This window comes from Rutidosis leptorrhynchoides, chromosome 1, assembly GCF_046630445.1.
Source record: "Rutidosis leptorrhynchoides isolate AG116_Rl617_1_P2 chromosome 1, CSIRO_AGI_Rlap_v1, whole genome shotgun sequence".
NCBI lineage: Eukaryota > Viridiplantae > Streptophyta > Magnoliopsida > Asterales > Asteraceae > Rutidosis > Rutidosis leptorrhynchoides.
Window position 1 is genome coordinate 474,040,622 of NC_092333.1, and position 72,089 is coordinate 474,112,710.

General features: G+C 34.3%; 1 protein-coding gene across 1 annotated transcript; it reads right to left on the reverse strand.

The window, feature by feature from the left end:
• Positions 1-36,288: 36,288 nt before the first annotated feature.
• LOC139839606 (uncharacterized) lies at positions 36,289-55,105 on the reverse strand. Its single transcript, XM_071829721.1, has 8 exons — positions 55,042-55,105; positions 54,806-54,898; positions 49,825-49,895; positions 49,653-49,748; positions 49,030-49,344; positions 48,830-48,944; positions 36,389-36,516; positions 36,289-36,306 (listed from the first exon to the last, which is right to left on the reverse strand). Exons 1-8 carry the CDS (start codon positions 55,103-55,105, stop codon positions 36,289-36,291), a joined length of 900 nt encoding a protein of 299 aa, XP_071685822.1.
• Between the last annotated feature and the right edge of the window lie 16,984 nt (positions 55,106-72,089).

Genomic DNA, 72,089 nt, shown 5'->3' on the forward strand with positions numbered 1-72,089 from the left:
TTTGGACTAAACTAAACTGTTTTACCCAATGAAAGAAAAGAAGAGATGGATCTACACGATGAATCAATTCCATCATTAAAAGGAAGTAAAGTCTTCCGAAAAAGAAACGCGCTTCTTGATTTAGGTCATGAAGTTGTCGTCCAGACCAGCTGTAGGTTGACGAAAAATCTAGAAAAGTCATCACTAAAATCAGCAGGAAATCCACGGACCTCAGCATTAAACAGGGTCGCCAAGTGGTCAGATTTATCCTAACCATGAGAAGGATTTATCTCGTACAATGGGGAGGCACCATGCAAATTAGCTGGATAAGACTAATGAATCAGATTCCCAGAAAGGATAATCTCCTTAAAGATTAAAAATCAGCTTTTAAGACTGATATTACTCAATCCTAGAGATTGACCTTAAAGATTGAGAATTACAAACTCATGGAATTCAATGATATCTAAACTCGAGCTTGAACGAGAAAATATTTTCATCAAAATTATAAACCGATTTGTTTTCTGAAAACCCTATTTTCAATGCGTTCATTACCATTGAACGTAAAATCCTAGGAATTCACCTGAAATTCATTAGGTCACCTGAACTAAATCGGGTGTCAACCGTAAGAACGGTGGTTGCATAACATGGTCAAAGACAGGACTTTGTGCCAAACCGAAAAATTATAAGGGTGAGCTTTACTATTGCTCCTACCAAGGATAGTAATTGCGTCCGACACGTTATAGACCATAATCATCTGCATGTCACGGGACATTGCCTTAACAGTTTCTTGTTCATCGCTTTCCTTTACAACCGGATGGTAGTTTGCCGAAAGGTAATATACGGGACAAGTAAACTGGACGTGTTGCTTTCCAAATACAAGGTTAGCAAGTGGGTGACACAAAACCGCAAGTTTTGAGCTAAAATTTTCAAATCTGAAACCCACCAAACCCACAAAAATATTTTGCAAACACCGGTAAAGGGTTATTCCGGAAAACTAATCTAGGGTAAAAACTAGATTTCAAAAGATCAAATGTTTTCATAAAGATCCAATTTCCTTAATGGATCTAAATTTTTATAGTCATGTGGGACTGTAAACCATATCGTTACTACCATTGTTTATACCGCCATATAGAAATCACTGATGTACAAAGTGTGAAGAATAAAGAAGTGATTCTAGTATTTCAAGACAATATTGCTTGAGGACAAGCAACGCTCAAGTGTGGGAATATTTGATAATGCTAAAAACGAACATATATTTCATAGCATTATTCCTCAAGAAAGACAAGCTTTTAGTTGCAATTGTTCTATTTACAAGTGATATTCGTTTAAATAATAAAAGGTGAAGACAGAAGACAGATTCGACGAATTGAAGACGCAAACGACCAAAAAGCTCAAAAGAACAAAAGACAATAAAAAAGGTTCCAATTATTGATAAGAAACGTCTCGAAATTACAGAAGTACAAGATTCAAAACGCAAAGTACAAGATATTAAATTGTACGCGAGGACGTTCGAAAATCCGGAACCGGGACTAGAGTCAACTCTTAACGCTCGACGCAACGGACTAAAAATTACAAGTTAACTATGTATATAAATATAATATAATATATAATTAATTATATTAATTATATATATATTATATATATATATATTAAAAACCGTCGGCAGCAAGAAACTCCAAGGGTGTGAGCTGTAAATACCTCTCCGCGACTCGCGGAGTTTGATGGGCATTTTGCCGCGAGTCGCGGAGCCCCAATTTTCAACTCTGGCTATAAAGCCAACCGAATTCTGATCAAATTTCATATCTTTTTTCTTCTCATTCATACGAGTAATATATATATATAATTTATATTTTAATTTTAATTTTAATTTTAATTCTAATAATAAGGGTATGTTAGCGAATGTTGTAAGGGTGTAAGTCGAAATTCTGTCCGTGTAACGCTACGCTATTTTTAATCATTGTAAGTTATGTTCAACCTTTTTACATTAATGTCTCGTAGCTAAGTTATTATTATGCTTATTTAAAACAAAGTAATCATGATGTTGGGCTAATTACTAAAATTGGGTAATTGGGCTTTGTACCATAATTGGGGTTTGGATAAAAGAACGACACTTGTGGAAACTAGACTATGGGCTATTAATGGGCTTTATATTTGTTTAACTAAATGAAAGTTTGTTAATGTTAATATAAAGATTTACAATTGGGCGTCCCTATAAATTACCATATACACTCGATCGGACACGATGGGCGGGGTATTTATATGTACGAATAATCGTTCATTTAACCGGACACGGGAATGGATTAATAGCCACTAGAATAATTAAAACAGGGGTGAAATTACATTCAAGGGTAATTGGTGTAATTGTTAACAAAGTAGTAAAACCTTGGTTTACACGCAGTCGATAACCTGGTGTATTCATTAAACAAAGTATTAAAACCTTGTTACAATTCGAATCCCCAATTAGTTGGAATATTTAACTTCGGGTATAATAATAATTTGACAAGGACACTTGCAATTTATATTTATGACTGATGGACTGTTATGGACAAAAACCAGACGGACATATTAAATAATCCAGGACAAAGGACAATTAACCCATGGGCATAAAACTAAAATCAACACGTCAAACATCATGATTACGGAAGTTTAAATAAGCATAATTCTTTTATTTCATATTTAATTGCACTTCTAATTATCGCACTTTTATTGTTATTTAATCGCACTTTTAATTATGGTACTTTTTAATTATCGCAAGTTTATTTTATCGCACTTTTATTATTCGTAATTTCATTATCGTTATTTACTTTACGCTTTAATTTAAGTCTTGTATTTATTTTATATTTTACATTAGGTTTTAACTGCGACTAAAGTTTTAAAATCGACAAACCGGTCATTAAACGGTAAAAACCCCCCTTTATAACAATAATATTACTTATATATATATATTTGTATTTTTATAAAAGTAAACTAATATAGCGTTGAGCTTTGTTCAAAGATTTCCCTGTGGAACGAACCGGACTTACTAAAAACTACACTACTGTACGATTAGGTACACTGCCTATAAGTGTTGTAGCAAGGTTTAAGTATATCCATTCTATAAATAAATAAATATCTTGTGTAAAATTGTATCGTATTTAATAGTTTTTCCTAGTAAAATAATAACTATTTTATATACACCTCGCTTCGCATCAATAATAATATTATTATCTTGTATGTTATTTTACTTATTTGGTTCTAAATTTTTCCCAATATATTTAATGTTACTAGTTAGTATATATACTTTCATATGTATACACATATATATACATATTTGTTTTCACACAATCGTTCGTGAATCGTCAGAATTGGTCAAGGTCAAATGCATTCATGGAAAATACTCCAAACAATATTGAGACTCGGTTTAATAGATTTTGCTTATCGTGTTAGAATCATATAAAGTTTAAGTTTAAATTTGGTCAGAAATTCCCGGGTCATCACATTAGCAGGGTTGTTGATGTATGGAATTTAGATGTGTTTGTGATAGATTTCACATTAAACCTTGATCTGGGGTGTATTAGTTGTTTTTGCTGTATCAGACTTGTTTTTTGTTGTATGTTTCGGTAGGGTTTAGGCAATCTTCGGCCCATGTATTATGCTTGTTGGGCTTAGTCCATTATACTTAGCTAGGGTATTTGGCTATATATGGCCTCTCTTCATGTACTGATAATTCATTCACAATATATAATACATGTATTGATTACATTACTTAACACAGACAATCCTGAAGATCAAAATTTAGAGGGAAAGTTGGTGTCTAGACACAAAAAAGTTAGACACGAAGAAGCTTGAAGTCTTAGAGATGAAGAAATGAATACGGAGCCCGGGCCTGAGTATGAAGCCAACAATGATATTTACGATGGTAACGTATATGGAAATGAATATTATGATGATTTTGAAGACCACCAACTAGAAACTAACCAACAACTAGAAGGTTTATTTGTTCTATATTGCTTGATTCTTTTTTTTTATGTTAAATAATGTATTCTAAATTTCAGTATCCTTTTTATTATGCGAGTAAAGAAGTAAATGCGAGTACTCAAACTGTGATGAATATTGATCAGCAAACCACCCAACTAGTAGATGAATCAGGTTATTTTTTGTTTATCTAATTTGTTTTGTTTATTTGATTTATATTGTTGATTGTTTAGTATATCAATTGTAAATCAAGTGCTCATATTTTGTAGCTAAAGGCGATAGAGTTCGAGGACCGGCACTTATGCTAAAAAAATCTGGAAACATAAGGCATCTGTTCGAATTCCAATTTCTGTTAATGAACATGGACAGCCGATTTGCAAAAACAGTAGTAAACTCACCCATTTTCTTGGTTACTTAACGCGGAGCTACCAATATTGTCCAGTTTATAGACCGTGGAATCAAGTTAAAACACCAAAAAAAGATAAGCTGCTCAACTTCTTAAGGGTACGTATTTTAAAATCTGTGTGATAATAAGCCTTTTTTTTCTTCTCATGTGATATGTTTTCTCTTTTTATAATTTGTAGACAAAGTTTGATATTCCACAAACTGCTGCTTCTTGGATACTCTAGTAATATGGTCGAAAAATAAAAAATTGGAGGGCGAGAATAAAGGAAGTCTACTTTGATCCGTCTTTATCAATGGAGGTTCAATTGAATTCACCACCTGAAGAACTGACCAAAAGACATTGGAGAAGACTTCCTGAATATTGGAGTAGAGAAAGGGTGAAGGTATGAAATAATCTTACACTTGGTGCAACTTTTTTTATATTAATTTATTTTCATATTAGAATATTCAATATATTTTCTTTTTTAGGCGATGACCGACAAAAATAAAGCCAATAGGGCTAACAAGAAGTTGACGCAAGTGACCGGGAAAAAAAGTTTTGCAAGAATCCGTGAAGAACTGAAGGTAATATCATGGGGAAATTATTAATATAGTATAGCTTTTGAATATACATTGTTAATAGTTACCTCGTTTTTACTCATTGCAGACGAGTTTCAGAAAAGAACCTACTCGGGTCGATATGTTTAAGAAATGTCTTACAAATGAAAGTGCTGATGGAGAAGCTGCAACTGTACTCGTAAGTAATTTTACAAACACTATTATGATGTATGAAAGAATCAAAAATGGATCAAATATATCCTACACATGATATCAGTAGATGTATATTTATATGTTAATCCCCATAAACCACTTGTGAGGTTTTCATTGCATTTGAAGTAGACTTTTAGTACTTTTACCTTCGTGATATGTTCCTGCGCTTCAGTTTGGTTATTTTATCTTTTAAGTTAATTAGTTGTATATTTATATGTTAATCACCATAAACCACTTGATAATCGTCTAGCCAATTTATTTGAGGTGAATATTAATAGAGTCTTCAATTGATAGTGACCACTTGTTTTTCATTATGTATTAATGTCGAAATCCCAAAATCCTAGTCTAGCATTAATACGTTAAGCATTGGATATATATCGAATATCTGGGTGTGATTGGGCTATACTTTGATTGGGCATTGCATATATTGAATACCAGAGTAGAATCATTTCTGTCATACCGAAATATGTTGCATGATATATATTTATATGCCTGTTTAAATATTAAGTTTTTTTTATGCAGAAACAAATGAAAGAACATACGGAAAAACTTGTGGACGGTGAAACTGATATACCTGGACCAGACGATATTTTTTCCCAGGTAATGGGGCGCAATAATTCTGGTTCTGACCAAGCGTATGGACTTGGCGTTCATGCTAAAGACTTGTGCGGCGTAGTACCTGGTCGATCAGCCATTCGTAAGGAGAATGCTCAACTCAAGTATGATAAGGCAGAACTTGAGAATGAAAATTCAAGGTTAAAAGTCTAGTTGGATCGAAAGAATAATGGTTCTGGTGCTGAGAATGAAAGTTCAGGTCATCAGGATAATGGTTCAGTTGTTAAACGTTTAAAGGTATGTTTCAATTTAATAGCTTACCTTACTGTGTTTCTACCCTTTTAGCATTCATATATCTTTTTTTTTAAAACTAAATTTTAGGTGAGAGATAAAGTGTATGTGAAAAGCATTACAAACAACAAGGTAGCAAGAGCAAAGTTGGTAAGCATGGATCCAACTACGGTTGTTTTGTAGACAGAACCTGGAGCTGGTTGGTGTGAGGTAGAGCTTTAAGTAGACATCGAATGAAATGAAGTTATGTTTAGGCCATTTGAGCATATGAGATACATTCATGACGTCATTGGTACATCTATTGCTTGGCCTACTACGTTGATCGAGGTATGTCTTTGTTAATTTTGTACTAAAATTATGATTCATTTTTATAACGTGCACCTTTATGCTTATACATGGATGGTTTAATTGTAGGTGGCAGATTTTGATGAGTGATCAAGATAGGTTGGTGGCGAATTGAAGAGTTTGTGTGTTTTGTAATGCTGGCCGGTTTGATTATAATGTTTGAACATGAATATTAAATGTTTTATGAGTTTGTGTGTTTGAGACAATGATCTGTAATATGTTGATGTTACCTAGACATGTTCTTGCATTTGTGGTGTTGAAACAAATATTATAATCTGTAATCTGTAATATTATTTGGATTGAAACAACATTAATATTTGTTTTGTAATTTAAAATTTATTGTAATTGTAATGAATAATAAATTGATGCAGCAAAAGAAAACTAGATCTGAACTAGGACCAAAAGGACCAAAAGGACCAAATAGCTGAAGCAGGCCCGAAAGGCCTAAATGGCTGAATCAGGCCCGTAAGGCCTATATAGCATTACCGGGCACAAAAGGCCCAGGAAGCTTAAATGTGGCGACAGGCCCAGATAGCAGAAGCAGATCCAAAAGGCTCAATTATCTGAACTGGGCTAGAAAGGCCCAATTACCATAACCTAGTCCAAAACCAGAAATCGACCCGAATATCCGAACCGAATATTCGAAACTCCTATTACTTGTTAGGACCCTTTTTTGGTACTAACATATACATATCTTAGGACCCTTTTTTATGGTACAAAATTAACATCTACTTATATTAGGTGTCACACCCCCAAATAGGGTCGGGGTATTTGTGACTAATCATATCAAATCAAGCAATTGGATAACAAGAACGACTCTATATGAGACGTTTTATTAATTTTATTGAGTTTTTGCAGCGGAAGATAAATAGTCATTATATTGTATTTATTGAACAAGGCATTAAATGTTTTTAAAAGAAATGATAGGTAATGCATGAAGACTCCAAGCATAACAAGCAATCATCATCAAAGCAGCAAATATACAGCGGAAGCATTATGTAATACCTGAGAATAAACATGCTAAAAAGTTTCAGCCAAAAAGGTTGGTGAGTTCAAAGATTTATCATAAATCATAGTTTTAGTAATAGCATTAGACCACAAGATTTCAGTTTAAAGTTGATTGACACCAAATATATCAATCGAAAGAGTTGCTGTTTGTAATATCGCGACTAAACAAAGTTACCTTGTGACACTTGTTATTCATGTCATTGAATCATTATTATGTATCCAAAGACCCACGGTCAACTGGCTAGAGATATCACTCTCAGTAGCGCTACTCACAATAACTAAGCTTGTATCTTATACCTCAGCAATTAACGATATTACGGCAGGGATTTAGCATGACTCAAAGCATGTATATAGCATAAAAGTTTGAGTACTTGTGTCTAACGTGTAAAAAAGTTATAAAATAGTGCATGTAGATCTCAGCCAAAAATATAGATAAAAAGGGAGCAAATGAACTCACCTTATTATGAGTACTGAAAGCTAACTGACAAAATGTGAGATTGACCCGAAATGGTATGTCCTGAATAATTGTATAAATTTAACATTTATTATAATAAATAAATAGTAACTATCAGAGGATTAGTTTCGCATTAATTTTGTATATAGGGGTTAAATTAGAAATTTTATGAACTGCCTATTAAGTTTGAAATGATAGTCATAGTTCAGGGACCAAACTATAACTTCTAAATTAAATCATGCATGTTCTTGTTTTGGTTTTTGAACGTACAGCAAACGCAAAACATTTTATTTTATTTATTTATTTATTTTTTAAGGTATTAAAATAACTAAACTTATATTTAATACAATACCTTTATAAGTTTAAAAATACTATTTCACTATTAACCGATTTATTTTAAAATAAGAATTCCGAATAGCGTAACCGAAATATTTTTAGCGATTAGTTTCGGTTTATTACACCAATCGATAGGAATGATTAGATTATATAGATGGATAAATATTAAGGTTAGCATAAGTTATACCTTCAAAATGAAATCGAGTTAGGACTGAACTAAATACGAAAATTTCTTGTTTTCTCTTAGCTTGAATCTTTTGATTTCTTAGTGCAAGACTTGATCCTTTGTGAACGATATGAATTTATTTTGTGTTAATGGTTTGTTTGGTGAATGAAATTCAGTATGTATAAATTGAATTTTGGAGTGAACTAATTCAAGAGTGAGCCGAAAAAAATAGAAGTATCATGATGATGAAAAATTAAGATATAGCATGATTATGTTTATATGAATGTGGGAATGAGGAGTATGAAAAGAAGTATGAGGATATATATATATATATATATATATATATATATATATATATATATATATATATATATATATATATATATATATATATATATATATAATGAAGATAAAAATGGTGCAACATATGGGAGATGGGATTAGCTCATTATTAATATTTTCATAATGTACACGACTTTTCGATTTATGATATCTACATGCAATACTATTGTGAAATAGTTTTATGGAATTAATAATACTATAATATATCAATTATTAACAACTTGTACTGATTTCCTATTCCTAATAACTTAATAGCTTCTTCTAGATCTTTATATATATGTAAATGATTTTCAGTAAGGAAACTAAGACGATGTAACTAACATTGGTCTCTTTTCTTTCAATTAATTTGGGTTTTACATATAAAGTAAATAATATAATATTTGCTTTGTATATAAATATATAAATATAATATATAAAGAAGTTGATAGTGGGAATTCCTTTAATATATAGTGGAAAATGGAAAATGCATTGTAAGTATATCCGCAAGAAATGGAATACAGGTGCATATTTTTGACTTTTTGTGGGTTGGAATGTTAGGTGAGTAACTATTAGTTATTAATTAATATTTAATTTGATAATAAAGCCAACACATATGGGAGCTAGTGTCTCCAACTTTTGACTTAATCTACTACTATCTCTGCCCATAATTGTTTTTAAAAATATTAGTTAAAGTGTAGACATAATTGTTGGATGGTTTTGGTGTACTTAATTCTTTCTTTTGAGTTATTTAGAGGATCATGGCTCGGTTGGTGGTCCTCTTTGAACATATCAAACTACAGAACAAGTCGAGCAGTAGGAAGACAAACAAGGAGTAGTTAGAAGATCTTAGATGCATGTATTTGGTTTTGTTAGTCAACAATAGGGAGTATTATATAGAAATTTTTGTGTGCATGAATGTAGATATAAAGTTAGTAAACAAAAACATGCGTGTGTTTCGAGTAATGAAACAGGTGGGGTAACAAGTTAAGAAAAAACAACAATAACAATTGAGTCTTGTGATTTAATTTGTTTTAACTTACTGACATCACCTCCTATATCTTATAATATGGAGTGATTAATAGTAATATTACTTACTCCATTAATACTCTATTAATATTTATAATATTTATTTATACTATATTAGATGTAGTGGATAACTCGACTAGCTATTGATGGAAAGGTCCCAATATAATAACAGTCGATGGATGATTGTTTTATGATTATGTTTACTGACCACTTTGATTTGGGTGCTATTGTCATTTGAAACCCACAAGCGTATATATCTTCACTTTCTCATTCTATATTATTATTATTTTTATTTTTATTATTATTATTATTATTATTATTATTATTATTATTATTATTATTATTATTATTATTATTATTATTTGTAATTTTAGCAGTTATAATATCATGAAATGTATAACTTTACTTAACAGGAAGTGTCGACTAAAAATTTACCATTTGGTCAACGTTTTGTTAAAGCAAGTTTACACTTAAATACAAGTACAAATAAACCCTAAGGGCAATATAGTAAATTTAAAAGATGAAAAGTGACGGTTGTTATAGTATCCCCCGTTAAAGGAAACTTCGTCCCAAAGTTTTTAGGTAGACTTCTCGGATGCATCAGCGTTGGAGAAAAGAGATATGGGGATATTTCTGTTTCATTTGGTCTTCACATTCCCAGGTATACTCGGGGCCTTTGCGTGAATTCCACGGATCTTAAAAAATGGGAATGTTGCTTTGTTTCAAGCGTTTTAACCTCACGATCCATAACTTTCATAGGTTCTTTGATGAAGTATATTTTATCATCAATCCGGAGATCATCCAAAGGAATAAAAAGTGTGCCATCTAACTAGGTTTCCTCAAAAGAGATGGTGATGCTATACAAGCATTTAAGTACACATGAAATGTGTTATGAACAATATACCGAGCTCATTTAAAATCTTGAGCATTTATGCCACATTATTAGGGTAGACAAAATAGAGAGGAGTACGTGGAGATCACAGTCATGAAATTTGATTCATGGCTTGTGTTTGTTACAGATAGTATTAATTGTTAATTTCAAAAGGGTTGAAGGTATTTCATATGCCCAAGAGACATATTAAATTAAAGTGGCTAATATGTTATGATCCAAGTCGGGTTATACCCAATAACAAACTTACCAGCACCTTATAACTATTTAATCTTAACGGTTGGATCGTTAAATAAATACGCGACACTTGAACTTTAGAAAATCGGCTTTCTAAAATATCATCACTTGAGATAAATTATTTTGGATAATTTATATGTAATTATTTATAGGTTTAAATAATTATGTTGTGTTATATTTTATAAAATGGTTTATAAAATTATTGCAAGTAACAAATACATGTTTATTTTATACAAGTTTTATAAAATTTAATACAAGTTTTATAAAATTTACATATTGTATAAAATAATGGATACATGTGGGCAGATTTTGGAGCCCCAAGAAATGCCCTCACATGCTTATTCTTTTGGTACTTTTGAGGCCACAACTCCTAGGTTCATGCTTAATAAGTATACCAAGGCATTGACTCATTTGCTTGTAAGTAACACACATAAAATTACCTTGAAAATTCTGCTCTCTTCTACCCTATTCAGGCCGTGAGTTTTGGCTGCAATAAGAGGGTTATTCTAGCTAATTTTCAAGTAAAATTCAAGTGTCAATAAATCCTAACCATAGTATTAGGTGTTGGGTAAAAGTTTGGGGTATTATCTCTTGAGGTTTCATCGTTTTGAGGCTCCATTCGACATCATCTTTGGAGACAGCTGCTGTCAAGTTTTTTGGGGTGAGAAAGGAGTGGGTTCTAAGCTTGTTTTGCTAGCTCATTAAGGTTCTAAAGCCTAACTATCTCAAGGGTGTATTGGTGCATTGTTTCATCATCTTGCAACCTTGTAAACTACCCTCAATTTACTTGAGGAGGTACTACTTCTTCCTTAATCTTATTTGCAAGTATATTTCAAGACTTGATATCCAATTGGAATTCAAATAAATGGTTAAATATATACACTTGTTTTCTTAATAAATCATGCTTCCGCTTGCTATATATCTCACTAAATTGGTTTAGTAATTATGTTAACATTTAGAACAAGTTGTTATATTGAATTCCAACAAGGGTAACCATAGACATGATGTCTCTGGTTTTCAAGAAATGTATAATGTGAATAGACGAAATGAGATGTTAGCTGAGGAGTCACTAATTAGACTTATATGCAATGCAAGCCGTAATTATTTAAAATTCTCTCAGAATGGTCTGATTAATGAAAGATATTGTTCAGTATATTATAGTATATGTGAACTTATCTTTGGAAGAAATTTTGAAAGCACATTGTAGAACGTAACTTTATGGTTATGATTTAAGCTTTATGTCGAAGCAGAGGCTGAAACTTGACTAGGATGTCATCTAGTTGCAACCAATGAAAGGAGATATGTTTAGTGTAACCACATAAATGTCATAAACATTTAAGGTAACTCCTTTAGAGTGGAATACGAAGATCATGGATTTTAAATAATTTACTTTATATTTCTGATAGGAACCCGCACAAAAGGTGTGATCTCTTACCAAGACGTCCTCGCACAAACAGGCGAGTCAATCTAGAATTCACTTATAAGTTTCAGTGCGTATGAGAAGAAATGTGAATTATCAGCTATAAAGAATAGTTTACACTAGGTGAGAGATCATCATTGTAGAGATTTAATAGAAACTATAGATTTAAATATGATATGATTTTCTTATTTTTATTTTTTTTATTTTTTTTAACTTACGTTTGAAAATGATATCATAGAATTTATGTTTTCGAAGGTGTTGCGGTTTAGTCGTGGAATCTTGGAAGTAGAAACTTCTCAAGCGAGCTTAGTGTAGTGACCCGAACTTTTCCACGTTTATATATATTAAATGAAATTGATATTTATATGATTAAGTGTTTCCAACATGTTAAGCAATCAAACTTCTTAAGACTTGATTAATTGAAATAGGTTTTATATAGATAATTGACCACCCAAGTTGACCGGTGATTCACGAACGTTAAAACTTTTAAAAACTATATGATGTCATATATATGGATATATATATATATATATATATATATATATATATATATATATATATATATATATATATATATATATAGTTAACATGGTATTATGATAAATAAACATAACATTAGGTATATTAACAATGAACTACATATGTAAAAACATGACTACTAACTTAAGGATTTCGAACGAGGCATATATGTAACGATTATCGTTGTAACGACATTTAAATGTATATATATCATATTAAGATATATTAATATATCATAATATCATGATAATATAATAATTTAACATCTCATTAGATATAATAAATAATGGGTTAACAACATTAAATGAGATCGTTAACTTAAAGGTTTCAAAACAACACTTACATGTAACGACTAACGATGACTTAACGACTCAGTTAAAATGTATATACATGTAGTGTATTTAGATGTATTATTATACTTTTGGAAGACTTCAATACATATATCAAAACACTCATACTTAACAAAAATGGTTACAGTTACATTCCCATTCTTTTTTCATCAAGAATTCTAGTCGTATTCATACCCGTATTATACACAGCTACTAGACGTACTTACTATGGGTATATACTAATAGGAACTAGCATGGGATTCCACTCTTGATTATGTCATGCATGACTAATCAATTTTAACTTCTACTATGAACTAGTCAACTAACTAGAACTCCTTTTAACCCCACTCACCACTCACCACTTACCACTCATCATTCACTCCATTTCACTTCCAATTCTCTTTCTAATTCTCTCTCAACACACACACACACACACACACACACACACACACACACACACACACACACTTATGAACGAATTTTACCAGTAGCTAATCATCATCTTCATCAAAAATTACTTCAAGAATCAAGCTATAATCATCTTAGGAAGAACACTTCAAGAACACTTAGAAAATCCTTTCAAGTTTACTAGTTTACTTCCAAGCTTTCTAATCCATTCCAAGTAATCATATAAGATCAAGAAACCTTTGTTATTTATAGTAGGTTATCTTTCTTATTCAAGGTAATATTCATATTCAAACTTTGATTCAATTTCTATAACTATAAACTATCTTAATTCGAGTAAAAATCTTACTTGAACTTGTTTTGTGTCATGATCCTACTTCAAGAACATTCAAGCCATCTAAGCTCCTTTGAAGCTAGATCATTTCTTGTCACTTTCAGTAGGTTTACCTACTAAACTTGAGGTAGTAATGATGTTCATAACATCATTCAATTCATATATATAAAACTATCTTATTCGAAGGTTTAAACTCGTAATCACTAGAACATAGTTTAGTTAATTCTAAACTTGTTCACAAACAAAAGTTAATCCTTCTAACTTGACTTTTAAAATCAACTAAATACATGTTCTATATCCATATGATATGCTAACTTAATGATTTAAAATCGAAAAACACCGTAAAATCGGATATACGCCGTCGTAGTAACACCGCGGGTTGTTTTGGGTTAGTTAATTAAAAACTATGATAAACTTTAATTTAAAAATTGTTCTTCTGGGAAAATGATTTTTCTTATGAACATGAAACTATATCCAAAAATCATGGTTAAACTCAAAGTGGAAGTATGTTTTCCAAAATGGTCATCTAGACGTCGTTCTTTCGACTGAAATGACTACCTTTACAAAAACGACTTGTAACCTATATTTTCGACTATAAACTTATATGTTTTCTATTTAGATTCATAAACTTAAGTTCAATATGAAACCATAGCAACTTGAAACACTCAAAACGGATTTAAAACGAAGAAGTTATGGGTAAAACAAGATTGGATATTTTTGCTTGTTGTAGCTACGTGAAAATTGGTAACAAATCTATATTAATCATATCCTAGCTAACTTATATTGTATTATACATGTATTCTAATATATTATGTAATATTGGGATACCATAGACACGTATGCAAATATTTTGACATATCATATCGACCCATCTATATATATTATTTGGAACAACCATAGACACTCTATATGCAGTAATGTTGGAGTTAGCTATACAGGGTTGAGGTTGATTCCAAAAATATATATACTTTGAGTTATGATCTATCCTGAGACATGTATACATTGGGTCGTGGATTGATTCAAGATAATATATATCGATTTATTTCTGTACATCTAACTATGGACAACTAGATGTAGGTTACTAACGAGGACAGCTGACTTAATAAACTTAAAACAGTAAAACGTATTAAAAATGTTGTAAATATATTTTGAACATACTTTAATATATATGTACATATTTATTATAGGTTCTTGAATCGACCAGTGGCCAAGTCTTACTTCCCGACGAAGTAAAAATCTGTGAAAGTGAGTTATAGTCCTACTTTTAAAATCTAATATTTTGGGATGAGAATACATGCAACTTTATAAATGTTTTACGAAATAGACACAAGTAAGTGAAACTACATTATATGGGTGAATGATCGAAGCCGAATATGCCCCTTTTAGCTTGGTAGCCTAAGAATTTGGGAACAGACCCCCAAATTGACGCGAATCCTAAAGATAGATCTATCGGGCCCAACAAGCGCCATTCTGGAATTTGGAATGCTTTAGTACTTCAAAATTATCATGTCCGATGGGTGTCCCGGAATGATGGGGATATTCTATATGCATTTTGTTAATGTCGGTTACCAGGTATTCACCATATGAATGATTTTTATCTCTATGTATGGGATGTATTGAAATATGAAATCTTGTGGTTTATTATTATGATTTGATAATATATAGGTTAAACCTATAACTCACCAACATTTTTGTTGACGTTTTAAAGCATGTTTATTCTCAGGTGATTATTAAGAGCTTCCGCTGTTGCATACTAAAATAAGGACAAGATTTGGAGTCCATGCTTGTATGATATTGTGTAAAAACTGCATTCAAGAAACTTATTTTTGATGTAATATATTATTATTGTGAACCATTATGTAATGGTCGTGTGTAAACAGTATATTTTAGATTATCATTATTTTATAATCTACGTAATGCTTTTTAAACCTTTATCGATAAAATAAAGGTTATGCCAGTTTATAAAAAATGAATGTAGTCTTTGAAAAACGTCTCATATAGAGGTCAAAACCTCGCGACGAAATCAATTAATATGGAACGTTTATAATCAATATGAACGGGACATTTCAGTTGGTATCCGAGCGTTGGTCTTAGAGAACCAGAATTTTTGCATTAGTGTGTCTTACCGAGTTTGTTAGGATGCATTAGTGAGTCTGGACTTCGACCGTGTTTTTCTTCAAAAAAAAAAACGATTGCTTAACTTTTTTGTTGGAAACTATATATTATTAACATGTAATTATTATGTGATATATTAATCTCTTAATGTGTTTGATATTGTGTGATAGATGTCTACCACTAGTACAAATCCCATCGACTCACCTAATAATAATGAAGAGTCGAATATACTTTGGGAAGATTCACAAATTCCTGAAGAGGAACCGGAAGAGGAGGAACCAGAAGAAGAGGAACCGGAAGAAGAGGAACCAGAAGAGGAGGAATCGGAAGAGGAGGAATCGGAAGAGGAGGAACCGGAAGAAGAAGAGGTTTCGGAGGAAGAAATATTGATACCTACAGTAAATCGTTTAAATAAAAGAAAATCCTCAACCAACGAATCAAAGTTAAAAATGGTCAATGGTGTTTCCGCCGAGGAAGCAAAATATTGGGAAGATTACCAATTTTTCGATGAATCGGATCCCGATGAGGATTCCGATGATGTTATAGAAATTACCTCGACTCAATTTAATAGAGCAAAAGAAAATAATAAGGGAAAAGGTATAAAAATAGAGAAACCTGATTCCAACCCCGATGAGCTTTATATGTATCGGCAACATCCGTATTTCCTAAAGTATAACAATAACTCGGGAACCTCTAAACCACCAGGTTTTCTAAACCATTGTGGAAAATGACGGCTCGTATTAGAGGAACACCATATATACCTAGAAAATTAGGAAAGCGAACCAAGTTCGAAGAAGAAGAAACCAGTGATTCAGATTAGAGGGTTGTAATCATGTTGTGTATTATATATATTGTAGTGTGCTTGTACTTTTATGTTCCATGTAAAAATTGCTTGTATTGTTTGTTAATTATCTTTTACGAATCTAATCCTTCTCTATTTTACAGTATAAAAACAAAATGGACGTTAAGGGTAGACAACCGAATATTTTAGAATACCTACCAGAGGATATGATTGAGGAAATCTTGTCTAGAGTCGGTCAGAATTCATCAGCACATTTAGTTACGGCGAAATTAACTTGTCAAACATTTGAAAGACTTTCCAGAAATGCCTTAGTTTATAAAAGGCTTTCCTTTGATAGGTGGGGTATATCACATTGGGGAGACCGTAAGTTACGCCGTGTTTTCTTTAAAGCGTTAAATGCGGGGAACCCACATGCAATTTTACGCTACGGGTTAAGAACCTATTTTGACTCAACATATCCCAACATAGGATTTTGTGAGTTAGAAAGAGCTTCTAACATAACATATAGAAGCATGTTATACTTACGGGTTAGTGATGTTCGCTTCTTACCAAAGTGAGAAAAAAAATATCGGGTTACAACTTTTAAATAAAACCTTCCCATAAGTGACGGATTCAGTAGTTGGGGTGAGAAACAAGGTTTTTAGATTGCTACGAGGCTGTTGGGCATTACGAAACCCTCGTCCTTTTAACGACATTACAACATGCTGCCTAGCCAATGGTCGTAACAGTTACTTTCCACAAGACCAAGGATGGGAAGTCGTTTTAGTAAAACCAGAATGCATGACCTGTTTCTGGACTTATGAATTACGTGTCTTTATTGTCTTTGCTGAACAACTTGCGTATTAACTAGAATTGCCTTTATAGCTGCTGAATAGCAAAGATATTATGTGCTATATTTCATCCTATATGTATAATGGTGGTATTGTAAGTTTGTAAAATATTGTATAAGGGTTTGAACGCGAAATATTATTAAGTTTTTCATATAGAAGCGTAGTAGTTGAGTTGTATAGTAGCTAGTAAGTATGAACTTAACGGGTAGGTACTACCCGAATTAAAACTATACAATGCTAATATGAAGAAAAATCTTTTATAAATAAGTTCATATAATGCTACGAGATACTATTGACTACTCTTAAATTCTATATGATTAACTCAATTCTTTTGGCTATTTTTGAAGAAAATGGCACCGGCGACTCGTCAGAATTTGAACATAAGCGAGGAAGACTTCCGTGTTTTCCTTGCAGTAAACATAGCCATAGTACAGGCTGCGATGCAATAACAATAACTCTAGATCTAGCAGTGGAACTAATTCCACAAGAAATCGTGTAGGATGCACCTACAAAGAATTCACTGCCTGCAAACCTTTGAAATTTGATGGAATCGAAGGACCAATTGGATTGAAACGGTGGACCGAGAAAGTCAAATCGGTGTTTGCTATAAGTAAGTGTACTGAAGAGGACAAAGTTAAGTACGCTACGCATACCTTCACAGGTACTGCGTTAACGTGGTGCAACACCTATCTTGAACAGGTAGGACAAAATGCTGCTTACGCACTACCGTGGTCGGCATTTAAGCAATTGATGAACGAGCAGTACCTTCCTAGAAACGAAGTCAATAAGCTCAAGGCAGAACATATAGAGTTACGAACACAAGGGTTCGACGTTACCACGTGAACGACGATTCACAGAGTTGTTCCTATTGTGTCGGGGAGCGTTCGAAGATGAAGGAGAGAAGATCGACACATTTGTAAAAGGGTTACCAGTAAGGATTCAAGAAGATGTGAGTTCACACGAGCCCGCTTCCATACAAAAGGCAAGTAGAATGGCTCATAAACTCATAAATCAGATTGAGGGAAGAATTAAAGAGCAGGCGGCTGAAGAAACCAACACGAAACAACTCAAGAGAAAGTGGGAAGAAACCAGTGACAAGGGTCACCAATACAACAACAACAACAATTACAACCACAACCGCAACAACAATCGCAACAATAACCACAATCCTAACAAGAACTACAACAAACGTCCCAACAACAACAACTACTACAACAACCGTTCCAACAACAATAACAATCCCAACAACAATCTCAATAACAACAACGGCAATAAAAACCAAAAATGCCAAAGGTGTGAAGAGTACCACCAGAATGGGTTCTGCACGACATTTTGCACCAAGTGTAAAAGAACTGGCCATGGTGCGAAAAAGTGTGAGGTCTACGGACCAAAGTTTAACAGAACTAAAAGAACAAATAGTGGCGAAACAAGTAATGCCGCCTTTGTTTGTTATGGATGTGGAAAACTAGGCCACATTAGAAGTAATTTCCCGAATTAGGGGAATACAAATGGGCATGGCCGCGGAAGAGTTTTCAATACTAATACGGCAGAAGCGCAGGAAGACCCGAAGCTTGTTACGGGTACGTTGCTTATTGATAATAAATCTGCTTATGTTTTAGTTGATTCGGGTGCGGATAGAAGCTATATGAGTATAGATTTTTTTGCTAAGTTAAGTTGTCCATTGACGCCTTTGGATAGTAAATTTTTACTCGAATTAGCAAACGGTAAATTAATTTCAACAGATAATATATGTCGGGATAGAGAAATTAAACTGGGGGATGAAACATTTAAAATTGATTTAATACCAGTCAAGTTAGGGAGTTTTGATGTAATAATTGGTATGGACTGGTTGAAAAAGGTGAGAGCAGAGGTCGTTTGTTACAAAAATTCGATTCGCATTATGCGTGAAAAGGGAAAACCTTTAATGGTGTACGGAGAAAAGAACAATGTGAAATTTAATCTTATTAGTAGTTTGAAGGCGCAAAAACTAATAAGAAAAGGTTGTTACGTCATTCTAGCACACATCAAGGAAGTTAAACCTGAAGAAAAGAACCGCAGTGATGTTCCTGTCGCAAAAGAATTTCCCGATGTATTTCTGAAAGAATTACCGGGATTACCCCCACATCGATCCGTTGAATTTCAAATAGACCTTGTACCAGGAGCTGCACCAATAGCTCGTGCTCCATACAGACTCGCACCTAGCAAAATGAAAGAATTACAAAGTCAGTTACAGGAACTTTTAGAGCGTAGTTTCATTCGACCAAGCCATCACCATGGGGAGCTCCTATTTTGTTTGTCAAGAAGAAGGATGGTACATTTAGGTTGTGTATCGACTACCGAGAGTTGAACAAACTTACCATCAAGAACCGTCACCCACTACCGAGAATCGACGACTTATTTGATCAACTACAAGGCTCGTCGGTTTATTCGAAGATTGATTTACGTTCTGGATATCATCAAATGTGGGTGAAGGAGGATGATATTCTGAAGACTGCTTTTAGGACGCGTTACGGCCATTACGAGTTTATGGTTATGCCGTTTGGATTGACTAACACACCAGCTGTGTTCATGGACCTCATGAACCGAGTGTGTGGACTATACCTTGACAAGTTTGTCATTACTTTCATCGATGACATACTTATTTACTCAAAGAATGACCAAGAGTACGAAGAACATTTGAGAAAAGTGCTAGAGTTGTTGAGGAAAGAAAAACTGTACGCTAAGTTTTCAAAGTGTGCATTTTGGTTGGAAGAAGTTCAATTCCTCGATCACATAGTGAACAAAGAAAGTATTCAAGTGGATCCAGCAAAGATTGAAACCGTTGAAAAGTGGGAAACCCCGAAAACTCCGAAGCATATACGCCAATTTTTAGGACTAGCTGGTTACTACAGAAGATTCATCCAAGATTTTTCTAAAATAGCAAAACCCTTGACTGCATTAACGCATAAAGGGAACAAATTTGAATGGAAAGATGAACAACAGAAAGCATTTCAATTGTTAAAGAAAAAGTTAACTACGACACCTATCTTGTCATTACCTGAAGGGAATGATGATTTTGTGATATATTGCGACGCCTCAAAGCAAGGTCTCGGTTGTGTATTAATGCAACGAACGAAAGTAATTGCTTATGCGTCTAGACAATTGAAGATTCAAGAACAGAATTATACGACGCATGATTTGGAATTAGGCGCAGTTGTTTTTGCATTAAAGACTTGGAGGCACTACTTATATGGGTTCAAAAGTATTATATATACCGACCACAAAAGTCTTCAACACATATTTAATCAGAAACAACTGAACATGAGGCAGCGCAGGTGGATTGAATTGTTAAATGATTACGACTTTGAGATTCGTTACCACCCGGGGAAGGCAAATGTGGTAGCCGACGCCTTGAGCAGAAAGGACAGAGAACCCATTCGAGTAATAGCTATGAATATATTGATTCACAATAACCTTACTACTCAAATAAAGGAGGCGCAACAAGGAGTTTTAAAAGAGGGAAATTTAAAGGATGAAATACCCAAAGGATCGGAGAAGCATCTTAATATTCGGGAAGACGGACCTAGGACTGAAAGGATTTGGGTACCAAAATTTGGAGATATGAGAGAAATGGTACTTAAAGAAGCTCATAAAACTAGATACTCAATACATCCTGGAACGGGGAAGATGTACAAGGATCTCAAGAAACATTTTTGGTGGCCGGGTATGAAAGCCGATGTTGCTAAATATGTAGGAGAATGTTTGACGTGTTCTAAAGTCAAAGCTGAGCATCAAAAACCGTCAGGTCTACTACAACAACCCGAAATCCCGGAATGGAAATGGAAAAACATTACCATGGATTTCATCACTAAATTGCCAAGGACTGCAAGTGGTTTTGATACTATTTGGGTAATAGTTGATCGTCTCACCAAATCAACACACTTCCTGCCAATAAGAGAAGATGACAAGATGGAGAAGTTAGCACGACTGTATTTGAAGGAAGTCGTCTCCAGACATGGAATACCAATCTCTATTATCTCTGATAGGGATGGCAGATTTATTTCAAGATTCTGGCAGACATTACAGCAAGCATTAGGAACTCGTCTAGACATGAGTACTGCCTATCATCCACAAACTTATGGGTAGAGCGAAAGGACGATACAAACGCTTGAAGACATGCTACGAGTATGTGTTATTGATTTCGGAAACAGTTGGGATCGACATCTATCGTTAGCAGAATTTTCCTACAACAACAGCTACCATTCAAGCATTTAGATGGCACCGTTTGAAGCACTTTATGGTAGAAAGTGCAGGTCTCCGATTTGTTGGAGTGAAGTGGGGGATAGACAGATTACGGGTCCGGAGATAATACAAGAAACTACCGAGAAGATCATCCAAATTCAACAACTGTTGAAAACTACCCAAAGTCGACAAAAGAGCTACGCGGACATTAAAAGAAAAGATATAGAATTTGAAATTGGAGATATGGTCATGCTTAAAGTTGCACCTTGGAAAGGCATTGTTCGATTTGGTAAATGGGGAAATTAAATCCAAGGTATATTGGACCATTCAAGATTATTGATCGTGTCGGACCAGTTGCTTACCTACTTGAATTACCACAACAACTCGCGATTGTACATAACACTTTCCACGTCTCAAATTTGAAGAAATATTTTGCTAAAGAAGATCTCACTATTCCGTTAGACGAAATCCAAATCAACGAAAAACTTCAATTCATCGAAGAACCCGTCGAAATAATGGATCGTGACGTTAAAAGACTTAAGCAAAACAAGATACCAATTGTTAAAGTTCTAATGGAATGCTTGTAGAGGACCCAAGTTTACCAGGGAATGAGAAGATCAGATGAAGAAGAAATACCCGCACTTATTTCCAGAAGATACGTCAACACCTCCAACTGCTTAAAATTTTGGGACGAAATTTATTTAACGGGTAGGTACTGTAGTGACCCGAACTTTTCCATGTTTATATATATTAAATGAAATTGATATTTATATGATTAAGTGTTTCCAACATGTTAAGCAATCAAACTTCTTAAGACTTGATTAATTTAAATAGGTTTTATATAGACAATTGACCAACCAAGTTGACCGGTGATTCACGAACGTTAAAACTTGTAAAAACTATATGATGTCATATATATGGATATATATATATATATATATAGTTAACATGGTATTATGATAAGTAAACATATCATTAAGTATATTAACAATGAACTACACATGTAAAAACATGACTACTAACTTAAGGATTTCGAACGAGGCATATATGTAACAATTATCGTTGTAACGACATTTAAATGTATATATATCATATTAAGATATATTAATATATCATAATATCATGATAATATAATTATTTAACATCTCATTAGATATAATAAATAATGGGTTAACAACATTAAATGAGATCGTTAACTTAAAGGTTTCAAAACAACACTTACATGTAACGACTAACGATGACTTAACGACTCAGTTAAAATGTATATACATGTAGTGTATTTAGATGTATTATTATAATTTTGGAAGACTTCAAGACATATATCAAAACACTCATACTTAACAAAAATGGTTACAGTAACATTCCCATTCTTTTTTATCAAGAATTCTAGTCGTATTCATACCCGTATTATACACAGCTACTAGACGTACTTACTATGGGTATATACTAATAGGAACTAGCATGGGATTCCATTCTTGATTATGTCATGCATGACTAATCAATTTTAACTTCTACCATGAACTAGTCAACTAACTAGAACTCCTTTTAACCCCACTCACCACTCACCAGTTACCACTAATCATTCACTCCATTTCATTTCCAATTCTCTTTCTAATTCTCTCTCAACACACACACACACTTATGAACGAATTTTTCCAGTAGCTAATCATCATCTTCATCAAAAATTACTTCAAGAATCAAGCTATAATCATCTTAGGAAGAACACTTCAAGAACACTTAGAAAAACCTTTCAAGTTTTACTAGTTTACTTCCAAGCTTTCTAATCCATTCCAAGTAATCATCTAAGATCAAGAAACCTTTGTTATTTACAGTAGGTTGTCTTTCTTATTCAAGGTAATATTCATATTCAAACTTTGATTCAATTTCTATAACTATAAACTATCTTAATTCGAGTAAAAATCTTACTTGAACTTGTTTTGTGTCATGATCCTACTTCAAGAACATTCAAGCCATCCAAGCTCCTTTGAAGCTAGATCATTTCTTGTCACTTCCAGTAGGTTTACCTACTAAACTTGAGGTAGTAATGATATTCATAACATCATTCGATTCATATATATAAAACTATCTTATTCGAAGGTTTAAACTCGTAATCACTAGAACATAGTTTAGTTAATTCTAAACTTGTTCACAAACAAAAGTTAATCCTTCTAACTTGACTTTTAAAATCAACTAAACACATGTTCTATATCTATATGATATGCTAACTTAATGATTTAAAACCGAAAAAACACGAAAAACACCGTAAAACCGGATATACGCCGTCCTAGTAACACCGCGGGCTGTTTTGGGTTAGTTAATTAAAAACTATGATAAAATTTGATTTAAAAGTTGTTCTTCTGGGAAAATTATTTTTCTTATGAACATGAAACTATATCCAAAAATCATGGTTAAACTCAAAGTGAAAGTATGTTTTTCCAAAATGGTCATCTAGACGTCGTTCTTTCGACTGAAATGACTACCTTTACAAAAAAGACTTGTAACCTGTATTTCCGACTATAAACTTATACTTTTTCTGTTTAGATTCATAAACTTAAGTTCAATATGAAACCATAGAAACTTGAAACACTCAAAACGGATTTAAAGCGAAGAAGTTATGGGTAAAACAAGATTGGATATTTTTGCTTGTTGTAGCTACGTGAAAATTGGTAACAAATCTATATTAATCATATCCTAGCTAACTTATATTGTATTATACATGTATTCTAATATATTATGTAATCTTGGAATACCATAGACACGTATGCAAATGTTTTGACATATCATATCGACCCATCTATATATATTATTTGGAACAACCATAGACACTCTATATGCAGTAATGTTGAAGTTAGCTATACAGGGTTGAGGTTGATTCCAAAAATATATATACTTTGAGTTGTGATCTAGCCTGAGACGTGTATACACTGGGTCATGGATTGATTCAAGATAATATATATCGATTTATTTCTATACATCTAACTATGGACAACTAGATGTAGGTTACTAACGAGGACAACTGACTTAATAAACTTAAAACAGTAAAACGTATTAAAAATGTTGTAAATATATTTTGAACATACTTTAATATATATGTACATATTTATTATATGTTTGTGAATCAACCAGTGGCCAAGTCTTACTTCCCGACGAAGTAAAAATCTGTGAAAGTGAGTTATAGTCCCACTTTTAAAATCTAATATTTTGGGATGAGAATACATGTAACTTTATAAATGTTTTACGAAATAGACACAAGTAAGTGAAACTACATTATATGGGTGAATGATCGAAGCCGAATATGCCCCTTTTAGCTTGGTAGCCTAAGAATTTGGGAACAGACCCCCAAATTGACGCGAATCCTAAAGATAGATCTATCGGGCCCAACAAGCCCCATTCTGGAATTTGGAATGCTTTAGTACTTCGAAATTATCATGTCCGATGGGTGTCCCGGAATGATGGGGATATTCTATATGCATTTTGTTAATGTCGGTTACCAGGTGTTCACCATATGAATAATTTTTATCTCTATGTATGGGATGTATTGAAATATGAAATCTTGTGGTTTATTATTATGATTTGATAATATATAGGTTAAACCTATAACTCACCAACATTTTTGTTGACGTTTTAAAGCATGTTTATTCTCAGGTGATTATTAAGAGCTTCCGCTGTTGCATACTAAAATAAGGACAAGATTTGGAGTCCATGCTTGTATGATATTGTGTAAAAACTGCATTCAAGAAACTTATTTTTAATGTAATATATTCTTATTGTGAACCGTTATGTAATGGTCATGTGTAAACAGTATATTTTAGATTATCATTATTTGATAATCTACGTAATGCTTTTTAAACCTTTATCGATAAAATAAAGGTTATGCTTGTTTTAAAAAATGAATGCAGTCTTTGAAAAACGTCTCATATAGAGGTCAAAACCTCGCGACGAAATCAATTAATATGAAACGTTTATAATCAATATGAACGGGACATTTCACTTAGTGGAATTTCCACCCGTGATACCAATGTAATGACATTTAGGGTTGATACCAATCTGTAATACAGTTGGAGATGAATTCCCACACAGTGCCTCTCTTAAGGATAGGTGTGACCATTGTGCCTATCTCAGACACTGATTTCACAGCCTGTGGTTATGCCATGGCCAATCTCTAAAAAGGAATAGTGGATGAGTGTAAGGAGGTACGTTTCGTGTTTACACGGAGGAATGAGAAGAATTGTGGTCCAACCATAGTGTAACGTAATAAGAAATTTTTTAGAAAATGCGTCAAGGAAATGTTTTTTTTTTTTTTTTTTTTTTTTTTTTTTGAAAAACCATTTAGGCTTAGTTAAATCACTCATGAAGAATTGGATTTGAAAGGAAATATTCTTTAACCAAAAATAAGTAAAAGAAATTTTTATTTATAAATGTATATAAGTTTTTTAGAATTTGCACGAGTGACAATAATTATTTTTATTTCATATTTTCGAGTGGATCGCACAGTAAAATAGCGTGTTTAAAATTTTAATAAACAAAATATTAGTTGAAAAAGGATCCAGGAAAATCTAGTGAAGGACCTTAAAAATTTCAGGTAATATTTGAGCATAATTGTAATGGGGTAATGAAAACTTATTGAATTTAAATGTGGCTTATGTCTATTATCAGGGTATAAGTTTTTGAGATTTAAAAATGTTTGCGTGTGAAGCTGTTACTAACTAGTGAGGTATGAATGGTAGGGTGTGAGAACGTGAAATTAATCCCCTGTTGACTTTAAAATGCAAACGGGTTATAACTAGTATTGGAGTCGGGAGACTGGCAGTATGTGCCCTTATAATATATAATCATGGATTACTTGATTTCGTCATTCACAAGATTTCATAATAACCTGAGCATAGACAAGTTGAAGACATGCTGAAGCAGTGGCTTTTGACTATGTGATGATCATTGAAAATCATTTTCTCACTAAATCTGTGATTATTGCCGGGATGGAATGAATTCCTCAATGAGTAAGGATGATGTCAGGATATGATGTCATTTACCATTGTTAGGACCATTAATATATATTCTTTTAATGATACCACTAACATGCTTCTAACACCGAGGCGAAATCGTAAGATTTTTAGGAGAAAGGTTAATGATTCAAAGGTCGTGACTTATCGTTTAGGTACAACAAGCTACGCGATGTTTGACCTTAAGTAACGTAATGATAATCATATCATTGCTACCGTTTGATCATATTGAGTGTGTGAGGGATCACGTTCTTTTCAATGCAGGGATGGAAATATAGTTCAACCTTTACTGACCTGAAAAGAGGATACGCAAGAATATGATAGAATTCCTTTAATTGTTATGGTAGTTTTGGATGTGAATATGGTGGGTTTAGCTCAAGTCGCAGCCCGCAGGAAAATGGAGAAATCTCAGATGATGTATCTAACTATAGGTTTTGAATTGACTGTAATCGATTCTTGGGTATGATGTCATTACTTACATGGTGCTAAGTAATGAATGCATGAGCGTGAAAAGCTTTCCTTAACTATGATAATCAAAAAATATTTGTTTGAAGGTCCTATTCATCAAAAGATTATGCCTGTGACACATTGACCATCTCGGTAAAGAGAACGTAATAGTGAATGTGGTGTTTAAGGTCGACATTTGAAATTTCAAATGAAATATTCGCGAGTGGTTATCGCTTCTTCAACAGTTTTCCCTAATGAAAATCATACGAAAATCTATAATAGGAGTGTAATTACAGATAACAAGAGGCATAATTCAAGGAAATTTTGGGGGTGTCACTACAGGTTATTTAAGAGTATGCATCCTGCCTTCCAGCGAGGATATGGTGGTAACCGCCGAACTAACATTCTATCCTTCATAGTGTAATAGAGTGAAGCCGGACACAACAGGTGATGATTAAGCGTCGAGTATTTAAGGTTTCAAGGTTCCTTGGTTCACAACCTTTACAGTGTGGGATGGATTGTCAATCTACTCTTAAGTATGAGAAAAATAATTCGGTTAAAAGAGTTCTTCATATACCTCAATTAAAGGATGATTATTCTTCTCCCTTTATGTCATAACATTGGAAATCTTGAATGATTAGTTTGGAAATTTTCCTTTGAATCACTTTCTATTCCTCACGTCATGATGTTGAAATTTCCATAGGAATTACCATAATATAATCACGTTGGCCGGGCGTCATTATATTTCACTAATTCATACTTCCATTACAATATCACCCTATAAGGTCAGGATACGTGATCAAACTTTAACGTTGGAATGTCGAGCATTTCAGAAGTCATGAGTGACATCCCTCGGTTTCACCAACCGAGGTGGTCTTATAAAATAACTCGCGTGAGTTAAAGAATACTTTGAATCACAATGGTGAAATCAGATCACAAAGAGATCTATGGATATGATAGCAATCACATACTAACTGATCCTCCAAAGTCAGATTCAGGCATGATGATAGGGTTTTGGCTCTACATCCTTAGGAAACGAAACAGAATACCAAAGGAGATTCTAAGGCAATATGCAAGTCTATAAGTAGGGAAAGTATCTAAAGCACATATGCATCAAATAGGCAGGAAATGTTAGAGTCCTAAATATTGCTAAGGCACCTATCTAACATTTAAGGCACACATAAAATGCAATCTTGGTTCTCTATAACAAGCCTGGGCTCTGATGCCACTCTGTCACACCCCCAAATAAGCGGGGGTTTTTGTGGCTAATCATATCAAATCAAGCAATTGGATAACGAGAACAACTCTGTATGAGACGTTTTATTACTTTTATTGAGTTTTTGCAGAGGAAGATAAATAGTCATTATATTGTATTTAATGAACAAGGCATTAAATGTTTTTAAAAGAAATGATAGGTAATGCATGAAGACTCCAAGCATAGCAAGCAATCATCAAAGCAGCAAATACACAGCGGAAGCATTATGTAGTACCTGAGAATAAACATGCTAATAAGTGTCAACCAAAAAGGTTGGTGAGATCATAGGTTTATCATAAATCATAGTTTCGGTAATAGCATTAAACTATAAGATTTCAGTTTAAAGTTGATTGATACCAAATATATCAATCGAAAGAGTTGATGTTTGTAATATCACGACTAAACAAAGTTACCCCGTGACACTTGTTATTCATGTCGTTGAATCATTATTATGTAGCCAAAGACCCACGGTCAACTGGCTAGAGACGTCACTCTCAGTAGCGCTACTCACAATAACTAAGCTTACATCTTATACCTAAGCAATTAACAATATTACGGCAGGGATTTAGCATGAATCAAAGCATGTATATAGTATAAAAGTTTGAGTACTTGTGTCTAACGTGTAAAACAGTTATAAAAATAGTGCATGTATTCTCAGCCAAAAATATAGATAAAAAGGGAGCAAATGAACTCACCTTATTATGAGTACTGAAAGCTAACTGAGAAAATGTGAGATTGACCCGAAATAGTATGTCCTGAATAATTGAATAAATTTAACATTTATTATAATAAATAAATAGTAACTAACAGAGGATTAGTTTCGCACTAATTTTGTATATAGGGGGTAAATTCGAAATTTTATGAACTGCCTATTAAGTTTGAAATGATAGTCATAGTTCAGGGACCAAACTATAACTTCTAAATTAAATCATGCATGTTCTTGTTTTGGTTTTTGAACGTACAGCAAACGCAAAATATTTTATTTATTTATTTATTTATTTTTTAAGGTATTAAAATAACTAAACTTATATTTAATACAATACCTTTATAAGTTTAAAAATACTATTTCACTATTAACCAATTTATTTTAAAATAAGAATTCCGAATAGCGTAACTGAAATATTTTTAGTGATTAGTTTCGGTTCATTACACCAATCGATATGAATGATTAGATTACATAGATAGATAAATATTAAAGTTAGCATAATGTATACCTTCAAAATGAAATCGAGTTAGGACTGAACTAAACACGAAAACTTCTTGTTTTCTCTTAGCTTGAATCTTTTGATTTCTTAGTACAAGACTTGATCCTTTGTGAACGATATGAATTTATTTTGTGTTAATGGTTTGTTTGGTGAATGAAATTTAGTATGTATAGATTGAATTTTGGAGTGAACTAATTCAATAGATTTAAATGGATAGTGGGAGTATGAGTGAGCCAAAAAAAAATAGAAGTATCGTGATGATGAAATATTAAGATATAGCATGATTATGTTTATATGAATGTGGAAATGAGGAGTATGAAAAGAAGTATGGGGATATATATATATATATATATATATATATATATATATATATATATATATATATATATATATATATATATATATATATATATATATATATATATATATATATATACAATGAAGATAAAAATGGTGCAACATATGGGAGATGGGATTAGCTCATTATTAATATTTTCATAATGTACACGACTTTTCGATTTATGATATCTACATGCAATACCATTGTGAAATAGTTTAATAGAATTAATAATACTATAATATATCAATTATTAACAACTTGTACTGATTTCCTATTCCTAATAACTTAATAGCTTCTTCTAGATCTTTATATATATGTAAATAATTTTCAGTAAGGAAACTAAGACGATGTAACTAACATTGTTCTCTTTTCTTTTAGTTAATTTGGGTTTTACATATAAAGTAAATAGTATAATATTTGATTTGTATATAAATATAAAATATAATATAGAAAGAAGTTGATAGTGTGAATTCCTTTAATATATAGTGGAAAATGGAAAATGCATTGTAAGTATATCCTCAAGAAATGGAATACAGGTGCATATTTTTGACTCTTTGTGGGTTGGAATGTTAGGTGAGTAACTATTAGTTATTAATTAATATTTAATTTGATAATAAATCCAACACATATGGGAGCTAGTGTCTCCAACTTTTGACTTAATCTACTACTATCTCTGCCCATATTTTAAAAAAAAAAAAAATTAGTTAAAGTGTAGACATAATTGTTGGATGGTTTTGGTGTACTTAATTCTTTCTTTTGAGTTATTTAGAGGATCATGGCTCGGTTGGTGGTCCTCTTTGAACATATCAAACTACAAAACAAGTCGAGCAGTAGGAAGATAAACAAGGAGTAGTTAGAAGATCTTAGATGCATGTATGTGGTTTTGTTAGTCAACAATAGGGAGTATTATATAGAAATTTTTGTGTACATGAATGTAGATATAAAGTTAGTAAAGAAAAACATGCGTGTGTTTTGAGAAATGAAACAGGTGAGGTAACAATTTAAGAGAAAACAACAATAACAATTGAGTCTTGTGATTTAATTTGTTTTAACTTACCGACATCACCTCCTATATCTTATAATATGGAATGATTAATAGTAATATTAGTTACTCCATTAATACTCTATTAATATTTATAATATTTATTTATACTATATTAGATGTAGTGGATAACTCGACTAGCTATTGATGGCAAGGTCCCAATATAATAAGAGTCGATGGATGATTGTTTTATGATTATGTTTACTTACCACTTTGATTTGGGTGCTATTGCCATTTGAAACCCACAAGCGTATATATCTTCACTTTCTCATTTTATATTATTATTATTATTATTATTATTATTATTATTGTTATTATTATTATTATTATATTATTATTATTATTATTATTATTATTATTATTATTTGTAATTTTAGCAGTTATAATATCATGAAATGTATAACTTTACTTAACAGGAAGTGTCGACTAAAAATTTACCATTTGGTCAACATTTTGTTAAAGCAAGTTTACACTTAAATACAAGTACACATAAACCTTAAGGGCAATATAGTAAATTTAAAAGTGGAAAAGTGAGGGTTGTTATATTAGGACCCTTTTTTGTGGTACTTAATTAACATATAGTTATCTTAGGACCTTTTTTTGTGGTACTTAATTAACATCTAGTTTTATTAGGACCCTTTTTTGTGGTATCAAATTATATTAGGACCCTTTTTTGTGGTACTAAATTATATTAGGACCCTTTTTTGTGGTACTTAATTAACGTCTAGTTATATTAGGACCCTTTTTTGTGGTACTAAATTATATTAGTACACTTTTTTGGAGTCCTAATACGTTCTAACAATACAAATTTATGCGTCATAATATATTATAAAGGGTCCTAAGATGGTCTTCTATAAGTACCCTTTCTATGTTGTTAATAGGACTCATGAAAACGGTCCAATGGACGTTAGGACCCTTTTTGGTTAATAGGACGCCCACCTATACGTCTAATGGTTTGAGGGTCCTATCAGGCCAAAGGTCCTAAGAATGGGCTTTTTAGGACCCTTTTGGGGGTCCTATAAAGTCAGTTTTCTTGTAGTGACTACTTGTTATTCCAATTAGGAGGTCTATTTCGGAAGTTAAGCATGTTGGACTTTTGTAAGGCGCTAGGCATTTACTCGGAGTTTGATGACCCAAATGAGCTTGAGGGATACTTGAATAATTGTGAAAACTATTTTCCTGATGAGCGTGACCTTAGATCCGTCTGGATTAGAATGAGCAATGCCCCCTTTAGGCCTGAAAAGGAAGTTTCCACAACCCTCAAGAGTCATAAGCTCTGGTGCATTAATCGGTTCATTGTAAACACGGTTAATTACTGGAAGCACATTAATGAAAAGATGACTCTACTTGATATTTAGTTGGTTGACCGCATAGACCGACACACTCATGTGCATGTGCCCAATATTATAGCTAACTACCTATATGATAACAATGGTGCCAAGGCCACCAAACCAAGTGTGGGGGCATTTTGTAACTAGGATAGACAAATAGTTAGGCATTGAGCTCGGTGGTTTAGAACATGACCCCATGAACTAATTCACCTATGTCGACTATAAGGGGGGTCACATCTTGTTGCGGGAAAATGAGAGGTATGTTCGATGGCATGAGCCGGTAGTTGAGGTTGATAAGGAGGACGAAGAGATGGAACATATTAGGGGGGGGGGGGGGTGAAGCAAATCTAGGTTATGGGGACTATGCACCAACACATGGTGCAAGACCTAATGGCGCGAGTGGATCTGCTCACGGTGGGTTATCCCAAGGTTGGTTCATTGAGCAGTTTAGTAATATGAACCTCCAAAGACAAATTGAACATGATGAAACTCAATACCAACTACATGGAATCTTACCAAGCATGGCAATCCCATGTAATGCACTTGTCCCGTCTTGACCCGAGTGCCACATGGCCTCTTGAACCCCGATATCCCCCTTATAATCGACAACAACCATTCTCCTCTTATCCACCACCTTTTGATGAGGAAGAAGCTCTTCATCAAGCACGAGAGCTTCAAGACTTTGAGATGCTAAGGCAAAGGGATATTGAGTGACAACAACAACAAAATCAAGGTGGTCTAGGTTGAAATCAAAGTGGAAGCTCGGGCAGTGGCCCATTTGGTTAGTGGTAATCAATGGTAATTTATGGTTGAAAACAATGTTTGTGATTCGCTAACTATGTTTGTGTTAGAATAATTTGTGGTAAATTGTGTTGGAATGTTTATTTTTGTTTAAAAATTGATGGTTTGTGTTGATGCTTGTTTGTTGCCATCGGATTTGGCTTGTAGAATGTTAAAACAATTTGATCTCGGTTGAGTGTAATAATTGATGTTTGTTGATGACTCTTTGCATGAATTGTGGATATTTGTTGTGTTGGTGGTTTGTTGTTTGATTTTTAATGGCAGGATCACTATGATGAGCAAAACTTTAAAGTCTAGCACTAAGTTCAATGCCTTTATCTTGCAAGCCTGACATTAAGTTCAGGCGTTCACCCTTTCTCCTCGAAAATCAACAATATCGGGTTTTTATCTCTTCCCTATACTACGTTGTATTACTTAAATATGCCCTCAAATTTATTTCAAATTTTCAATTTCAGTAAATGAGGGCATTACTTGAAATCAAGTGTGAGGGGAAACATAAATTTTCGAGACACATTCTTTTGGAATTGGGTTGAATAAAATTGCGTTCACTTAAATAAAAATCAATCAAGATTACAATGATAAAGTGTGTTGAAAGTTGTGGAATTGTGCAAAAGGTTTTACCAAAACTTGAAAGTAAAGTCTTTCAAGATTGATTTCAAGAATGAATTTCTTCAAAGGAAGTAAAGTCTTCTACTTTTTTATTCACTTGGTATGATATCCTCCCTAAAGCATACCATTTTACACCTAGATTATTGCATGATTTAAAGGTGCGGTGGGGAGGTTGGGTCTTGAAGCTAAAAGATCAAAGTGGTTAAGTTTACAATTCAAAACCATAAGGTTAACACTTTAAAGTAAAGATGAATTCCATTCATCTAAGTGGAAGTAAAATCTTCCAATGTATTTCAAAAACCCAAGTGCTTAAAGATTTCACCTTTAGCACTTTAGGATGAATCCAACCATCCATTAAGGAAGTCAAGTCTTCCGAGTGTTTGTTTGATTTAAATAGCATTCTCCTTAAATATTTCAATTTCTACAGTCATCATTTCACGATGATATGGTACCTGTGAGGAGATTGGGTCTTGAACCCAACCAAAAACAAACCAAGTATTTAAAGTTTCAAACTTTAACACTTTAGGGTGATCAAGTCCACCCATTTAAGGGAGTCAAGTCTTCCGAGTTGAGATCTACTTGGCATAGGGATCTTCCTAATCCATTCCATTTCATACCAAACATCCTTTCATGATGTGACGGTATCGAGGGAAGAGAAAGTCTTGAACTTTCAACACGAAAATAGGTTTGGTAGAGCAAATACAAACCCTTGTTGCCTTCCATCTTGCTCCTTCAACACCGAAGTGATTTTGTTATGGTTGGTCACTTGTCATGTGTCGCTGATTACTACCAAATTGGTTGTGGTTGGCACTTAAACACTCACCTAAGGCAATTTTCTTCCCATCGATATCGAATCGGATGGTATGTTTATGGGGTTGGCAATTGCCATTGTGGTCATTTGACTACAGGGATGGCTTTGAATGCACCTAACTTTTTAAACCCAAGACAATTGTCTTCCCATCACCTTCGAACCAGGAGGTAGTTCATCCTATATGATATACTGGGTTAGAAATTATCCGCGAGGTCATTCCAAAACCAGAGTGGCTTTGAATGCGCACGCCTTAAAACCTAAAATTTCTGAAAACTTGTCATGTGTAAAAGCTTGACTTGTTTTCCCGTTCTAAAATGCAAAATTGGTTTTTCAAAGGCCTTGTTTTCCCTAATGTCAAAATTTTTTAGTTCCACCCGTTCCACCTGTTGGCGATTATTGATCTCATGGTTCTATCATTAGGCACTACAACAAAAACGACCTTTTGGGTCCCCCGCAAGGGTCCTAATATGTGACATATTTGGACCCTTTCGCTCATAGGACCGTTTGGCACTTGGTTACAAGATAAGCCGTACCAAAAGCTAAAAAGGGTAAAAAAAAAAAGACCTATTAGGACCCCAAAAAATGTTCAATAAGGTGACGATCTACGTTAGTAAATAGGGTCGTAAAAATATTTTGGGACCCTTTATTGAAGGTCCAAAAAAATAATTGGGACCCTTCTTTACGATAGACACTGGTCTTTAAAAACATATTGGGACCCTTTATTACGAAGGAAATTGGTCTTAAAAAACATTTTTGGGACCCTATATTACGACCGATAAGGGTCCTAATATAGATATCCTGTAATGGCCATGATATCAATATGAAACCCTAAACTAATGTGACTAGTTGGACCCTTTATTACGATGGACAATGGTCCATAAAAACATATTGGAACAATTTATTACAAAGGAAAATGTTCCTAAAAATCTTTTTGGGACACTTTATTTAGGCCGATATGGGCCCTAATATAGATATCATGTATTGGCCATGGCATCAATAGGAAACCATGAACTAATGTGACTAATATAGTACCTCTAGAAAGGGTCCTAAAATAGTTTTTGTAATTATCATGCCATAACCATGATATTAAGAAGGAACGATTTACTAATTAGTACACCCAAAAAGGGTCCAATAAAATGTAATATGTAATGGCCGTGTAATGACAATGATGTTGGTAGTTCTCGAATAATTTTTTTTTAATAGATCCAAAAAGAGTCCTAAAATTATATTCTATCATTTGCTTATCATCACAATGATCCCAATGGGATATGTATATATATATATATATATATATATATATATATATATACATATATATACACACATATATATACATATATACATATATATATACATATACATATACATATATATATATATATACATATATATATATATATACATATATACATATATATATACATACATATATATATACATATACATACACATATATATATACATATATATATATATATATATATATATATATATATATATATATATATTTATATTTATTATATTTAATATATTTATATATAGATTTATTATATTTATGCTTTCTTTAACCAACATGGACATGCAACTAATAATTTCCATTAATAAAATTCAAACCAGATAACATAATATTGTTGCAAACTTAACAAAGGATAAATAAGTAACACACTAAAAAAACATCTAACAGATAAGTAGCTGAACATTTAAAAAAAAAAAGCAGCAACGTCATCAAGCATTAGTCCGCGCCAATCATGCGAGCTTAATCCAGTGGCACAACCTACAAACAAATAATTAATGTATAAGCATAAGCATTCAACGTTATTAACCCGAATTACATCAACAATTTAACAATGGCATACCGAGAGTAAAGAAGTTGGCCACGCAATAGTCACACCGGTAGCCTCTATCATTGTAATAACAAGTTCAAATGGTCTTATCACTGCTTCATCACTTTTTATTGCGACTTGAACATGTACTTCACCCCAGCCTGGTGTAACAACCCGACATCTTAAATCCCTTAGACGTGTACTAAAAAAAAAAAATTCTATGTCAGTGCATCTGGACGGCGTCCAGAATCCTGGACGGCGTCCAGCTCAGAAAGGTGGGACGGCATCCAAAGTTTAGGACGGCGTCCAGCTCAAAACAACTGGGACGGCGTCCAAGCAATTGGGACGGCGTCCCAATGGTCTTCCAGCTACTGATCACGGGTCCAACTCACACGAGCGGAAAACTCGCTTCCCGACACTTTCAAACGAAAACCTTTTTACCACAAGTCAATATAAGTGAAACTAAGAGATTTTCATCATCAAATCAAGTTTTACATCAACGGGCCCACATCACCCATTTTACGAGTTTCGTTCAAAAATAAAAGTTTCGACCAAGTATAAGTTTAAGTTCCAAACGACATTAGAGCATGGTGTTTGGGGTTAAACTACCCAATCTCGGTCGAACTCCAAAAGCTAACACCCAAAAACATCCCCTAACAAAACAAGCGGGAGATCACTAATCCAATTGAACGCTCTTACCCTTGTCAACGCCCGAGCCTATGAAAAAAAGGTAAACAATGAGAGGGTAAGCAAAGCTTAGTGAATGCAATAATTATACGAATACATATATAATTATACCTACTTGCATACACTTACACAACCGCAAACATGCTAGCAAACAACATTAGCTTATCGTCGCAATAACAAGCTATAATTCACCAATACTCCCAAGCTAGCATAACAACCGCATATAAATATAACTCGAATAATATAATATGATTACAACACAAATAACCATGGTTAACCAATAGTACAAGGGAACGGCGCACGCGAAAATACCATCGGTGTTCACAACATCCGTTAGAGCACTTAACACCTCGCACCCCTAACCCCTAGGGTGGCACCTTAACACCTCGGCACTTCACCCCGAGTGGCATCTTAACACCTCGATGCTTCACTCATTATTTTACGGAGTGGTGTCTTAACACCTCGACACTACACTCCTAGGTGGCATCTTAACACCTCGATGCTACACCTGAGTGGCATCTTAACACCTCGATGCTACACTCTTCACGTGAAACGTGGTGTCTTAACACCTCGACACTACACATTTCACGCTACAACAAATAGATACATTATATACCTACGCATATAATTATTCCACTCACCTCAAAGTCTTGTGAAAAGATACCTGAGCTTGCTAAACCTCAAAGTAACGTACCTATCACGTTATACATATTATCAAACACAAACTCAAGTCGGTCAACCAATTCTTTCACCATTCCTAAGTCATTTTGACCCAAAGTGCAATCCCGACCCATTTTGCACCCTTAACCCTAATAATGGGTTAACTTCACCAAAAACCCTAACTCTAGTCAAATATGGTCTTATTACATTTTTAAATCACCAATTTAACTCATTTTCACACATGCAAGACCACTTAGGTCATTAAAGACCCATTTCAAGGTCAACACACCCATTTGGGTCATCCACAATCCAAATGACACCCACTAACTTTAACTATAAGTGTACTAGTGATTTGCTAGGCCTTTAAGACCCATTTACCCTTTCAAAACCCTAGGTTAGTCACCATTTGGGTCTTCATGACCCAAACTTACCCAAAACCCCCAAATTACTCACAAATGGGTTTTATGTGCAACACTAACCCAAACCCTAACCCTTAAACACATTAAACTAAGGTAATCAAGTTTAGGGCTTACACCACAATCAAAACGAAGCTAACGAGGAGATGAACAACTTTAATGCTCGAGCTAGAACCCGAAACAAGCTTCTTCTTCCCCTATTTGAGCTTTCTCACACTTGAATCACACTCTCTCACTAGGATTTAAGTGGATGAAGTTTGGTGGTTAGAAATGGAGTAATGAGGTTCAACCAAACTGATCTAGGGCCTTTAATTCGTCCACCAAGTGAAATTACCAATTTACCCATCTAAAATATTTAAAAACCCAATTCTGGCTCGACAGATCATCTGGACGGCGTCCAGATTTCTGGATGGCGTCCAGGCCTTCATAATGGGACGGCGTCCCAGATGTTTGGATGGCGTCCAAACCAAAAAGAAAACAGGATCTTACAACTCTCCCCCACTTGAACCGGATTGCGACCTCGCAATCCACGCCGCATGACAAGCAGGAAGATAAAACAAGACAAACTCTTCTGGCTCCAAGTAAACTCGGAGCCTATACTTCGACGCCATTGGACTTTAAAAGTCCTCACCTCCTTATTTCTCAATTTCTTAACCTTTTCATCAAGTATAGCAACCGGCTCCTCAACATACTCTAACTTATTATTTAGCTCAATCTCGTCTAACGACAACCACGAAGAATCATCCGCAAGACACTTACGGAGATGGGAAACATGAAATGTATTATGGATCCCCGCAAGTTCTTCGGGTAATTCCAAACGATAAGCAACTTCGCCAACACGAGCTAAAACTTTGAATGGCCCAATAAACCGAGGGGCTAACTTTCGCCGTTTTCGAAATCGAATAATACCCTTCCAAGGTGAAACCTTAAGCATCACCATATCACCTTCTTGAAATTTGATCATTCGTCTACGTTTATCGGCATATGACTTTTGTCTATCTTGAGCATTCTTCAAGTGGTCCCGTATAATATAAATCTTGTTATTCGTCTCCAAAACCAAATTGGTGCTCCCGATTTCCTTTTGTCCCACTTCACCCCAACAAATCGGGGTTCGACACCTACGCCCATAATGCATCTCATATGGCGGCATCCCGATACTAGTATGATAACTATTATTGTACGAGAATTCCACCAAAGGTAAGTGCTCGTCCCAACTACCACCAAAATCAATAATACACGCCCGTAACATATCCTCCAAAGTTTGATTCGTACGTTCGGTTTGACCGTCCGTTTGAGGATGATACGCCGTGCTCAATTTCAATTGTGTACCCATATCTTCGTGAAACTTTTCCCAAAACCGAGATGTAAAATGAGTATCTCTATCCGAAACAATAGATATAGGAACCCCGTGTCGAGAGACCACTTCCTTGATAAACAACTTAGCCAAGGCCTCCGATGATATTACTTCTTTAATGGGAAGAAACAAAGCACTTTTCATCAACCGGTCAACTATCACCCAAATCATATCAAATTGGGTTCTCGCCGTCTTAGGTAACTTTGTTATGAAATCCATGGTAATGTGCTCCTATTTCCATTTCGGAATTTCTAACGGTTGCAATTTACCATACGGCTTTTAGTGCTCGGCTTTAACTTGAAAACAAGTAACACATTGCTTAACATATTTAACAACATCACGCTTCATGCCCGGCCACCAATAATCTTTCTTCAAGTCAAGATACATTTTCGTCGCGCCCGGGTGAATGGAATATTTTGACTTATGTGCTTCATCAAGTAGCACCCGTCGGTAATCACCCATCTTAGGCACCCACACCCTTCCTTGAAAAGACAACAACTCACGCGAACCCATAGTAATAAACTCCGATTGGCCCACGATTCGCTCCATATGCTTGTTGTGAACGTAAGTGAAATGTCCCGTTCTTATTGATTAAAAACGTTCCATATTAATTGATTTCTTTGCGAGGTTTTGACCTCTATATGAGACGTTTTTCAAAGACTGCATTCATTTTTAAACAAACCATAACCTTTATTTCATCAATAAAGGTTTAAAAAGCTTTACGTAGATTATCAAATAATGATAATCTAATATATCATGTTTACACACGACCATTACATAATGGTTTACAATACAAATATGTTACAACAAAATAAGTTTCTTGAATGCAGTTTTTACACAATATCATACAAGCATGGACTCCAAATCTTGTCCTTATTTAAGTATGCGACAGCGGAAGCTCTTAATAATCACCTGAGAATAAACATGCTTAAAACGTCAACAAAAATGTTGGTGAGTTATAGGTTTAACCTATATATATCAAATCGTAACAATAGACCACAAGATTTCATATTTCAATACACATCCCATACATAGAGATAAAAATCATTCATATGGTGAACACCTGGTAACCGACAATAACAAGATGCATATATAAGAATATCCCCATCATTCCGGGACACCCTTCGGATATGATATAAATTTCGAAGTACTAAAGCATCCGGTACTTTGGATGGGGTTTGTTAGGCCCAATAGATCTATCTTTAGGATTCGCGTCAATTAGGGTGTCTGTTCCCTAATTCTTAGATTACCAGACTTAATAAAAAGGGGCATATTCGATTTCGATAATTCAACCATAGAATGTAGTTTCACGTACTTGTGCCTATTTTGTAAATCATTTATAAAACCTGCATGTATTCTCATCCCAAAAATATTAGATTTTAAAAGTGGGACTATAACTCACTTTCACAGATTTTTACTTCGTCGGGAAGTAAGACTTGGCCACTGGTTGATTCACGAACCTATAACAATATATACATATATATCAAAGTATGTTCAAAATATATTTACAACACTTTTAATATATTTTGATGTTTTAAGTTTATTAAGTCAGCTGTCCTCGTTAGTAACCTACAACTAGTTGTCCACAGTTAGATGTACAGAAATAAATCGATAAATATTATCTTGAATCAATCCACGACCCAGTGTATACGTATCTCAGTATTGATCACAACTCAAACTATATATATTTTGGAATCAACCTCAACCCTGTATAGCTAACTCCAACATTCACATATAGAGTGTCTATGGTTGTTCCGAAATATATATAGATGTGTCGACATGATAGGTCGAAACATTGTATACGTGTCTATGGTATCTCAAGATTACATAATATATAATACAAGTTGATTAAGTTATGGTTGGAATAGATTTGTTACCAATTTTCACGTAGCTAAAATGAGAAAAATTATCCAATCTTGTTTTACCCATAACTTCTTCATTTTAAATCCGTTTTGAGTGAATCAAATTGCTATGGTTTCATATTGAACTCTATTTTATGAATCTAAACAAAAAAAATATAGGTTTCTAGTCGGAAAAATAAGTTACAAGTCGTTTTTGTAAAGGTAGTCATTTCAGTCGAAAGAACGACGTCTAGATGACCATTTTAGAAAACATACTTCCACTTTGAGTTTAACCATAATTTTTGGATATAGTTTCATGTTCATAATAAAAATCATTTTCTCAGAATAACAACTTTTAAATCAAAGTTTATCATAGTTTTTAATTAACTAACCCAAAACAGCCCGCGGTGTTACTACGACGGCGTAAATCCGGTTTTACGGTGTTTTTCGTGTTTCCAGGTTTTAAATCATTAAGTTAGCATATCATATAGATATAGAACATGTGTTTAGTTGATTTTAAAAGTCAAGTTAGAAGGATTAACTTTTGTTTGCGAACAAGTTTAGAATTAACTAAACTATGTTCTAGTGATTACAAGTTTAAACCTTCGAATAAGATAGCTTTATATGTATGAATCGAATGATGTTATGAACATCATTACTACCTTAAGTTCCTTGGATGAACCTACTGGAAAAGAGAAAAATGGATCTAGCTTCAATGGATCCTTGGATGGCTCAAAGTTCTTGAAGCAAAATCATGACACGAAAACAAGTTCAAGTAAGATCATCACTTGAAATAAGATTGTTATAGTTATAGAAATTGAACCAAAGTTTGAATATGATTATTACCTTGTATTAGAATGATAACCTACTGTAAGAAACAAAGATTTCTTGAGGTTGGATGATCACCTTACAAGATTGGAAGTGAGCTAGCAAACTTGAAAGTATTCTTGATTTTATGAAACTAGAACTTTTGGAATTTATGAAGAACACTTAGAACTTGAAGATAGAACTTGAGAGAGTTCAATTAGATGAATAAAATTGAAGAATGAAAGTGTTTGTAGGTGTTTTTGGTCGTTGGTGTATGGATTAGATATAAAGGATATGTAATTTTGTTTTCATGTAAATAAGTCATGAATGATTACTCATATTTTTGTAATCTTATGAGATATTTCATGCTAGTTGCCAAATGATGGTTCCCACATGTGTTAGGTGACTCACATGGGCTGCTAAGAGCTGATCATTGGAGTGTATATACCAATAGTACATACATCTAAAAGCTGTGTATTGTACGAGTACGAATACGGGTGCATACGAGTAGAATTGTTGATGAAACTGAACGAGAATGTAATTGTAAGCATTTTTGTTAAGTAGAAGTATTTTGATAAGTGTATTGAAGTCTTTCAAAAGTGTATAAATACATATTAAAACACTACATGTATATACATTTTAACTGAGTCGTTAAGTCATCGTTAGTCGTTACATGTAAGTGTTGTTTTGAAACCTTTAGGTTAACGATCTTGTTAAATGTTGTTAACCCAATGTTTATAATAACAAAAGAGATTTTAAATTATTATATTATCATGATATTATGATGTACGAATATCTCTTAATATGATATATATACATTAAATGTCGTTACAACGATAAACGTTACATATATGTCTCGTTTCAAAATCATTAAGTTAGTAGTCTTGTTTTTACATATGTAGTTCATTGTTAATATAATTAATGATATGTTTACTTATCATAATATCATGTTAACTATATATATAACCATATATATGTCATCATATAGTTTTTTTACAAGTTTTAACGTTCGTGAATCACCGGTCAACTTGGGTGGTCAATTGTCTATATGAAACCTATTTCAATTAATCAAGTCTTAACAAGTTTGATTGCTTAACATGTTGGAAACATTTAATCATGTAAACATCAATCTCAATTAATATATATAAACATGGAAAAGTTCGGGTCACTACAGTAAGCCTCTATTTGAATCTCACCAAGCTTCACAAGAAAATCATTAGTAATAATCAAACGTAACGATCTCACTTTTATCGCCGGATGTTGACTCTTTCAACTCAACGCATCCGCGACAACATTTGCCTTACCCGGATGATAAAGTATCTCACAATCATAATCTTTCACCACATCCATCCACCTACATTGGCGATAATTCAAATCTCGTTGATTAAAGAGATGTTTCAAACTCTTATGATCGGAATAAATCGTACACTTGACACCATACAAGTAATGGCGCCAAATTTTCAACGCATGCACAACCGCCGCCAACTCAAGATCATGAGTCGGGTATCTTGTTTCGTGTTCCTTTAATTGTCGTGAGGCATAAGCGATGACTTTACCTCTTTGCATTAGAACACACCCGAGACCATTTAAGGAAGCATCACAATAAACCGTCATGTCTTCCACACCTTTCGGCAATACTAACACCGGAGCTTGACACAACTTCCCTTTTAGCAATTGAAAAGCAATTTCTTGCTCATTCTCCCAATTAAACTTAGCATTCTTTCTCGTCAACTTCGTTAACGAAGAAGAGATCTTAGAAAAGTCTTGGATAAACCGACGATAATAACCGGCCAATCCGAGAAAACTTCAGATTTCCGTAGGCGTAGTCGGTCGTCCCCAACTCTACACCGTCTCGATCTTCCCCGGATCTACTTGAATACCGTTTTCATTCACAATATGACCAAGGAATTGAACTTTCCTTAGCCAAAATTCACATTTGGAGAACTTTGCATACAACTTCTCCTTTCGTAGCGTCTTCAATACTTCACGCAAATGACGTTCATGTTCGTTCATACTTTTCGAGTAGACTAGTATGTCGTCAATGAACACTATTACCGACTTGTCCAACATAGGTTGGCACACTCGGTTCATAAGATCCATGAATGCCGCCGGTGCATTCGTAAGACCAAAAGGCATTACCACAAATTCAAAATGCCCATAACGCGTCCGAAAAGCCGTTTTCTCGATGTCTTCCTCACGGACCCGCATTTGGTGATAGCCGAACCGTAGGTCGATTTTAGAGAAATACGTTGCACCTTGTAGTTGATCAAACAAATCGTCAATCCTAGGTAACGGATAACGATTCTTGATCGTCACTTTATTCAACTCTCGATAATCGATGCACATCCGCATACTACCATCCTTCTTCTTCACAAATAACACCGGAGCGCCCCATGGTGAAGCACTTGGTCAAATAAAACCCTTCTCAAGTAACTCTTGGGTTTGATTTAGCAATTCTTGCATTTCTGTCGGCGCTAAACGATAAGGAGTTTTAGCAATGGGAATAGCTCCCGGAACCAACTCAATGCGAAATTCAACTTGTCTTTCCGCCGGAACACCCGGTAACTCGTCCGGAAAAACGTCTTCGAATTCACTAACAACCGGAATTTCACGAATGGGTGGTGGCTCATCAGTAGTATCAATAACATGGGCAAGAAAAGCCATGCCACCACTAACAAGAAAACGACGTGCCCGTGCAAAAGAACATATCGACACAAGTCTTCTTCGTTTATCCCCGTGAATAATTAACTCTCCCCCACTTGGGGTCTTCACACGAATAAATTTTTCATGGCATGCAATATCGGCTCTATTACGATAGAGCCAATCCATACCCACAACAATATCAAAGTCGCTCAAAGTCATCGGAATGAGATCTATCTTAAAGTTTTCGGCACCAAACACAACATCACAATTTTTGCACACATCGACCACTAGTACCGTCTTGCCGTCCACTATTTCGACTTCTACCGGACGACTTAACTTAGCTAATGGTCTATTTAGTTTAGGCACAAATTTAGGAGACACAAACGACAAATTTGCACCGCTATCAAATAGAATTCTTGCCTGATTAGAATTAACCACGAAAGTACCCGAGACAACTTCGTTTGATTGCTTGGCTTCATCATTGGTCATCAAATAATTTCGATCCCTTGCCGTACCCGCCGCCTTCTCTAACCGCTTAGCATTATCATTACGCAAGTCGGGACAATCCGGCTTCTTATGCCCTTCTTTTCCACAATTAAAACAAGTGACCTTGTTTCCGAAAGATGGTTTAGAACATTCACGAGCCATATGACCCGGTTGCCCACAATTGTAGCACGCATAAGAAAACCCCCGGAAGTGCCCTTCTTCACGCTATTAACACTCTCAGACCCTTCTTGTTCTTGTTCTTCTTGTTTGAAAAGTTAGAATGACTAGAACCTTCAAACTTTCTTTTGAAAAACGTGATATCGCTTTTTCTTGGAACATCCGGCTCAAAACCCCGTGCCAATTCAAATAACTCATCAAAAGACTTAGCCATACCTCGACTAATCTTGCCCTTGAACTCATCATTCAAAGTACGGTAGAAATCTTTCATTAGCTTGTGATCGTCACCCACATATTCCGGACAAAAACGAGTTTTTGCCAAAAAGGTAGACTTGAGTGTGACCAAGTCCATTGAAACTTGTTGCAAATGGTGCAACTCGTCCCGGATTCTATCAAGATCGGAAGAAGTTCGGTATTCTTTAAAGAATTCCTTCTTAAACTCCTCCCATGTCAAGTTCATGCATTGCTCTTCATCATATAAGTTGATTTTGTCGTCCCACCACAACTTGGCTTCTTCCCTCAACATACTAGAACCATATCTCGCCTTCCTTTCGGGAGAACACTCCGCAGTACGGAAAGCCCCCTCGATATCGGAAATCCAACACATGCTTTTCAACGGATCTCGCACCCCATTAAACATCGAAGGTTGAGTATCCTTGAAATTTTTGTAGTGGAAGTCCCGCCTTCCACCCCCACCATTACCTTTACCCCCTTCGCCTCGAGGATAAATGTTTCTAGCCTCTAAAGCTTCCTCTATTGCGGCTTTCATTCGATCATTGATCATTTCGGTCACTTGTCCATCGACCGACTCTTGGAAGACCTTTCGAACGTCGTCAAGAAAATCCCTCTTTAGCCTTTTAAAGATAGCCTCAACCTTGACCGTGAGTTTAACGTCCTCACTCGTACCTCCGTCATTTGTGTCGTGTCCATTTCTCATCTTCATTCTATAAAACGAAGTAAATTAAGCAACAAAACGAAAGGACTTAACCCATATGTATATACATATACACCGCACTACCCCGTCTTGCTCAACAATTGTCGTACATCACTTGTTTGACACGATTTGAACCCGTAACAATGGTAGCTAATCATTGTTACACGAGCACATCGCATTAACTCACTAGTACCACGTCTATCTCGCTTGACGATTTTAAATACCACACAAAACAATAGCGCATGATTAGTTCACATAAACCTATACACTAACCAAAACCCGATCCGACCCAAAGTCCTACAAGTCCCGCATAACGCGCACACAAAAGTCTAAGTCTATGCGCCTATCTCAAGTCACCTAAATCCCTTAGACCATGCTCTGATACCACTTGTAACAACCCGACATCTTAAATCCCTTAGACGCGTACTAAAAAAAAAATTTCTATGTCAGTGCATCTGGACGGCGTCCAGAATCCTGGACGGCGTCCAGCTCAGAAAGGTAGGACGGCGTCCAAAGTTTGGGACGGCGTCCAGCTCAAAACAACTGGGACGGCGTCCAAGAAATTGGGATGGCGTCCCAATGGTCTTCCAGCTACTGATCACGGGTCCAACTCACACGAGCGGAAAACCCGCTTCCCGACACTTTCAAACGAAAACCTTTTTACCACAAGTCAATATAAGTGAAACTAAGAGATTTTCATCATCAAATCAAGTTTTACATCAACGGGCCCACATCGCCCATTTTACGAGTTTCGTTCAAAAATAAAAGTTTCGACCAAATATAAGTTTAAGTTCCAAACGACACTAGAGCATGGTGTTTGGGGTTAAACTACCCAATCTCGGTCGAACTCCAAAAGCTAACACCCAAAAACATCCCCTAACAAAACAAGCGGGAGATCACTAATCCAATTGAACGCTCTTACCCTTGTCAACGCCCGAGCCTATAAAAAAAAGGTAAACAACGAGAGGGTAAGCAAAGCTTAGTGAATGCAATAATTATACTAATACATATATAATTATACCTACTTGCATACACTTACACAACCGCAAACATGCTAGCAAACAACATTAGCTTATCGTTGCAATAACAAGCTATAATTCACCAATACTCCCAAGCTAGCATAACAACCGCATATAAATATAACTCGAATAATATAATATGCGTACAACACAAATAACCATGGTTAACCAATAGTAAAAGGGAACGGCGCTCGCGAAAATGCCATCGGTGTTCACAACATCCGTTAGGGCACTTAACACCTCGCACCCCTAACCCCTAGGGTGGCACCTTAACACCTCGGCACTTCACCCTGAGTGGCATCTTAACACCTCGATGCTTCACTCATTATTTTACGGAGTGGTGTCTTAACACCTCGTCACTACACTCCTAGGTGACATCTTAACACCTCGATGCTACACCCGAGTGGCATCTTAACACCTCGATGCTACACTCTTCACGTGAAACGTGGTGTCTTAACACCTCGACACTACACATTTCACGCTACAACAAATAGATACATTATATAACTACGCATATATAGTTATTCCACTCACCTCAAAGTCTTGTGAAAAGATACCCGAGCTTGCGAAACCTCAAAGTAACGTACCTATCATGTTATACATATTATCAAACGCAAACTCAAGTCGGTCAACCAATTCTTTCACCATTCCTAAGTCATTTTGACCAAAAGTGCAATCCCGACCCATTTTGCACCCTTAACCCTATTAATGGGTTAACTTCACTAAAAACCCTAACTCTAGTCAAATATGGTCTTATTACATTTTTAAATCACCAATTTAACTCATTTGCACACATGCAAGATCACTTAGGTCATTAAAGACCCATTTGACCCATTTCAAGGTCAACACACCCATTTGGGTCATCCACAACTCAAATGACACCCACTAACATTAACTATAAGTGTACTAGTGATTTGTTAGGCCTTTAAGACCCATTTATCCTTTCAAAACCCTAGGTTAGTCACCATTTGGGTCTTCATGACCCAAACTTAACCAAAACCCCTAAATTACTCACAAATGGGTTTTATGTGCAACACTAACCCAAACCTTAACCCTTAAACACATTAAACTAAGGTAATCAAGTTTAGGGCTTACCACCACAATCAAAACGAAGCTAACGAGGAGATGAACAACTTTAATGCTCGAGCTAGAACCCGAAACAAGCTTCTTCTTTCCCTATTTGAGCTTTCTCACACTTGAATCACACTCTCTCACTAGAATTTAAGTGGATGAAGATTGGTGGTTAGAAATGGAGTAATGAGGTTCAACCAAACTGATCTAGGGCCTTTAATTCGTCCACCAAGTGAAATTACCAATTTACCCATCTAAAATATTTAAAAACTCAATTCTGGCTCGACAGATCATTTGGACGGCGTCCAGATTTCTGGACGGAGTCCAGGCCTTCATAATGGGACGGCGTCCAAACCAAAAAGAAAACAGGATCTTACACCTAGACCAATCTCTATTCCTCCAACCACTGTTAGTGGGTCTAAACCACGAAGCCTGCCTTTTGCGATAATCAGGGTTGGATTTTTAATGCTCTTTAGGTGGACTTCTTTGTCAACCTATTTTTAATTTTCCAACTTTTAATTATTCAACTATAAATATTTTAACGTGGAGAATAACAATAGTAACTAAATAGAAATATGCCTGTAGTGGCGTATTGGTAATTATGCCATTATTTGTTGATGCATGAGGATTAACAACGGAATTATTTGTCATAATGGTCTTTTGTTTTTCACGTTCTTTATACTCCTGGAATTCTGCTTTCAACTTGACGTTCTTTTGGCATAAAGCGGTATGACTCCTGACTTCACCCAAAACATCTGATACACGAACACCGAGACCATACATTTCTGCTTGTCCATGTTTAGCTGTACCCATGACTTGTGCATAGATATCATCTGGTCTAGGCTCATCGAGTGAACCTTCTGGTAATTCCATGGAAAGTTCTTTCATTTGTTCCTGTAAATAGAAAAATGAACATTAAAATCCCCACAGTAAACCTCGCGTAGAGAGGCCATAAAATAATGATTACATTTAAGCAAACATAGTTATCATTCTGCCAGCACATTTAGTTTTGTAATTATGTAACTTACAAGTTGTTTTACAGCTTCAGAATTGTTTGTGATGTCAGCTTTCGAGAAAGACCGCTCAAAATGTCCACTCTACTCGGCTCTCTTCCTAATTGTATCTGTTGTAACAAAATGAAAATGAGTAACAACAATAAAAAAATAGTACTATAATAACATTTGCATTTGTAATAAACTTACCTTTAGTTCCTCACGAATTTGTGCATAACTCTTTTTGCCGATCAATGGGTGCAATGACCTTTTTTGCCGATTATGTTTATTTTTCGTAATCATGCCCTAATTTAGGAAAAAAAATATTATAAATAGATAAACAATAATATTATGTTGTTTTAATATGAAGGCATGATCATACCTTTGATTCATCACCATTCCAAAAGTCAACAAGTCTTTTCCAGTGTTTTTTTTTTGGACTACTGCTATCAGCTAAAAAGTCACGTTTTTACCCCCGATATTAAGTCCCAAAAGCATAAAGTTCAAAACTTTATCGAAAAAATAATTGATTTTTTCTGTTAAAATTGTAGGTAAAGTAATTACGGAGATGATGAAAAAAGAATCAAGTAAAACGAAGCTAAAACGAAGAATCTACAGCGAAAACGGTGAAAGACAAGAAATCAAGTTATGAACCAGAGAATTAGCAAGCCAAACGGCTTGCCAAACGTCCTGCCAAACGGCTTGCCTGGCTTACAAACGGCCTGCCACACGCCCAAGTTAAACGGCCCCTGCAAAGAGCTTGGTCTGGCAAACGGCCCCTGTAAACGGCTTGCCAAACGGCCTGCGAGCCATTTGCAGGGAAATTTCAAGTCTATTTAAAGGCTTTTTGTCATCCAATTTCAACACGCCTCTCTTCACTCTCTCACTACAATACACTTTCTCTCACTAGAGCTTTCAAGGCCTTCTCACCTCTGAGCGGAAAATTTAGTACCCGGAGGCGAACGCCGAAGATTATAATAGGAGCAGTCTAGAGGATATCAGCACTTGTAATGGTCCGGATCTCGTCTGTAAATGGTGAACACTTTCCTTAATTTAATAAATTTATCTTAAGTTGCTTTCATCTTGCATGCATATCTATCTGTTACAAATGTTTATTATATGTTGAATACTTTATCTGAAACTTATGCTACTGTTATGCTGAAACCTTGACGGTTTAGAAGTTTAATTTACGGATCACCCTTTCCGCATATTCACGTGGCTATAACCTAGTATTAGGACCTGATCAACCCTAGGATATGGGTAAGTGGTTATGTGTGCTTAACGTCACAATAGGGATATAGTACCTACGTACGAATAACCGTTTATTCGTCAAAGAAGAGCTGCCCATTTTGGTTGTGATTAGAGTAGACAACATATAGTTCAGTGAACACTGGTATACTCAGAAGCATGATTCACGTCAAAAGCAACGTTCTTGAGATGTTGTAAGATGATCCGGAGTTGATTAAGTGATCGCAAAGGAGAGACCTCTAATCCGATTAGCAGTACCTTAGAATACCTAAGATTGCACATCTATTAATGTTAAGGCATAGCTTAGTATAAGTGGTGGAGTATTGCTTTAGTTAGACCAAATAGGATTAAGAAAAGCTGAGACTTTCCTCTAGGGTTATACCACTTTGTTCATTTACCTAGGATTTAATCCATAAGGTCATTTAAACCCTCCAAGGTTAACGTTGGGAGTAGGGATATTCGTCTTAGCCAGAATCTTCAAGACCTAAACTCTTAGTGACAAATCAGTTAGGTTTAAAGTCCAATTAATTGAGGTTTAGTGTTTATTCTAGAAAGTTAAAATCTTGTGATAGTTCCCCATCAGAATTCTATTCTTCATGCCTATCCACCTTTATCTTTATAGTCATATTAGTAGTTAATCTTAATCTATCACCACTTGTCACTAGGGTTAATTATTTAGGCACCTTTATCCCACATTACTGAGCAAACATAAAAAAATACGAACCTGAGTTATACTTACCACTTACTCGTTAAAAGGAAGACAAGTAGGTGAGTAATACCAGCTAAAAATAAATAATAAAACCATTACTCTCTTTTGGTAGTCAAATCTGATGTGTTGTGACCTAATGACACCGCACATACATAACCGTCCGTTTTGGCCATATCATAAGTAGAAGTAAGTTTTTGGCGCCGCTGCCGGGGACTCATTTTCTGTCTGTTAAGGTAACCGTTGATTCTATCAAAATATCTGCGATTCTTGAGTGGTGTCAAAGAAATACAATTATACACGGACTTGGTTGTTGGATTTTCCAAACAGTCTCCAATTATATTGAACCAAAAGGATCCTGCCTCTCCGTTGTCGGTCTGGCCACTTGTTTCAAAGATAAATTGATAAGAAACACACATGCTTAACAAACAGAGAGTTTGTCGGTATAGGATTTAAAAGTCGCCATTATAGTAAACCCTTTTCAAAACTATAAAAACAAAATATTAAATATGGTATTAATTTCTTTAGATTCTAGTTTAGACTTAACCGATTACGAAGAAAGTGCGAAAGGCAGTTGCTCTCCCACAACTTCGGAAATCGGAGAAATTTTTATTTATAAAACCAAAACAAATATAAACCCTGATGAGTCTCATCAAGAGTTAATTCTTGATCCTTGTAGTCCAAGAAGCCGGATAACTTCATCCGACTTAGAGATTTCATTGCTTTTGGATAAGTTTTACTCAAAAGAACCAGGATTCTACCATATTCACGATCCAAAAGGGAGGCTCAGTCTTAATGAACTCATCATTATGGAAGATGAAATACGGGAAGAATACCCAACTATCTTCAAATATCCTGACTTGTTTGAATATAATCAAAAGGAGAAACAACACATTGATAAAATAAAAGTTCCGTTTACTGGAAATCTGTTAAATCCTAGCAGAAGGTTAGACGTCTATAGAGAATTCATTAGGCACCTCTATTCCCCAGACTTCTCGTTCTCAACATTTCAAATAAATCTGTTAAAAGAGCTTTGTTCTCAAGTTCATTCTCTTCACAAACTGTTAAAAGAATGTGGGGATGATATTTTTGTCAAGTATCGGGATGCAGAAATTGATTTCAAATTCGATTTAGAGTCATTCGTCATTTTTCTCCCTCACATCAGTGATAAGGAATTCTCTCAAATTCATATCAACCGTTATGTCACCGCAATGATTTCTGAATTAGAATTTTGGATTGAAAGCAAAAAACCTAACCCTATTTCAAGACATGGAGATCGAGATTTCTTTTACTTCGATCCAACCTCATTTCTCATCAAAAGATTAATTGAAGTTTTTCCGGATTCAACCGAGGAAAGAATACATCAGAATTTCTTCGCAAAAAGAAAGGAAATATATTCTGAACTCGTACAAATCCTCACTATGTCAAAATTTCCATTTACAACTCCGCGAAGAAAGATCATTCGGGAAATATCTGAAAACTTTAAATTTACTATCGGTGATCCTGATTGCGCGGAAGATCTTTTATTTTAAGACACAGTGTCAAAACTTCTTTTCGAGCTTAATTATCGAGATGCTGGACCTAGGGATGGAATTTCAAACATTAAAAAAGTTAGAAGGGCTTTGTTTAAACTTATGGACGACATCGGATATTTACAAAAGCGTGAGGGTAAAATGCTAAGTGATTTTGAAATATTTTCAATACACTCCGCTGATTTACTCTGGATGGTCAAAGAAGCTTTAAATATATCTTTCTTTCCGCATCATTTCTGAAACTTAGTTGTGGAACCTGTGTAATCTGAATTATTAATAAAATAAATTTTTAGTTTACTCAGTCCTTTCGTCCTTTTTCTTTTTAATTTAATTAAAAAATAACTGGATTAAGAGCCGAAGAAAAATTTTATTTATCTTTTATTAATTTAGTGAAAACTTTAAAATATATAAAAATTCGCGAGTCGGGTCAGAGAAATAAGCCCGTGTGCCGCACGGGCCCATTTTTCTTCTCTTTTTCTTCTCATCCTCTCCTTTTTCCTCTTTTTTTTTCCTTTCTTTCTCTCCTCCCTCTGTTTCTTCGGCCGACTAGTGAGACCACCACCACCATCACCAAATCTTGACCAAATTTAACGATTCAAAGCTCAAATCCGATTCGATCGTGTCTCCTCAACGCGTTTCCGTCATCAATTTGGCATAAAAGGTACTCTTTCACGGTTAAAATTCGAGTTTTTACTCGGAGTTAAATTTTTGACTTTTGAGAAAAATTGTGTTTTATGCCCAATTTTGAATTCCTATATGCTTAGTTAGATAATGTAATTGATATGTGTTAGTTTTTAGGTTCGATTGAAGCATTTTGGTTAGTTTTTAACTCTCGATTCATTAATTTAGGTTTTAGGTTAGAAATTGGTGAAAATTGTTGGAAACTTGATGTTTGGCCAGCTCAGTTAGGCTTAGTAATTCATTTAGAGTACTTAGAAACTAATTCTGGAACAATTTAGACTTGTTTACTTGAAAATTGATGTTTTGGTAAAACTACACTTAATTAGGCTTAGGGTTTTCCCTTTAGTTAAAACGTTTTTAAAACTTAGGATTGCATTAAAACTAGCCTAAATAAAGATATCATTGATTTGCAAATGAAAATTAAGTCTAGTCTTTGACTTTTCTTATTTTGTACGTTTTAAGCAAAATGGATATTTTTCGGTAAAAACAGTCTCAAAACTTGACTTAAGGATGTTATAGCTAAAGTTTGATGATCAAAGATATTTAAGGTAATTAAAATGATCGTTATAATTATTGTATGCTTAAAAATCATCCTGCTTTAATCACAACTGCTTATTACGACTAACTCGCTATAATTATTATTTTTGGCATTATTTATTGCAATCACGGGCACGCTTCAAATTTTGTTTGGAAATAAGTTTAGAGTAAGATTAGATAACGTTTGTGGTAATTTTGACTATAATTGACTATAACAAGGAATTGGAAAATGCCATTTTTAAAGCCCTCATTTCGAATTTTTTCAAAAAATATAAGCATTTTTTTAAAAAAAATTCTAAGTATTATTATAAGTCTTATTATTTTGGAACATAACCTACATTACTTGACCTTTACAGATGGCTAATTATTTACCGGATGAGTATGAGTTGCCCTACTACCTCCTCGGGCAAGACAATCCAGCAAATAATGAGCCGTTCATGAGGAATTGGATAAATCGACAAAAAGGTGCCAACAAATATATAAATTGGGAAATAATGGAGCAATGTGGTTGGGCCAATGAGTTGAGATAAATCTTAAGTTTCACAGCACACGCGAAAGTCAACAGCGCGTGGAAAAGTCTGTTTGAAATTCATGAACGAGTTTATCAGGAGCCATAGGCAGAATTCATGGCAACATGGAGATTTGAATCAAATGTTAACCAGGAGGAGTACAACAGTCACGAGTGCATCCATTTCTGCCATCAGAATCTGATGTATCACCTGACTCTTGCGCAGTTCGTAATTCATCTAGAACTGTATAAGAGGACACACGTTAATCGATCTGTATTTAAAAGAGGATACACCACGCTGAACAACATCGATCATCAAGCTTTCTGGCGTACCTACACCTCCGATAATGAAGCCTGGAGGTCAAGTAAAAAGGCTTCAAGCTTCACCAATCCTGTTCACCGAATTCTTCACCACCTCATCGCCAAAACCCTTCACCTGAAAACCTAACATGGCGGTGCCGTCACCGTTAATTATATGCGCATAATGCACGCCATGATCAATAACCAAAATATGCAAGTTGCACATCTTCTAGCTCAAGCCTTTACTATTGAAAGGAATGCGCCGAGAATAGTCGTGCCTGTTTTGGGAGCCGTGGTCACCAAACTCCTTTGCCGGATGCATGTTTTAGTTAGTATTGAGAGATTTGGGTATAGGACAGCAGCTGAGTCAGAAGAGATATGGTACAAGTTACTGAACACTTGGAAGTACATTCGGATTGAGGATGAACAGTTAAAAGTTACAGCCAATCCGGCAATACCAGAATCGGAAGACCGGACAGTGCTAGGAGTAAGAGCTAGGGGATTTAGGCCTGATGCGAGGACTAGAGATGGTCGGAGACGGCAAGGTTCACAGGAACCAAAGGATGAGGATGATCCCACCACACAGGGTAGGCCCAATGACGCCCGTCGACACTCATCAGTAGGAGAAGGGGATCGACCGCACTTTCCACTGTACCATTATCATATGGGAGATCTACCTAGACACGAGAGTTGGTTTGCTCAGCATGCGATCTTTCAGAATCTGGATCACTTCACACATTATGCAGGCAGACATCTCAATGTCCCGCCATATCCTCATGAGTATTCAGTACTGGTATTCCACAGAGACCCTAGAGGCGCAGGGCCGAGCCATCAATATTCAGGACCCCCATCCCCACCTCGACATCATTACACACAGCGTACAGTCATCCCATCTCCTCCAAGGGCTGCGGATTTTGTCAACAACCTGTTTGACACGACCCATATCATCACTCACAGAGATACATACACCGACGCTCAGGCTTCCACATGGGATCAGGCTGCAAGCCGGTATATGACTGAGGAAGTAACACAGGGTATAGACAGTATGTGTATGAACCCACATTGGGGTAGAGATTTGCAAGAAGGGCAGGGTTGGCATACGAGACCTATGAGTCATACGAGCACCTCATCACTCACCGGATTGATTGCACGTTCAGACGAGGTTCAGTTCAGGATATTTTCAGGGATGGACACTGCAGAATTGGCACAGCAATTCACCACTGATGAGGAGATGACAGATGAAGGGCAATCAACCCTTAGACACCCGAGACAGCCCCGCACTAGCGTATCATATTCTCTACCCTACCCTCCACCTCAACCATAACTTTCCTAAACTCTGCTATATTTTATGCATAATTGTGATTCTCACTGCTACACTATTACTATGTCTGTAAGCCAATCTTGGCATAACTACTTTTATATTTTGTGAGTTTGTATGATAATTAGAATAAATTGCACGAATAAAACATCACAAACAGACGACGATCGAGACCGTACAAGATGGAAGCACAACTTGGAGCAAGGACGCACTGAATGAGAATTGCGCCAACACGAGCTTAGAAGAAACCATATTCGGCCAACCATCCATACATACCATGCAACCATAGGGGAGTACTACGTCTTCACCACTTTTTCAATAGAATATACGCAAAATACTATACCACTTTAAACACTAAGTGTGGGATTAGCAACCCCACCAACAAAAACTTTTAATAACAAAAACGCCTATTTTAAAACCTAAGTGTGAGATACGCCGTATCCTTAACATTGAGGACAATGTTATTATAAAGTGTGGGATAGAGCATATTGTTGTACATAATGATTCTTGTAAAACCCCCAAGTAACTTTTTGAACTATAAAACACTAAGGATTATAAAATTCTATAAAAGATCGGAAAATTTTTACTACCAAATAGACAAAGAGTAAAACAAGGTTAAAAACTTTTTGCAAAAATCAAACCAAATATTCTAAAAGAGCATTGCATAACAAAAGACGCAATTCAACCCATTATAATTGCCGTGAGGCACCCCCAAATAAGGCTTTATAAGCACTCATTTTTAGTGCTTCACTATACTTCCGTTGAGCGCGCTGATGTTAACATCCTGGAATGAGAACTTGCTCTTGATCTACATTTCGGAGTCACACACTTTGACGAGAACCACTAAGTTAGGACCTCGGCTATTCGTGAAGATAAAAACACTCCCCATTACACTCCTTCATTGCCATCTCCACTCCAAATCTCCAAAATTCCATCCACCGCTACCTATCCATTCGATTCACTTCATAAATAAAGAAATAAATCCTGACGAAATCATTCCTTCCGGGAAATCATCTATAAATCCGCGTTATAAAATGCGAGCATCCAAGCCAATTATCAAAGAGACTGCCTCGAAGAGAAAAAGCAAAGGCAAAGGATGCTTTCTTTCAAAACTTGTTGATGAATAAAAGTTCTGAAAAAAGGAGCAGAACCAGAAAAGATTCAAGAAAAGAACTCATGGCAATTAAAAAGAAGGATGCTCATCTTTCAAAAAAAAGAAAAAAGATCACCAAAAGAAAATCGATCTTTTAAAGAAACTCCTATCTATCAAACCCTTCACACCCCAAAAACCTCCAAATCACCATCTCTTCACGATACAAGTTGAGTCCACAACTGAAAATTCTCTCAAATAAGTGATGAAAATTTGAGTCTTGACCAAGCCTATGATGAAGAATGTGAGCATGACTGGCTAAGAGCGATTTCATTTCTTAGAACTATAGGATACCCAAAACACTTTAGTGAATTAAGTGACCCGAGTGAGATAGCCTCAGTTATGTAACATCCTCTCATGCTTGCGAAAAAGGTTTTGAGAATAACAGAAAGGATAAAAATCGAGTTTTCGCTCCTATGCCTTGCGGAGTAAAAGACCACTTGATTACTACGAATAAAACACTTCAGTGTTAAAAGCTCGGAAGTTTGCTTGAGGACAAGCAAAGTCTAAGTGTAGGATATTTGATATCAACTGAAAAGTCACGTTTTTACCCCCGATATTAAGTCCCAAAAGCATAAAGTTCAAAACATTATAGGCAAAATAATCGCTTTTTCGGTTAAAATTGTAGGTAAAGTAATTACGGAGACGATGCAAAAAGAATCAAGTAAAACGGAGCTAAAACAAATAATCTAGAGCGAAAACGGTGAAAGACAAGAAATCAAGTTATGAACTAGGGAATCAGTAAGCCAAACGGCTTGCCAAACAGCCTGCCAAACGGCTTGCCGGGCTTGCAAACGGCCTGCCACATGCCCAAGTAAAACGTCCCCTCCAAACGGCTTGGTCTGGCAAACGGCCCCTGCAAACGGCCCCTGCAAACGGCATGCCAAACGGCCTGCCAGCGTTTGCAGGAAAATTTCAAGTCTATTTATAGGCTTTTTTCATCCAATTTCAACACACCTCTCTTCACTCTCTCACTACAATACACTTTCTCTTACTAGAGTTTTCAAGGCCCTCTCACCTCCGAGCGAGATATTTAGTACCCGGAGGCGAATGTCAAAGATTGTAATAGGAGCAGGCTAGAGGATGTCAGCACTTGTAATGGTCCGGATCTCTTCTGTAAACGGTGAACACTTTTCTTAATTTAATAAATTTATCTTAAGTTGCTTTCATTTTGCATGCATATCGATCCGTTACAAATGTTTATTATATGTTGAATACTTAATCTGAAACTTATGTTACTGTTATGCTGACACCTTGACGGTTTAGAACTTTAATTTACGGATTACCCTTTCCACTTATTCACGTGGCTATAACCTAGTATTAGGACCTGATCAACCCTAGGATACGGGTAAGTGGTTATGTGTGCTTAACGTCACAATAGGGATACAGTACCTACGTACGAATAACTGTTTATTCGTCAAAGAAGAGCTGCCCATTTACGTTGTGATTAGAATAGATGTAGTGACCCGGGAATTTCCGACCAAATTTAAACTTAAGCTTTATAAGGTTTCGACACGATAAGCAAAAATCTGTAATGTTAAGTCTCGAAAAGTTTGAAATCTATATTCATGTAATCAAATACCCCCTTAACTATTGCCGATGATTCACGAACAACAAATCGTAAATAGATAACATATAGATATGAAAGTTGAAATATAAATAAATTGTTACATTATTACTATTCTAAATAATATGTGTATTATAAAAATTAGTATTTAATGTAATTAGGAGTAAAGTTATAATTTTAACTATTATGAATAAAATTAGTATTATTAGTAAATATTAATAATATCAATATCATTAAGAACTATTGTTATTATTATAAATTATTATTATCATTATTATCCTTATTATTATTTTATCGTTAATATTATTATTACTTCTATTATTATTAATAGTATTTCTATCATTATTAAAGGTATTATTATTATTAATATATTTATTATTTATTAATATAAAACATAAAGTTTGTTAATTATTCAAAGTTGTTTTAAGTCACTATCGGGTTTTTGTTTTTACTGTCTGTCTCTATTGCTAGAATTATGATACACCTTCATGAAACAATAAACAATAACCTCATATTATTGACAAAAACCCCACATGCTTGTGTATCCAGATTTTTTTTTATCACCGAATAATCAAACACTTTAATTATATATACATACATATACATATGTATTACAAATACTAACAACTCATCACTGCAACATCATCACCAAACTTTAACTACTAAATTGCTATTCGATCACCCCTTGTATATCCTATTCCATGATCGATAAAACTACCACCTTTTGTTTCTTGTTTTAATCATCGGTCACCATCTCCATTCAATCATCACCTTCAAACCTCAACACCAAACCAAGCCCATATTGTGTGAATCCTATATTTTACTTTTCTGTTTTAAGAACACTATCGAAAACCACCATTTAATTACCTGAAACAAAGAACCGCTACTAATGCTAGTTTCCTTCTTAATTTCTCCTTTGTGAACCCCATTAACACAATCTTCATTCACCACCAACCTACGACCACTATAGCCCAAACCGCCACCACCTGCGTGTTACAGCTACTAATATACGCCCCGTCTCCTGTCAACCAAACTGAAACAAAAATGATTGTTGACCCCTCCTGTCCTGATCTATACTCGACCCAAACTAAATCAACACTTCACATTTTCATCTGCAATTCACCAACTTCACCATAAGAACTATCGGTCACCATTATTGCTACGGCTGCTATCTAGTTTTCTGTTATTTTCGATGAACCCCCTTCCAACTGTCGAACAATCACCTGCAAATTTTTCAATTTCATGTTTAATATGAGAAAACTAAACACCATTCAAAAACTTGTAAAATTCTACTCACCCTGATGACCAATCACTACCAATCCCAGCCTCATGCAGCTGCAATATTTTCTGTTGTGCTACACCTTTTTAGCTATCGGACCAATCCATGAAAACTGATGCAGTTCGGTCACTATTGCTTCCATTCTCAGAATCTGCACGACTAACCCAAACATCACCTAATCAGGTAACTGCTAATTCCTTGTGATTATAATTTTCCTTTTGATTATTTCATGATTCTTGTTAGATCAACACGTAATAAAAATCACAATAATCAAGAAACAATCGAAGGCCTGATGTATGCTGATGTCCAATTTAATCAAACCCATTGAATTATGCATATACTATAATCGTTTCTGTTCCAAGATAACAAATCAACACCTCCTGTCACTACTTGGGTTCAAAAATTACTACTGCCCTGTTTAGGGTTTGGCTCACCCTTCGAACACCCCTAAATTTTTTTTATCATCGTCAAACCATCAGAAATATCATTAATTGTTACTATTAATTTACTAAATAAATATACAGAAAGTATAGACGGATTAAGGAAAATTACTAAGAATATAAATGAATCGATTATTACCTGAATTAACTGATGAATTGAATACTGAATCGATTGACGATGGATGACGATTAAAGATGATTATGAATACTGATATCGATAAATCCATAACCTACTAATCATTGATTGCTGCTTAATCGATTGGTGAAGAAAAATACGATGATGTTTCTGAAACAAAGAAGATTGAAATTAATGACCTGCTAATTGGATTGATTGATACTCGAATGATAGTGAGGATGGACCAATGATCTATTCATCATCGATGGTTAAGAAGAAATCAATGGATCGATTGTTGAACCGAAGATCCCACGAGCCATCACGATTTTTCACCTTCTTCGTTTGTTTCTGCCCTTGTTGTTCTGATTGAGCCACCAACAAACGCACCCTAACTTTCTTTTTAATTTATATTATTATTATTATTATTATTATTATTATTATTATTATTATTATTATTATTATTATTAATATTAGTCATTATTATTATTACCATTATTATTATTATTATAAATGTCATTATTATTATCATTATCAAATTATTATTATAAATATATATATAAATTTTTTTGTAAATAAGTATCTTTGATATATGAATGTATTTACCACACATAATACTATAAATATATTAACATTACATATTGTTATATTTTAGAATAATTATACATAATAATATTACAATGTATATATATATCACATAAATATATTCATATAAGTTATACTATAAAACACATTTAAAACCTTGATATAAAATAAATTGAGAATATTAACATAATTATATAATACTTTATGCAACAAAATTAAACACTATTATTATATTAATACTAGGATATAAAAATAAATGACATATATTTTATATAACAATTATAAATTAGTTATTAAATTTATTTTTAAAGAATATTACTCTAATAATAACTTATTAAGATAGTTTAAGGTATGATCTAAATATAATACTTAGGTATATAAAATTGATAAAAATAATTATATAACATATATAAGAGTATAAATATATCGATATATAACATTTAAAATCACAAAAATATTGCTAAACTAAAAATATTAAATAACAATTGTTTTATAGTTTTATGACATTAATTGACATAAATAATTGGTATAGGTTCGTGAATCCGAGGCCAACCCTACATTGTTCAGTTTCGTCATATGTATTTTTACTACAAAATACAGTATGGTGAGTTTCATTGATCCCCTTTTACTCTTTACATTTTTGGGGCTGAGAATACATGCAAATGCTTTATTAACTATTTTACAATATTTATATGCGTGAGTTTATTTGATTCTCTTTTACTCTTTACATTTTTGGGACTGAGAATACATGCGCTGTTTTTTTACAACTGCTTTATTAAATGCTTTTGAAATATGTTTTGAACTGCGAATACATGCAAATTCTTTATTAACTGTTTTACAATATTTATATGCGTGAGTTTTCATTACTCCCCTTTTAAATGCTTTCGCAATATATATTTTTGGGACTGAGAATGTATGCGCTGCTTTTATAACTGTTTTACGAAATAGACACAAGTACTTAAAACTACATTCTATGGCTGGATTATTAAAACGAATATGCCCCTTTTTATATAGTCTGGTAATCTAAGAATTAGGGAACAGACACCCTAATTGATGCGAACTCTAAAGATAGATCTATCGGGCCCAACAAGCCCCATCCAAAGTACCGGATGCTTTAGTACTTCGAAATTTATATCATGTCCAAAGGGGAATCCCAGAATGATGGGGATATTCTTATATGCACATTGTGAATGTCGGTTACCAGGTGTTCAATCCATATGAATGATATTTTTTTCTCTATGCATGGGACGTATGATTATGAGAAATGGAAGTATGAAATCTTGTGGTCTATTAAAATTATGAAATGATTCTTTATGCTAAACTAATGAACTCACCAACCTTTTGGTTGACACTTTAAAGCATGTTTATTCTCAGGTACGAAAGAAATCTTCCGCTGTGCATTTGCTCATTTTAGAGATATTACTTGGAGTCATTCATGACATATTTCAAAAGATGTTGCATTCGAGTCGTTGAGTTCATCAAGATTATTATTAAGTCAATTATATTTGGATATATTATGAAATGCTTTACATGCCTGTCAACTGTCGATGTAACGAAAGTTTGTCTTTTAAAAACGAATGCAATGTTTGTAAAATTTATCATATAGAGGTCAATTACCTCGCGATGTAATCAACTGTTGTGAATCGTTTGTAATCGATATGGACTTCGTCCGGATGGATTAGGACGGGTCTTCACAGTTGGTATCAGAGCGGTGGTCTTAGAGAACCAGGTCTTGCATTAGTGTGTCTAACTGATAGTCGTTAGAATGCCTTAGTGAGTCTGGACTTCGACCGTGTCTGCATGTCAAAAGTTTTGCTTATCATTTTTAGTCGGAAATCATCTGCTTATCATTTTTAGTCTAGACACATCTTACTGCATTGATGCATGAATAGTGTATAGACAAGATTCATATCGTAGCGTATCTGTTACTGTAAACCTTATCTGGCGTATCCCGTAAATTCCTCCGTGATCTACGAAACCTTTTGTTCTATATATATGGATATTCTATGTAATTAAGAATACCATCCGTTAGCCAGAAAATTATTTCATATCTAAAAATTCTTTATTCAATCGTACGAAATGGAATTCGTCATTAGTTCAAGTCACTCGGATTCTGAAATGGAATCCCATTCAAGCTCTGAAAGCAGTGTAACCGGAATGAATCAACCAATCAGTCATCATCTATTCTAGATGAATTGGGGATGGATTCGTAGCCTCCTCAATCATTGGAGACAAGAAGAAGGTGATCCTTTCCATCCGCCACATTGCTCTATTGGCAAAGAACCTGAAACACTTACCGGCGAACCTGTTCGTAACACCATTTTCACCCTCATTTCTCGAATATCTCGCCACGACTATATCATAACTCAGATTCTAAACCTTATTCATCCACTCGTTCCGACCGACAACCATCCCGGAGTAATACAAGAAGTCAATGAACTTCGCGCTCTAGTAATCAATTTGGAGAATATGGTGCAAAACGTACCAGCTTCAGCAACATCACCAGCACCAACATCAATACCAGTACCACCAACAACTCAAGTTCACATCATACGCTTCAACATCTCATTCTGTACCTCAATTATAATCATCATACTATATATGGTTCTACATCGATTATCTTCGTTCGACATGGTGATTATGTAATCTCTAATATTTTAGAGATTATGTACTCTAGTTCTAGCCGTAAATCTGATGAGTTTAATATCACATTGACTCATTAAATCCATAATTACGTCTGAAGAAGATATATATGTATATATGTTTTCATAAAGATTGTAATTAAAATTTTTATTGTACAAACTGTTAATGGTGAAAATATTTTAACGGGTAGGTAATACCCGAGGAATATTTAGATTTTGCATTAATAAGTTACACTGTACATTCTTCGAATCTGATTCAACAGTCATTTACTATCCTACTTACATCCACCGATATAAAAATTCGTTCACCACCGAATAACCATTTTCATTCAATTTCATATTTGGATTTTGATCTATAATAATCCAACAAGTGGCATAATGAAGAAAACATTTGACATAATAAAATTTGTTAGAAACAAACAAATTAACTATGAGAAATTTGTTAAGAATCCACGCTAACTGTTCCTAGCTAATTGTTCCCAACTAATTGATTACACTTTATTTATCACAATTTAATTATCGCAATTTACATTCTCGCAATTTTATTTATCGTCATTTAATTTCTGTTATTTACTTTATGCATTTTATTTATCGTCATTTAGTTTCTGTATTTATTTCACGCACTTTAAATATAGGGACACGTATACAAGGTTTTGACATATCATATCGACGCATCTATATATATTATTTAGAATAACCATAGACACTCTATATGCAGTAATGATCCAGTTCTCTATACAGGGTTGAGGTTGATTCTATAATAATATATATACTTTGAGTTGTGATCGAGTCTGAGACATGTACATGGGTCACGATACGTATTAATTAATTCGAATATTATATATTAAATTATATATGAATTATTGGACTGTCAACTGTTTACTATCGTCTGTGGACGAATATTATTGGACAATTAAAATGAATTAAAATACTGACTATAACATATGAAACTAAATAATTCTTCAAGTTTGCCACTTGATTTCATCTTAAACCTCATTTGTATCTTGACGATTACAATCTGCGTTCAAACCTTTCATGATTCTTGAAAACACCTCAATCGGGAGGATGAATCAACCACAACTTCATCTACGGAAGAAAAGATTGATGCATATAGTTATGTACCTGAAAAACTCTCGAAACCAGAGTCATAGTTTAACACGTATCCGCGTTAAATCTTTTGGCATTTATTAGCAAAAAATAAAAATAAAAAAATAACCTTGCGATTCCTTTTCAAATTAGCCAATTTTGTCACAGCTCCAGCAAATCAACTTTGAATTTTCATTCGAATAAGCTTTATTATAACCTTGATATATAAGTTTCCTTTCGTCATCGTTACCGGAGAACTTTTTATATTCCACCATATTACCATCAGCGTTTAATCATCTAAAAACACAATTCTCTGAAACACCTCAGATAGATAATCGACAATTTAGATATGATAGCATTAAATGCAGAGGAAACAGTAAAATCGTAGATGGCCTAAACGGCCACGAGTTTGATAACAAAATAATGGAGTGTTTGGAACGCTCGATAGAAAATTTGATACTGAAAAACGGATTGAGCTAACCATGAAGGAGACCAAGGACAAATACAAGGACCATACCCTATATTCAAAGAATCCAGATAATTCTGGATCCGTTGAAATCTTTAGAGAATATCTTGCTCCGAAGTCATGTTAAAATCTTGCGGAAAATTTTTCTTCATCAACCTTCAAACTTAGAAATTCCAAAATATCATCATAAATATCTTCGATATTTCTGAGGATATTTTCATAAATATTCTCGTCCGAAATTATATACCTCTTCGTGCTATCAGTGTTACATCATATAGAAACCGTTAGTTTCTATATTCTGTAAACTTTCGAGCTTAAAATATGAAAGTTATTGAAGTAATGTTGAGGACTGATGCATGAGTTAGTATAATATAATGACACTTGATCAACGTGATTATATTACACTAAGTCATGCTGAGTTCTAATGAGACGTGATGATTCACAGATCATAACGTCATCACGTGCCATGCTACATAACTCTTTCATTCTGCGTAACTTCTGAACATATCAAAAATATATATTCTTGATAGTTCTATACTCAGTGATTCTGATAATTTGACAAATCAAATCGTGCTAATACCTTCTTTCTTATTTAGAACATGATGTTTATCCGAAATTCCAAACTTACGAATTCTGGACCATTACTCGCTTTACTAGAGGTCGGGAGAATAATAAAAAGGCAAAGAGATTCATAAATATAAGAGAAAATATAAAGCCCAAGAACAACACCGAAATTACAAACCGCGGATATCAGTGCGTATAACAATATAAAGACACGGGAGGATTATAAATACAATAATCCCTAGAGTATAGTAGAAATAAACAGATTCATCCTGTGGAAGTTGGAAAAGGAGAATGATTGTTATGACAGTCAGGATAAGGACAAGGATTAGAACTGGATTAAGCATTCTTATAATCTTTTGAGTAAATGAACTGAGAAAGAAGGTATAGGAGTGGTGAAAACTAATGGAACGGAAGAGTTTGATTTATAATGGAAATATCAGACAGAGTAATCGAGGTAGATCACCGTATTTATTTATAGAGATCTTAATCTCCTTATTCGCCGAAGAATCAAATCTCACAGATTTCGAAGATTATCTTTAAATCCCTCGAATTCCGGAAATTCAACCAAGACAACGTCAAAAGTTAAGACGTACCTTATGTTCAAAATTCAACCCTGGTTACGTCAAAAGCTAAGACGAATCTCTATTTCTTCATTTCATTCTTTCGTGATAGCTTCACTGGTACGCTTCGAATAATCGAATTATTTTATCCAGGTTACACCCTATGATAAAATTCTATTTATCAACTCATATTTGCCATGAAAACATTTTTATTGTTAGCCATGACAACCTCACTCAAATTTCGGGACGAAATTTCTTTAACGGGTAGGTACTGTAGTGACCCGGGAATTTCCGACCAAATTTAAACTTAAGCTTTATAAGGTTTCGACACGATAAGCAAAAATCTGTAATGTTAAGTCTCGAAAAGTTTGAAATCTATATTCATGTAATCAAATACCCCCTAACTATTGCCGATGATTCACGAACAACAAATCGTAAATAGATAACATATAGATATGAAAGTTGAAATATAAATAAATTGTTACATTATTACTATTCTAAATAATATGTGCATTATAAAAATTAGTATTTAATGTAATTAGGAGTAAAGTTATAATTTTAACTATTATGAATAAAATTAGTATTATTAGTAAATATTAATAATATCAATATCATTAAGAACTATTGTTATTATTATAAATTATTATTATCATTATCATTATTATCCTTATTATTATTTTATCGTTAATATTATTATTACTTCTATTATTATTAATAGTATTTCTATCATTATTAAAGGTATTATTATTGTTAATATATTTATTATTTATTAATATAAAACATAAAGTTTGTTAATTATTCAAAGTTGTTTTAAGTCACTATCGGGTTTTTGTTTTTACTGTCTGTCTCTATTGCTAGAATTATGATACACCTTCATGAAACAATAAACAATAACCTCATATTATTGACAAAAACCCCACATGCATGTGTATCCAGATTTTTTTTTTATCACCGAATAATCAAACACTTTAATTATATATACATACATATACATATGTATTACAAATACTAACAACTCATCACTGCAACATCATCACCAAACTTTAACTACTAAATTGCTATTCGATCACCCCTTGTATATCCTATTCCATGATCGATAAAACTACCACCTTTTGTTTCTTGTTTTAATCATCGGTCACCATCTCCATTCAATCATCACCTTCAAACCTCAACACCAAACCAAGCCCATATGGTGTGAATCCTATATTTTACTTTTCTGTTTTAAGAACACTATCGAAAACCACCATTTAATTACCTGAAACAATGAACCGCTACTAATGCTAGTTTCCTTCTTCATTTCTCCTTTGTGAACCCCATTAACACAATCTTCATTCACCACCACCCTACGACCACAATAGCCCAAACCGCCACCACCTGCGTGTTACAGCTACTAATATACGCCCCGTCTCCTGTCAACCAAACCGAAACCAAAATGATTGTTGACCCCTCCTGTCCTGATCTATACTCGACCCAAACTAAATCAACACTTCACATTTTCATCTGCAATTCACCAACTTCACCATAAGAACTATCGGTCACCATTATTGCTACAACTGCTATCTAGTTTTCTGTTATTTTCGATGAACCCCCTTCCAACTGTCGAACAATCACCTGCAAATTTTTCAATTTCATGTTTAATATGAGAAAACTAAACACCATTCAAAAACTTGTATAATTCTACTCACCCTGATGACCAATCACCACCAATCCCAGCCTCATGCAGCTGCAATATTTTCTGTTGTGCTACACCTTTTTAGCTATCGGACCAATCCACGAAAACTGATGCAGTTCGGTCACTATTGCTTCCATTCTCAGAATCTGCACGACTAACCCAAACATCACCTAATCAGGTAACTGCTAATTCCTTGTGATTATAATTTTCCTTTTGATTATTTCATGATTCTTGTTAGATCAACACGTAATAAAAATCACAATAATCAAGAAACAATCGAAGGCCTGATGTATGCTGATGTCCAATTTAATCAAACCCATTGAATTATGCATATACTATAATCGTTTCTGTTCCAAGATAACAAATCAACACCTCCTGTCACTACTTGGGTTCGAAAATTACTACTGCCCTGTTTAGGGTTTGGCTCACCCTTCGAACACCCCTAAATTTTTTTTATCATCGTCAAACCATCAGAAATATCATTAATTGTTACTATTAATTTACTAAATAAATATACAGAAAGTATAGATGGATTAAGGAAAATTACTAAGAATATAAATGAATCGATTATTACCTGAATTAACTGATGAATTGAATACTGAATCGATTGACGATGGATGACGATTAAAGATGATTATGAATACTGATATCGATAAATCCATAACCTACTAATCATTGATTGCTGCTTAATCGATCGGTGAAGAAAAATACGATGATGTTTCTGAAACAAAGAAGATTGAAATTAATGACCTGCTAATTGGATTGATTGATACTCGAATGATAGTGAGGATGGACCAATGATCTATTCATCATCGATGGTTAAGAAGAAATCAATGGATCGATTATTGAACCGAAGATCCCACGAGCCATCACGATTTTTCACCTTCTTCGTTTGTTTCTGCCCTTGTTGTTCTGATTGAGCCACCAACAAACGCACCCTAACTTTCTTTTTAATTTATATTATTAATTATTAATTATTATTATTATTATTATTATTATTATTATTATTATTATTATTATTATTATTATTATTATTATTAATATTAGTCATTATTATTATTACCATTATTATTATTATTATAAATGTCATTATTATTATCATTATCAAATTATTATTATATATATATATATTTTTTTTTTGTAAATAAGTATCTTTGATATATGAATGTATTTACCACACATAATACTATAAATATATTAACATTACATATTGTTATATTTTAGAATAATTATACATAATAATATTACAATGTATATATATATCACATAAATATATTCATATAAGTTATACTATAAAACACATTTAAAACCTTGATATAAAATAAATTGAGAATATTAACATAATTATATAATACTTTATGCAACAAAATTAAACACTATTATTATATTAATACTAGGATATAAAAATAAATGACATATATTTTATATAACAATTATAAATTAGTTATTAAATTTATTTTTAAAGAATATTACTCTAATAATAACTTATTAAGATAGTTTAAGGTATGATCTAAATATAATACTTAGGTATATAAAATTGATAAAAATAATTATATAACATATATAAGAGTATAAATATATCGATATATAACATTTAAAATCACAAAAATATTGCTAAACTAAAAATATTAAATAACAATTGTTTTATAGTTTTATGACATTAATTGACATAAATAATTGGTATAGGTTCGTGAATCCGAGGCCAACCCTACATTGTTCAGTTTCGTCATATGTATTTTTACTACAAAATACAGTATGGTGAGTTTCATTGATCCCCTTTTACTCTTTACATTTTTGGGGCTGAGAATACATGCAAATGCTTTATTAACTATTTTACAATATTTATATGCGTGAGTTTATTTGATTCCCTTTTACTCTTTACATTTTTGGGACTGAGAATACATGCGCTGTTTTTTACAACTGCTTTATTAAATGCTTTTGAAATATGTTTTGAACTGCGAATACATGCAAATGCTTTATTAACTGTTTTACAATATTTATATGCGTGAGTTTTCATTACTCCCTTTTTAAATGCTTTCGCAATATATATTTTTGGGACTGAGAATGTATGCGCTGCTTTTATAACTGTTTTACGAAATAGACACAAGTACTTAAAACTACATTCTATGGCTGGATTATTAAAACGAATATGCCCCTTTTTATATAGTCTGGTAATCTAAGAATTAGGGAACAGATACCCTAATTGTCGCGAACTCTAAAGATAGATCTATCGGGCCCAACAAGCCCCATCCAAAGTACCGGATGCTTTAGTACTTCGAAATTTATATCATGTCCCAAGGGGAATCCCGGAATGATGGGGATATTCTTATATGCACATTGTGAATGTCGGTTACCAGGTGTTCAATCCATATGAATGATATTTTTGTCTCTATGCATGGGACGTATGATTATGAGAAATGAAAGTATGAAATCTTGTGGTCTATTAAAATTATGAAATGATTCTTTATGATAAACTAATGAACTCACCAACCTTTTAGTTGACACTTTAAAGCATGTTTATTCTCAGGTACGAAAGAAATCTTCCGCTGTGCATTTGCTCATTTTAGAGATATTACTTGGAGTAATTCATGACATATTTCAAAAGATGTTGCATTCGAGTCGTTGAGTTCATCAAGATTATTATTAAGTCAATTATATTTGGATATATTATGAAATGCTTTACATGCCTGTCAACTGTTGATGTAACGAAAGTTTGTCTTTTAAAAACGAATGCAATGTTTGTAAAATTTATCATATAGAGGTCAATTACCTCGCGATGTAATCAACTGTTGTGAATCATTTGTAATCCATATGGACTTCGTCCGGATGGATTAGGACGGGTCTTCACAATAGACAACATAGAGTTCAGTGAACACTGGTCTACTCAGAAGCATGATTCGCATCAGAAGCAACGTTCTTGAAATGTTGTAAGATGATTCGGAGTTGAGTAAGTGATCGCAAAGGAGAGACCTCTAATCCAATTAGCAATACCTTAGAATACCTAAGATTGCACATCTGTTAATGTTAAGGCATAGATTAGTATTAAGTGGTGGAGTATTGCTTTAGTTAGACCAACTAGGATTAAGAAAAGCTGAGACTTTCCTCTAGGGATATACCACTTTGTTCATGTACCTAGGATTCCATCCATAAGGTCGTTTAAGCCCTCTAAGGTTAACCTTGGGAGTAGGGATATCCATCTTAGCCAGAATCTTCAAGACCTAAACTCTTAGTGACAAATCAGTTAGGTTTAAAGTCCAATTGATTGAGGTTTAGTGTTTATTCTAGAAAGTTATACTCTTGTGAGAGTTCCCCATCAGAATTCTATTCTTCATGCCTATCCACCTTTATCTTTATAGTCATATTAGTATTTAATCTTAATCTATCGCCACTTGTCACCAGGGTTAACTATTTAGGAACTTTTGTCCCACATTACCGAGCAAACATACAAAAATACGAACCTGAGTTATACTTACCACTTACTCGTTAAAAGGAAGACAAGTAAGTGCGTTATAGCTAGGAAACTCCAGCTAAAAATAAATAATAAAACCATTACACTCTTTTGGTAGTCAAATCTGATGTGGTGCGACCTAACGACACCGCACAAATAAAACCGTCTGTTTTAGCCATATCAACTACCTCAGGCCTGGCTCTTAATTGTTCGCGGCGTGATTTACTTAGATCATAGTTAAGCTTC

Excerpts from the sequence above, each read along its gene's own strand:
- LOC139839606 (XM_071829721.1), bottom strand. The coding sequence starts at position 55,105 with ATGTTAGGTTTTCAGGTGAAGGGTTTTGGCGATGAGGTGGTGAAGAAT. Across the intron at positions 49,896-54,805 it reads TGACTGTTGTACTCCTCCTG|CTGATAGCAGTAGTCCAAAA; the intron begins GTTAACATTTGA and ends GTGACTTTTTAG. Across the intron at positions 49,749-49,824 it reads GGAATGGTGATGAATCAAAG|GGCATGATTACGAAAAATAA; the intron begins GTATGATCATGC and ends TTCCTAAATTAG.